This window comes from Ochotona curzoniae, unplaced genomic scaffold (assembly GCF_017591425.1).
Source record: "Ochotona curzoniae isolate NIBS_2020 unplaced genomic scaffold, NIBS_Ocur_1.0 scaffold_3208, whole genome shotgun sequence".
NCBI lineage: Eukaryota > Metazoa > Chordata > Mammalia > Lagomorpha > Ochotonidae > Ochotona > Ochotona curzoniae.
The window spans coordinates 38731417-38803505 of record NW_024467106.1 but is presented as its reverse complement, the minus strand read 5'-3'; the positions used below and the strand labels follow the sequence as shown (position 1 = coordinate 38803505).

Sequence of the window (72089 nt, the reverse complement as noted above, 5' to 3'; positions counted from 1 at the left end):
TCATTGAGTGATGGATGTAATTTTCATCTTTAAGTACACATATCGAATGCATAAAATGTGTTCTTTTTATATTAATAAAAGTTTTAAAAATTATGAAAACGTTTTTACCACTTTATGATTTCCTTATATTAGTTATGTTACCACAAGTTCTATCATTCAATGGAAACCTAAAGTTTTCATTAAAATCTATTCCATTTAAACCCACAGTTTCTCATGTTATATAATTCTATATGTTACTTGTGTACACACATATTCCTATATTTGTATTATATGTGTGCACCTGCAAAAATGCTATGTAATATTCTCCCCTAGTAATTTAAAACATTCATGTACCTTTAGTGGAGTTTAATAATGTTAAAACCCTTTGTGTATGGAGAGGTAATATGGTAGACATGGAAATGTGATATTTTGAGAATACTGTAATATGTGAGATAGCTGAATCTGAGAGGTCAAGTAATTTTCTTAGGTTAAAAAACTAGTAAATTACAGAGACAGGAATTTAAGTCCAAGTCTTAAGTTTGCCATGTACTTTACTTTATTGAGTATATATTTCAAGGTAAGTCTTTGAAATACATTTTAGTATTTACTACAAAATGAATATTATATATATGGAAGTGTATAAAATTTACATGCTTAGCATTTATTTAATGAACTGCCTTCCAGGTCTTTGAAATAGATATTGTTAATTAAAACTGGTTTTTCTTAGAGAAGGTAGGGCAGAAATGTTTTTGCTTGCTTTAATGGTGTCTCCTAAGGTATTGATCACTTGTATGTGTAATTCACAATTACGCCTTTTTTTGTGTGTGTGAGCCTGTCCTCAATAAGTAAATAGTTGACATGTAATTTTAAGGCATTGTTTTACTTTCCTTACTGTTGCTTGTAGCTACTAGAAAAATAGGATGTAGCTTTTTTCTGTATAGCATCTTTATGAAATGTATCTCTCCTGAATGTCAGCTGAACTTTTCACTTGAGTGAAAGAACTGAGATAAATCTATAACATTTTATTAACATTTATTAGGCAGATCATCAAGGACAATTATGAATCTTAAAGACTTCTAATAAAGCCCATTACTAAGCTCCATATACTGAAATACTTGCATGATTATGTAACATATTGTTTTGCAAGTACTAACAGAACATTTGTAGCTGCCAAAAGTTCTGCAGCACCTGTCTTGGTAGAGATTAGATGGGTTAAGATGCCACTGCTCTAAGTTTGTTATAATAAGACTTATCCAGTCATTCGCTTTCTGAGCATAAAAGAAAAAAAAAAAAGAATTCCAATCATACTGTTGCAAATGGTTTGGGCACACTCATCTTCAGTAATTCGGCATGTGCCTGCTGTTAGTGCCATTGACACAGAGGAATTGATGTGTGCCTTGCAACATCAACGCTGATAGAGCTCACAGGTTCACCACCACTGTGCAGGCAAAAGAGAAACTCCAGTATTGAGTGTGAGACTTCTGAGAAATTCAAGTGGAGATGGATATAAAATAATTGTTTGTTAATGTAAATATGCAAGTTATCACAAGATAGATGATATTTGCCTTCTGCCTGGTATCTAATGAAGAAAGGAAAAACAGAGACTACATTTTTTTCAATTAATTGATTATTACTTCAGTTGCCCTAATTATTACCTAGGAATTATGTAATTTTTTAGGAGAAAAAAAGATTCAGTACACTCTCTAGCTGTTTCCAAATGCCAGTGTATTTCAGATCCAACAAGAAAGCAAATAGAATGATTCGCAGTTTTTTAAGGTTGTTTTTCTGAAATTTTCATTTCACCTTATTCATGAAATATTTCAGTGAGGATGTTTATAGAAAGTCAATCATTTTAATTTTCAATTCTGATTATTGAAAATGTTTACCATTACCATTGAATGTACTTCATTCTTTTTAAAGATTTACTTTATTATTTTTATTGGAAAGGCAGATATACAGAGAGGAGAGACAGAGAGGAAGATCTTCCGTCCGATGATTCACTCCCCAAGTGAACACAATGGCCAATGCTATGCCGGTCCGAAGCCAGCAGCCTCTTCCGGGTCTCCCACGCGGGTGCAGGGTCCCAAAGCTTTGGGCTGTCCTCGATTGCTTTCCCGGGCCACAGGCAGGGAGCTGGAAGGGAAGCGGGGCTGCTGGGATTAGAACCGGCGCCCATATGGGATCCCGGGCATGCAAGGCGAGGACCTTAACCACTGTGCCACTGCGCCGGGCCCAAATGTACTTCATTTTGATTGTTCCCTTGGTAGATTTATATAGCTTTAGATATAAAATGGATTCAAAATAGGGAGTGTTATAGAGAGATCGGAGTTATTTTCTCTTATTTCATTGAAAAAAATTATATTAACACTTCTGATGAATTTCTAACAGATAAGTTTCTAGGGACTGAGAAGTAGACAAGGATGATCATAATAGACATGTTTTATGTTTCTTCAGAGAGAACCTTTTCGTCTGAAGGAAGGAAACTAAACAGAATCAAATTTTTATGCACTGCATCTAGTGATGGTAGGTGCTCTGAGTGAATATCAAGCAGCAAGATGGTGCTACGTGGTAGCAGGGCTGTCAATTTGCAAGTGTTGAGAGGTTACAGATCTCATTAGAGGTAGGGTTTAGTGCTCAATGTTCAGTGTTAGCTTGTGTGTTAATCGGACCTCTGAATATGTCGATGCATGTGTACTCAGGACAAGTTCTGGGGTCAGAAAATACAATGCTAAGTGCCTGATTTGATCCTGGAATGCCTGGGTTCCAGTCTTGGCTCAGCATGTGTTTGCATGCTGGGAGCAGCACATGATAACTCCATTGCTTGGACAGCTGTCACCGTTGCAAAAGACCTGGACTGAGATCCAAGCTCAGCCCTGACAATATCATGGTTGAGAAATTTTCACCTATACTTTTTTTTTACCCATTCTCCATGCTTGTTTTTGATTCTCCCCCTCCAAGTTCCCCTACGTGGACTGCAGTCACCATTCTGAAGAATTATTTCAGAACCATTTGTGCCTCTTCAGACCAAGGCATCTCCACCAAACCTACTTTTCAATAATCAGTATCTGGCTTTGCCCTCTGTAATGTTTTCATTCTTGGAAAGGAGGAAAAAGAAAAGGATTTAACTTACACGAAAGAATATAAAAATAAAGCCAATAAAAATCCACTTAACATTACACCAAGATACATATTTTAGTAAACTTAATGTTAGTTCCAAACACTTCCTTCCAATCCACAATCTTTATTTTGATCAGATAGTTGTCAGAAAAGAGAACAGCTAATGTATGCATTTAAATTGGGAATCTTCTCATCATTTACTTCATCCTGGAAAAAGATATGTAGTCTTTTGCACATTTGCAATTTCACAACAATATTTAATATTTAGTGAGAACACATAATTACCAATTGTTTGAGAAGAGCCACATGCAATATCTCATTTCATACCAGCAGTATTCATGAAAGGGAGGTACTATTATGATGCCTATTTTATTTTACTTAATATTTATTTGTTTATTTAAAAGATTGTTACATAGAGAGTTGGAGAGACAGAAAGAGATAGAGAGAGAGAGAGAGAGAGAGATAGATAACTATCTTCAACTGGTTTATTCTCCAAATGATTGTAGTAAGCAGGGCTGGGCAGGTTTGGAGCCAGGAGACAAGAGCTTTAACTGGCTCAACATATGGTGCAGGAGACCATTATTTAAGTTACTCAGTTTCAAACATTAACCACATAATTTTTCTTTCAGTGATTTTATTATGTCAAAATGTGTCCTGTACATGTATTTGTACAACTGTGCATTCTAATTATGAAGTGGATTGTACAGGCTATTTGGTTGAAACTATAACACTTCCTAAAATATTGTATCTGTAAAATTCTATTTTTCATGTTTTTCCTGAAATAACAGAATTTTGTTCTTCTAATAATGTGTTCTGGATTAATTGAAATGCTGAATCACTTATCAAGTGAAATAACAAACTTGTGAAAGACAACAAAATTCTATTTCATGAAGAAATAGAATCTTTGTTCGTTGGTAAATTCATTGCATGCTCAAGTTCCTCCATTTTAAAAATCAAATTTTATAATCAACATTGCTGTAAAAAATAGAGTATAATCACAGTTGGGCAGTTAATGAATGAATCTATCAATACATTCCTCTCATCTGCTAATTTGTACTAGACTTACAATTTAATTAGTGCTGCTCATATATTTCAAATATCCTAGCAAGACATCTAATTCTTACTGAACATGTATCATGATCCAGGCTTTACAAATAACTTTGTGTGTGTTGTCTCATTTCATCCTCATGATACTCCTGTAAGAAAGTTGTTACAATGCTTATTTCATAGACCCTAGAAGGATGGCTTAATCAGATTAGATGATTTTTTTTCAAAGTTACATTACTTAGAGGTACTGTTGAGGTGAAGTAATCTCTGAATCCAGGGCTTATAGTTAGCTACTGACTTTTCCAGATACCAGTGGGAAAACTATGCAATTCAGATTTGAAAGTTTCTCATTTAAATAGATTTATGGTTTTACCTATTATTACCTTTGTCTCATAAAACAATCCTGTTCTGTGCAAATATATATAATGTATTAAAGTGCTTTGCCAATTTTATTAGACTAAGAGTTTAATTTCTTATTTTCTGAAATAATTTACCAAACTTTTTGTATGTTTAAAGATGTACTTATGTATTTGATAGGCAGATTTTGCAGAGAGAGGAGAGATAAAAAGAGATGGTCTTCCATCTGCTGATTCACTTCTCAAAGAACCTCAACAGCCAGAGCTGAGATGATCTGAACAGAGGATCCAGGATCTTATTTGCAGTTTCCCACATGGGTTCAGGTGCAGAAGGCCTCATGTCATCCTCCACTACCTTCACAGGCCTTAAGCAGAGAGTTGGATCAGATTTGGAGCAGCCCAGAAAGGAACAGTGCCACAAAGCTGAGGATTAGCCTCACATGCCGCTTTGGCTGCCCTCTTAGCAAACTTCATAATTGATTCAGTAAATTGTAATCTAAAAACAAAATGGAAAGAGAAAAAAGATATTTCAAATCACATTTAAAAGTATCTTGCCTTAAAATGTTCACTGCAAAGCTCATTGCCTTTGTGCAAGTGAGATCTTCATAAATCTCCTTAATAAATAAGTAACAGTCTTCAATTTAAAACAATGTAGAAGGCATTGGTACGATGGCTCAGTGGCTAAATCTTGGCTTCATAAGCCCTGGGATCCAATATGGACACCAGTTCATGTACTGGCTGCTTACTTCCCATCCAACTCCCTGCTTGTACCAAGGGAAACCAGAAGAGGATAGCCCAAAGTCTTGGGATCCTGCACTTGTGGGGAGACTCAGAAGACCCTGACTACTGCCTTCAGATCGGTTCAGCTTGGCTGTTGTGGCCGTTTGGAGGAGTGAACCAGCAGACAGAAGATTTTTCTTTCTGTCTCTCCTTCTCTCTGTAACTCTGCCTTTCCAATAAAAATCAATAAAACTTAAAAACAGTATGATGGTGAAGATATTTTTTTCACAGGAGGAAAAAGTGTTTTCATTCTTAATTTTTTCTAAATATACATCTAAATGTTGCTATTAGACACAAAATAAAGTGGTTTTGACCAAACTTTGGTAGCATAGTGATAGCTGAAATTTCCTTTCTATATTTCAATTTAAGTACAGATTCCCAAGTATATTACCCTGAGATAAAATGAGAATCAACTGTAAATCCATCAGACTTTACATGAAATCATAGAAAAATTAAAAACTTCAATATAATTTTAAAGAACCTAGCACATAAGTTGAATAGAAAATGTCCTAAGGACATACTATTTTCAATTTTATCTAAATATGTTAAATTATTATAATTATGCTAAAAAGAGATAAGTAAACTATCAAAATGGTTTTGAATGATCATAAACCAATTGAAAGGCCCACAGTGAAGACCACATTATTATTTTGGTACTTCTTAAAGGGAGCCAACTTTTTTTATGTTGTTTTCTGAAACTGAAAAAAAACCTTTTTAACATCTTATGGCATTATTGACATATAATAATTTGGATACACTTAGAATGTACACATTTGTTTTCTAGTACACATACATCAATGAAAGCAATATCACAGTCTAAAAAGGCACATGTCTCGTTAATAGTTTTCCCACACTGGGGTACACAATCTTAGAAGTTGGCAATCCTGTGTTGTACTTTGGAGAGCTAGGTTTGTTACCTGGCTGTGATCCCGATTCCAGTTTCCTGCTAATGCAGACCCTGGGAGCCAGCTGTGATGACTCAGGTAACTGGAATCTGTCCTCGCATGCTGGAGATGTGATTGATGTCCTTATTCACAGGCACTGGGAAAGTAAACAGGCTAATGGTCTCTTTCTCTCTCTCTCCCTTAAATTAAAACACTCCTTTAAAACATTTTTTTTCTTCTCTTTTTTTAAAGTAAATTACCTATCTATTTTCTATCCTTAGAGATTAGTTTGAATTTTATAGACTCTTATAAAAATGAGCCTACTATGTACTGTAATTATTTTGAGATCCATGTATATTGTGTGAACATTTTATTCCACTTTGTCATTGAGAATAAATTCATGGTAGGAATATGCCATCATTTATCTCTCTGGTTTCCTGTCATTAGCCACTGGGATTATTCCTAGTTTTTTGGTTTTCATAAATAAATCATTTATGAATGCTAGTGTATATCAGCAGTTAAAGCTTGAGAAATAGGACATATCATTTGTTAGACACTAAGTATTTTATTTTGAACACTTGCACTGACTGAGCAAGGAACAAAGTGCTTGGGAGTGAATTTTGGCCCTTGTGTTATATTGGTTTGGACGATGGAAGGACCAGCCCAAGAACCACTGAGTAGCCAGGAGGCTACTCTGCCTTGCAACAGACCGTTGTATATTTGAAATACCCAAAAGGCACAGGTGTGGTCTAACATCTGCTTAGGACAAAACTAGCAAACACTTCTGTGTTCCAAGTGGTCCTTTATGTCTTCCTTGACCTTAGAGAGTTTTAAGACAAACATACAAATAAACATATAAACAAACAAACAAAAACCTAGCAAATTAATTTTGGGTGGAAGAAGTGAAAAGGATGAACAAAAAAAAAATGGAGAAGGAGTTAAACCCCATTCTATAGGTCTTATCTCCAGAGGAAAAGGATGAGTGAAAGCAGATTGAACTGTTGAATTAAAATTTGAATATTACCTGACCATGAAAGGGCTTAGTAACATAGAGTTATTGTGAATCTATCTGTTACTAAATGTGAGAGGAATTGACTTCCTCATTGGGTAAATTTAAATGGGCTCTGGCATATAAAATAAGTTGCAATTTGATTATATCCTGGTTGTCAGTCTTGCACAATCTTCTGGTTGCATGTGAATTATTATCCCAAATACTGCCTGTTGTGATTCTTGCTTTCTGAGCATAAACATCCTGAGAACAAACATATGAAAAGCAAGCAATTTAAGTATTATATAAAAAAATTGAAATTAAGGTAGATTTTTGCACCCCTCATCCCTGAGTCATTTAAGCTAGCTCAGCTTATCTGCCTTTGGAGACGAAATATCACTGTTATCTCAAACAGAAAATTTCAGACAGCTTTCTGCTGATAAAAATTTAAGATGCGAATCCTTTGGGAATTGTTGGTTTCATTTCTGAAAATGCCACTATTCTAGTGTAGGTTCATATCAGCTAACTGCATGTCTTTTTCTGGAGCTCACTGTTTGTTTTATGCAGGAGACATGAAAAATGAGGGCTCTGTATTGAGATGTAACTTGGTCACAGCAGAATGCTCTCCATCTAGTTATATCACAGAGCCAGCAGAGCCTTAAGAAACTAGAGACAGGGCTTTGAAATGACAATTGCAAGCATAATGAAATAGTTGCTTTCTTTACCCAAAGCTTATAAGTAAAGCCTTTTTTTCTTTGCAGCTTTATCTTTCTTTGTATCAACAACCAGTAGGACACACACACAGGCACACACCCATACATTCACTGTCACATACATACTTTCACTCTTTTGTGGTGTGTGTGTGTATGTGTGTGTGTGTGAGTGAGTGCAGTACATTTAACAGTTGGCGAAGGATGTAATTTCAAACAGAAGCCAATGCAGGCAGCTTTGCGTTTGACTTTGTGAAGTGCATTTTGGACCTTTTATAAAAATACAGAAAACAAAAGAGAAATTCCATTACTTCCAAAATCTGAATGACAATGCCAGTCAAATTTCAGCAAATTTATTTATTTATGAAATGCAGTCAACTTTTAAAATTCTGGATGTATTCTGAAAAGGAAAATCCTCAACATATTTTTTTCATTCTAACTCCCAATACACGATAATAAGATAAATTATTAAAACTCTTACATAAAGTGGTATAATTATTACCATGTAAAGATTTAAAGTTTCCTATCACCCTGGATAGAAAAATATTTCAACATATTTAAATTTTGTATTTTTCTGAAGAAATATTTTATTGAATAGATTTCACTTTTAAATGTTCTTTCAGCTTTGATTTCTTCCACAAAGTTTGACCAGCCAATATTGATTAAAACATTCTAACCTTTAGCTCATATAACTAGGCAAGAACTGTAAGCTTCACATTTTAATTAGAAAAGTAGTTGCAAATCAGAAAATAATCACTTTTATACATAAGACTATAAATTAGATATTTCAATCTCATCTTTCTCCAATTGTTACGTTGAGGTTCAGAGCAGTCAAATGGTGTAACTAAGACTTTTTTAAATGTCTTCCTACTGTTTGTTACTGTAACAGGTTGATTGTCTATAGTCTTGAGATTGAAGTAATGCTTTGAGGTCAACAGAGAGGGACTTGAGTGGTGAATTTTGATGTCTTTTCTCCACATGTGTAATTCTTTAGTATTAGTGATGTCAAAGAATAGAGTGAGTTTACAACTGTTCCAAAGAAAATTAACTTATTTTTTCTTAGGAAATGCTTTATTTTGTATTGTGTTATAAAAAATAGCTTCTCAATTTTGTGTCATATTAAATTGGATTCAAGAAATATTTTACGGATGACTTGGGATGAATGCAAATCAGTCTTACAAATGAAGTCAATGAACAAAACTTAAATGTTTCAAATATATTTCAACGTAGTTGAAACAGAGTTCAGTGTGATGGTTCCATTGGCCTATCCTTCCCTTGCAAGTACTGGAACCGCATATGGGACCAGTTCATATCCTGGATGCTCAAATTCCCATCAAGCTCCATGTTTGTGGCCTAGGGAAGAAGTGAAAGATGGCCCACAATCTTGGGAACCTGCATGCATGTGGGAAACCCAGAGGAGGCTCCTGCCTTCTGGCTTTGAATTCGTTCAGTTCTGGTCATCGTGGTCATTTGGGGAGTGAACCAGTGGATGGAAGATATTTTTCTGTTTGTTTCTCCATGTAAATCTGACTTTCCGATAAAAATAAATAAATCTTTTAAAAATATGTTAAATGATATTTATATTTGAAAGGATGGCAGTACCATAATTTTACCACTGAAGAAACTGAGTCTCCATAAGTTTAGGCAATTTTCATGGTTCTGCACAAGTATTGGAATGCAGAAATGTAGCTGTAGTCCACACTTTTCCAAAGCATGATGGTGATTTTCATTGACTGTTTAAGAAATCAAGCAGCGCAGAGAAGTTCTAGCACAATAATATGTTAACAATCATGTATTGGAAAACATTGATAGTTTTGATATGAAGCAGCACATGTTAGTCATTGGAAAATTATAGTCAGCTTTAGTTCATTGTGGAAACTGTACTGTAAACATTAAGCTCTGGCTTGTCTGCAGAACCAGATACACAGGAGAAAGGTATGATAACAAGGGAACTTACTCAAAGGCGTTACCGAAGCATGGTGGTGCATTTTCATAAGAGTTTTTAAAGTTGCTATTTGCACTGTTGAATCAGTACCTTCTGTCATACAGCTGTGAAGTGCATTGCTAACCCTGAATATTAGTTATAGTGAGCAAATGGTAAAGATACATTTCCTTTGGATATATACGTTTTCCTGCATACAGTTTCCAATACTCGTAGAATTAAAACAGATGAATAAAACCTCAATATAAATGTTTATTGCACACACTAATGGATGATTTTTTGTAATATTAAAAGTAGGCTTAAGCAAGAGTTCTGCATTTGTGGATCTGCTTAGCTTGAGGTTTTTATTCTGAGAAATAACAAGAATGTCCATAAGACATGCTGAGTTTCAAACGGTATCTGAAATCCTTTTGAGTGAATTAGTATTCTTATTGCATTACTCATGTGGATAATATTCTTTACCTCAGATGTGACCCTTATAAATTTAATTTAGCATGATTGCTGTCCAGCATGTAGATTATTCTTCTACAAATGTGAGCATTTTCTGTCTGAAAAAAAATTTGTATAAATTCATATTAATTTATCCCACTCACCCAAATTTTCTGCCTTAGAAGAGAGGAATAAATCATGCATTTTGCTTATAAGTGGTTCTTATCTGCTAATGGTAAATCAGAAAGTTGCAGTTATGTTGGTTCATAGCTATTAGGAAATTATATAAATAAAACCCACATTGAGATTCTAGCTAATTCCAGTGAGACTGGCCTATTTTTGAAAATATACTCACAAGGGCCTGGCGCAGTGGCGCAAGTGGTTAAGGTCCTCGCCTTGCATGCCCGGGATCCCATATGGGTGCCGGTTCTAATCCCAGCAGCCCTGCTTCCCTTCCAGCTCCCTGCCTGTGGCCCGGGAAAGCAGTTGAGGACGGCCCAAAGCTTTGGGAACCTGCACCCACGTGGGAGACCCGGAAGAGTCTCCTGGCTTCGGATCAGCATAGCATTGGCCGTTGTGCTCACTTGGGGAGTGAATCATTGGACGGAAGATCTTCCTCTCTGTATATCCGCCTTTCCAATAAAAAAAATAATAAAAATAAATCTTAAATTTTTTTAAAATAATAATAAATATTTAAAAAATAAAATGCTATGAACATGGTGTTTTGATGTAACAGTTACCCTCTTACATTCCGTGGTGACAGCCTCCCATTGGAGAACAGATGTTGGGGTGCCAGCTGCTCTGTTTCCCACTCATCTTCATGCTAATTTCTCTGGGAAGGTAGCAGAAGATGACCAAGTGCTTGCGTCCCTATTATTCATGTGTGAGACACAAATGGGCATCCAGGCCCCTGACTTTGGTGCTCCATTTTTATCATTGTGCCCATTTGGAGATTGAACCAGCGGATGAAAGAACTTTCTCTCTGTCTCTCTCCTTCTTTGCCAGTCTGCCTTTCAAATAATTAAAGCACACATTTTTAAATGATGAATAAAATTTAAAAATTAAGAAAATGAAATATACCACTATGAAACCATATGAAACAAGTATTAAGAATTTAAATACTCTTAAGTATAAGACTTTTATATTGATCAAGTTAGCAATTGGAGCAACAAATGATTTAATTAAATTTTCCTTTAAATTTTTAGATAGTAGTAATATATAGTTAAGATATTTTCTCCTTTTTGATAATACCTTCATTTTTGAACAAGGACAAAGTAAAACAAATATGATTTACAAAAAAATTATTTAAAATGCAATATAAGAATCATGTATATACATGTGCTTATATTTCAATATATTTCAAATTTTTTACTTATAAGTTTCTGCAGATAAAATTGAATTTTGTAGGTGAATGATAAATTGAAGCTATTTTTGAGCATTTGAAATTAATTTCTGCCCTTTATATCTAAAAACACATACTGACTTATTGGCTTCCTGTAATAACTTTAGGGTCTTTAACTTTTTTATTTTTTTTAAGATTTATTTATTTATTTTTATTACAAAGTCAGATATACAGAGAGGAGCAGAGACAGAGAGGAAGATTTTCCATCCGATGATTTACTCCCCAAGTGACCGCAACGGCCAGTGCTGCACCGATCCGAAGCTGGGAACCCGGATACTCCTCCAGGTCTCCCACGCAGGTGCAGGGTCCCAAACCTCTGGACCGTCCTCGACTGCCTTCCCAGGCAGCTTTAAAAAAAAAAACAAAAAAAAAACTTAAAAAAAAATTCTGCTGCACATCTGCCTACTGATTAAGACAATAGAAAGACAATATTTCTTATACCATGTTCTTTTCAGAGAATTTAAACACATAAATTTAACATACTAAAATTCTTTCGGCCATGAAGAGGTTATAGAAAGCTCTTGTGAAAAGAATTTTCCCGTGTAAGTGGGAGAAAAAAATGTGAGAACAGATTATCAATAAAAAACCATTTAAATGACAAGATATCTTAATTAGTCTCTCACACACAATGACTTATTGGTGAAGAGGAGAAAATATTAGGTTTGTTAGAGTGGGAAAAAAGGAATTTTCATCCTAATCGCCTCATACTTCACATCTCCTTATTAAAATTTGGAAGAACTAATTTTAACTGTGCCTAAAGCCATTCAGAGAAACTAAATAATTAATTTCTGTTGCTGTTTGCTTTTCTGTGCCAGGCCAAAGTACTTTACTTTTCACCTAAATGATTTTGGGCCAAGCAAGCAATCTGCCAAATGAAATGTTTGCTGTGTGGAAAGATTTTTCAAAATAAGGTATTTTTTTTTTTCATTCCTAATCTTAAACATTCTCAGAAATCTCACATATGCACACTAATAAAATTAATTGCACATTAGCTTTAAATTTCCATCTTGAAGTACAATAAAAACTTCGTAAGATATACACATAATTTATAGTGGTTAAATAGAGGATTGCGGTGAGATGCTTTTTAGCTTCTGCGTTTGTGATCTTAACGTCTTTCACCATGGAAATGCAATTTCAAATCCTCCAGGGGCCGTTTAAATGATATTGGCTGAGTAAAAGCAATGGGAAGAAATACTTTTTATTCTCCTGTGGAGTTACAAGAAAAAAGAAAAGGCCCTGGACACATTATATGAATGGGGGAAATGAATATCAAGGCAGCAAAAATGTTGGATTTTTCTTATCGAGTTGATCAGTAAATACAGAGAACATTTGGCATCAGTCTGTTATTTTACCTAATTATTCCCTTGACAAATATAGTTGGTTAAAATGTTTAGAAAAGTTTGAAAAAAAAAATACCTGCTTCTATAAATGATGACAGGAAGTCAGGATTTGTCATACAGCCTTCTACTTAAAGAATGTGATTTAAACTGTGTATGTAGAAAAGAGAAGTAAACCTCATCTCGAAGTAAGTGTGCTATACCTGTCTCCTTGTGAAGACAATATACTGAAAACTTGAAAAGAATAGATGCATATTCTGGTGAGAAGAGTTGAACGTGAGACAGTCCCTTGGCCTATGATCTGTGGCACTGACCAACATACCACCACTCTGATGGAAAAGGGAAATATGCCTTGTCTGCAACAATGCTTTGGAAAACAAAACCAAACAGAAATGAAAGTTGACTTTTTTTAGTCACGTATTACTTTTTCTTTTTTCCTTTTCTTTCTTTCTTTTTTTTTTTTTTTTCTCATGAGCAACAATACTTAGCAGTTTTTATCTGAAACCTTAGCCTGGCCCAGTAGGTGTCGGATTAGATATACATTGTCCATTATCTTGTGGATACTACTCCGCATCAAAGGATCTATGAGCTTGGAAAACGGAAGGGAAAGAGAATAAATAAAGGATATCTCTTTTCAGTTTTAGAGTAGCTTTTAACATTAAGAAAAATCAATAACTGGATTGACTGCATTCAGTAGGGAACGTTATTGTTTCCCATAATGTATCTAATGCATATCATTACCAGAGTAATCACATTATTATCTGCCCCCGCCTGGCTGCTTGCCTGGCTAGATGGGAAGGCAGAGCTATTTGTAAAGTAAGGGGTTTTTTTTTCCTGTTTTGTAAAATTGCTGCAAATTATATTCTTCCCATTTTCTTTATTATTTGTTTGAACTAGCCAGCCCTCCAAATTCAGATTAAGTGGCTTGGTTTATTGTGGTAGTTATTATTTTCTCCCTTTACAATTCCTTTTTTTTCTCTCCAAATAAAAATCATGCCTTTAGGAAATGAAACAAATCAGTTATAGTTCATTGTCTTGTCTGCCATGGAAGATGGGGTAGCATAAAATGGAACTGCGAGGGTTTTGTATGTTTGATATCTCCTTTAAATTTACTTAAATTTTGTTTATTTGAAAGAAAGACAGAGGAGAGAAAGAGATACAGAGAGAGAAAGAGACAGAAAGAGATCTTCTACTGCTGGTTTGCTCCTTTAAGAGCCACAGCTGGCTTGAGCTGGACCTGCCCAAGGAGTCATGGCTTCATGTGGATACAGGTGCACAAGATTTGGACCTTAATTTGCCGCTTTCCCAGGCCATTAGCAGGGAGCTGGACTGAAGTGGAGCAGCCAGGATTCAAACTTACATCCCTAGGAGATGTAGCACCATAAAAACAGCTTTAGCAGCCATCCCACAGTGATAGCCCTTGGTGCACACTTTAAAGTCTGCAATTGTGCAGTGATTCTAAGGTTCTGAACAGAGTTACAGTACAAAACTCTTAGGGAGGAAACTACGTCTAAAATGCTGAAGAGACTCAATAACCTCATTCTTACTGTCTTTTATTATAAAAGGTGGTTTGAAAAAATCCTAACATCTACTAGCATATTGAGTGTTACTCCTTCCCTTGTGAGTTGAATGATATGATGATATCATGTTTCAGATTTTTGGTGGAATTGTGAGACAACGGATGCAGAATATCTAGGTAAGGACTCTATTGTGGGGCTCTTCAACCACCAGTGAAATAAAATGAGTGGCTGCTGCAAGGGGTAGTCCAATAAAAGAGTTAAGACAGAGCAAAAAATAAAAAAAAAACTTTCATAAAATATGGAATACATATGGAACGTGTATCTCCAAATAATTCTTTGTAGCTCAGCATGCTGAGAAGTTGCTGATGTCTGATTCAAGGATGCATAGTGGGAAGAAAAAAGGATGTACAGGAAACAATTAGGCTCCTCAAGTGCTGAACTGTGTAAACTGAAATCATTTTACATTAGCTAGGAGGTGGGAGGACTGTGCAGTGGATTAATGCATGGGCCTGTATGACAGGCTTCTGAGAATGAGATAAAGAGATGTGGGTGAGATAATTGCTCCTGGGAATACTGATGTCTTGGAGACTTGCAGCCCCCATTTCTCATTTCAGTTGCACAATGAAAATGTCACCGTTTGAGCACAGACATTTAAAATCAGATTTGAGGGCCCAGTGCAGTGGCCTAGCGGCTAAAGTCCTCGCATTGAACGCACCAGGATCCCATATGGGTGCCAGTTCTAATTCCAGTGGCCCCACTTCCCATGCAGCTCCCTGTTTGTGGCCTTGGAAAGCAGCCGAGGATGGCCCAAAGCCTTGGAACCCTGCACCCGTGTGGGAGACCTGGAGGAGATTCCTGGCTCCTGGCTTCGGATTGGTGCAGCATCGGCTGTTGCGGTCACTTGGGGAGTGAATCATTGGATGGAAGATCTTCCTCTCTGTCTCTGCTCCTCTCTGTATATCTGACTTTGCAATAAATAAATCTTAAAAAAAAAATCAGAGATTTGAAATGAAAATGAAATTGTTTCTCTCTTCCCTTCTTTCTTTCCCCTCCCTCCTTTCTAGTTTCTCCCTTTGTGCCACCCCCCTGTGTGTGTACCTGTGTGTGTGTGTTTCTTGCTTTTTTTTTTCAAATCCTGTACAAGACTGTATAATCATTGACGTAAAACTCTTACTTCATAGAAACTTGCACTTTGGCAAACTAGCCATTCCTTGATCACTTGGAAACACTTATTCAGTCACAATCACTTATCCCTTCTGTTGGTGGAGGCAGATTACACCAGAGAGCAGCCCATCTGTTTGCTCATCCAATTCTCACTCTGCGTTAAGGAAAGGAAACCAAAGTACTTTGGAATTGAAAAACATCTTTGAATACAGCATTTAAGTACATTGTTCAATTTGGAACTGGCAAGGGACATACAGGAATAAAGTAGAAAATGGCTGTGGACAATGGATGTCTAATTTTCCTTATTGCCCAGATGGAAGCATTTGAAAGAAACTTGATTTTCAGTTTCTAAGAGCAAATCAGAAGAGGCTGGAATATGAAGATCACATACTTATTGTATGATATGTAAAGTCAAGTATCTATTGTGATACTTGACTTTTGATCTAAATTTTCATTTTTTTAAAAGATTTGTTTGCTTTTATTGGAAAGTCAGATATACAGAGGAGAGACAGAGAGGAAGATCTTCCGTCCAATGCTTCATCCTTACAATGGTTCACTCCCCAAGCGGCTGCAATGGCTGGAGGTGAGCCAATCCGAAGCCAGGATCCAGGAGCTTCTTCCAGGTCTCCCACAGGATTACAGGGTCCCTAGGCTTTGAGCTGTCCTAGACTGCTTTCCCAGGCCACAAGCAGGGAGCTGGATGGGAAGTGGGCCTGTCGGGATTAGAACCGGCAGCCACATGGGATCTTGGCTCATGCAAGGCGAGGGCTTTAACCACTACACTGTCGCGCTGGGCCCTGATCTATATTCTGAGAGAATTGTTGTATGAATGGCTCAGTTGTCAAATACTCTAAATTTGCACACGTGCACACACTCACACACACAAACACACACACACCTACATAAAATGGAGATCGTTTTACAATTTCTCAGGAAACAATTTTGAGGAATATGAGAAAAGGGAAGTATAGGGGAATTACTTTGTGTTTTTTGTCCCTGTGTGTTTACTGGTTTCATTTAGTTCGTTTTCCTCAGGAATGTGTTTCAACAGATGTGGTACCAGGTTGAGAGTAAATCATCTTTCAATCCCAAACAAAAATGAACACAGGTAACTCTAATCAAATAAACTCTTAACAGCCTCTGGTCAGTGAGAAAATGCAATTGTTTTCATAAAGTTTAGCAATCAATAATGTCAACTACAACTTTGACCATAGTTGAAAGCAACAAACACTTTGTTTTCAAAGATCAGATATTCTTACGGTCCAAAGCAAATATGTCTGAATTGGTAAAAAAAAAAAAAAAAAAAAAAAGAGCAAAATACAAATGAATGAATCAAATCCTCAGGGCTAGGTTATTGCTTAGTAGGTAGATAAAGCCTACTAAGAAAAAAAGTTGTTGCCATATACCAGTAGTGGAGCTACTGTTGGAAAGAACAATACTATGATTTCCTAACAAAATTTATACTTATAAATGACTTGCTTTACTATATATTTATCTGTTTAATCAAATGCAGACCGTTCAAGGAACGCGCCTCCCTAAAGAGGGACCATATTGTTCAGAGGTATTTTCCTATAAGATTCCCAGAAGCAGAGGCTCAGGAAGGCAGCTACTCCATAGTCAAGTCAGGTCATCAGTCACATTTGTGTTGAAATCCTGACTTGTCTGTTTTCCATGAAAGAAGTACTTCTGGAATCTTGGTTTCCCCTTTTCTATAGCAGGGATATTAAAATGCCTACTTTATCTTATTTAGTTCTATTTAAAAGAACATTTTAACTGGTATCAGATAAAATATTACAAAAATAGACATTGGATATTCTCATTAAAATAAATATGCATCAGACCATATATGTATTATAATGCCATGTTTTATTGGATTGATTCATATTTTGACTACCATATTAAAAGTTTTGATATGTTCCCTACATTGTTTTAGGAAATATCTACTATGTGTAAGTTACTCTGCTAGCTTTTATAAAACATGAAAATGAGGGTAACATCAGAACTTTCTTTAAGAAACTTGTATTATTTTTGACAGGAGATACTATGACTCTGCACACATGAAAGAGACATAAGATATGTATAAATGATGCAGGAAAGAATTGGTGGTAAAATGTGGTATATAAATTGCAGTTGTTGTATTTATGGTTATTACTAATCTAAATATAAAACTTCTCACATACCCAAAACAATAGGTCTTTTAAAATTTAGGGATATTAGGGAATGATTTATTAAATTTATTTACAACATCACATAGTCTTTTCATGAAAAACAAAGTAGAAAAGAATAACTATTATAAAAAATTAAGATTGTATGACTTATTATGTTTAAGGCTATGATTGATTAAAATATGAGCCCTTCCATTAATCACACAATACGGTAGATAATAAATTGTAGTTGTTAACTCAATATGCACCATTGAACATGGAAAAAATATCACATAGGCAGACAAGTGCACCACTGTGTGACAATGTAATTGCTTGTGGATGTATTATTTTTGTAAATATGACTAGAGCATATTCAGGGTCTTAGTGAACTGTGCTATAAAATAGGCTATTCTTTAAGTCACAGAGATTAATACTGCAGATTTTTCAACACTGTGAAAAATTGTACAACAGAAATTAATATTTTTTCAGTCTGAGTGTATATTTTAATTTTCTAAAGGAGCTCTGAAGGTGATAGAATTTAAAACATGTTTTTTTTTAAAAGAGAAACTAGTGGCATATTCCACTGACAGGTAATTATGTGAACTAATTTTCAAAAGAGCCAGTTTATAATATGATCAAGGATATTTAACTCTCTTTGTTGTATGGATCTATTGAGTCTGCCTCAAATATTTGCTGATAACACAAACTGCATAGGATGGAAAAGTATTAAGTTGAGCAATGTATATTCTTCATAAAACTTTTGTGAATTTATTTGGTTTTAATAAATATGCAAATACAATATTTAAGAAACTACTAGCAGTATTTTACCTCAGTTTTCCATTTTTTATTGTTTTTTCAAGTCTTTTTATTATTTTGCTTCACAAACTGTCTTATATTCAGAAAACTATATCAAGGTTTCCCTGTGACTGCTTTTTCTATCTTTGCTATTGACATAGCAGTGACTCACCTCACATGGATATTAACTACTTACTATAGGTTGAATCAGAGATACTGTACTGTAAGTATAGAATATATGCCGGATTTTGATATTGTAACAAAAATGTAAAATATCTCTCTTTAACATGGCAAGTTAAGAAAATGTATCAATTTCTCCATGTTCTTTTTTTCTCTTTAAATTTTTTGTTATTTTAAATATGTATGTTTATATTATAAATGTGTAAATATTAGTGATGGAGCTGGAACAAGCAGGAGTAAAAGAGCTGCTATTTTCTTGTTCCTGTCCCAAATGGCTGCAGAGCAGGCCTGGCTGGGCTGTGCCATGCTCAGCCTGGGAGCCAGAAGCGCAAGCCTATGACCTGCGTGCCAACAGGAGCACAGTGACCTGAGCCATCACCTACGATCCCCTGGGACCTACCTCTCAGGAAGCTGGTGTCAGGAGCCACAGGTATCAACCCAGGCACCTGTGCACATCTTAACTGACATCTGAACAGGTACATCAAATATCTATCTGACCTTATGTACTTTTAATATGGAGAGGGAAAAAAATCTCAAATTTGTGATTTTTTTTAACTTGTGGCTTGTTTTTTTTTTCCTTGAGACAGTATGCTTCCATGTGATTCATGTAAACAACATGGTGCAGAAAGTAAAACAATGAAGGGAGAAATAGAGGGTCCTTGAACCGAAAGACCGAGGAGAAAACACATTGTGGTTTATAAGCTTATACATAGTCCAGCACATTCCCTCCCAGTTAGATATGGCTAATGAGGGTTGTAATGGAGTGATTAGAACACATAAAACTGAAAGTTTTAATATCGTAAGGCAAATTTCAATTTAAAACCAAAACTGGACACTGAAACTAGGAAATATCTATGTATTATTGGAAAAACTGCATTTACTTTTACATTTTATGACATCTAGATACAGAGCAAATATTTGGATTTTCTCTGAAAACATTCAATTTAAGTTATACTACAAAACAGATTTTCCTTAGCAAAAGTAGTAAAAAAAAAACTTTAAACTTATGTGACTTTTATCGCATTTCTATTGGATAGTGCTTTTTGAAGCAAAGAGGAGGCATAGAATATATTTGGGATACCAAGATCACAAATGGGATGAGTTTGAAATTAGTAACATGAATTGGGAATTACTTACAAGATGAGTGTGAATAAAAAATGGACCAAACCAGAAACAGTTCCTTACCTTAATGTGTTGTTCCAGAGGTTCTGATGTGTGAACTGATAAAATCTCCTCATTAGAAATTGGCTTTTTAGGGGTGTGTGTGTGTGTGTGTGTGTGTGTGTGTTCTATAATCAGGAACAAACATGTTGTGTTGTAATAAAAGTAATCTTGGTCATCACTAGCTTGATTTTATAAAGTATTATTGTATGTCGGTTTCCCTTTAGCCTCCTGTATGATATGGAATGTATTAGATGACATAGAAAAGATTTTTTGCCACACTGCCTTTAAAGCAAAAGGCACTAGTATTTGCCACAATCATGGTACACAACCAAGGAACATTAAACCAAATTTAATTTCCTAATGTGGAAATCAATGAAGCACTGACTTGGGGCATTTTGTTATAGAAAATCTACTCTGTAGTTAAATGCTAGATTAAATTAATCCATTGGACAGTTTGAAGTAAACTAAATTACGTTCTGTTTTCTGTGGAGGTATTAATATCTTCATGCTGAATTAAAGTAGTTTTGCTCCTCACACAAATAGCATTTATAAGATTACTTTAGGAATATTTGAAATATCAACTACAAAAAGAAAATGATAATCATTTGACTCCTCCACCACCCACATATAATCACTGTGTTTCTTGTATTTTCCCCATGGAAGCAGAGTTATTTTCTAAGCAGTTTGGCATGTATTAATCAACACAGCATCAGTTTGTGCTTAAACTGTGTTTAATACTTTTCACCCATTTCTTGAATTCTCGAGTCTGGACTTAGCACTTAAAGAACTAACAATTTATTAAATGATGTCTTGTTGTCTCAAAAGTGTTATTCACATAGCTTTCTAAAATACCAAACAGACAACCAGCAAGTGTTATTCACTGGAAAATCTCGTTGAACAGTTTTCTGATACCATTAGCAAGCTAGAGAATGTGATGAAAAGGAAACTTGCATTCTGAATCCTGAAGAGCTTGCTTATTAGTATTTTTTGGCAGAAATAGAGATGGGCCATCAGCTGAGTGATGAAGACTCATTAAATAAGGCTTCAAGTACTTCAAGAGTAGTCGCTTACAGAAAAGCACTGCCATGGTCCTAAGTGGACGCTACAAAAACATACTTACCTGTGAGTGCTGCCTTTGCCTAAAGTTTCTATTTATTTTCCCGTGAAGAGGAAGAGCTACACTCAAGTCTAAAATTGCCCTGTGAATGGAAACCTGATGACCTGGAGTTAGCTATCCTCCTTGACATGCAATGGTGTGCAAAGTGGTCCTTATTAATTCTTTCGGCATTTAACCCTTTCTCCTTGGTTTTTTTTTTTCCTAGCTCTTGTCCTTTCACTAGGATCTGCTCTTCACTTTATTTTTAGAATAGTGGAGAAATCAAAATGTGTATCTTCATGTTAGGAAATCAGAGTCAGGCTAATCATCCTGAATATCTTGTTTTTATTGATTGCGACGTCATCCCGTACCAAATACCTTCCTACCTCATACCTTATGCTCATTATCAGGGTAACCTGTCAACATGATGTGTGTTATGATCTCTTGTGAAGTCACTTTAACATGCTGCAAGTGCATAAAACTCTTAAGAGAGTTTGAAGATTTTTGGGGGAGGGAGTAGGATGGTAGGAGGAGAATTCTAATGTGTGGTAGCAAGGCACGTTGCTGGGGTAGTCTTCTAAGATTCCCTGTAATGTAATTCAAAGGGCTCAGGTTTCAGTTAAGTCAGTAACTCAACACTAGTCAGTAACTTTTGTGCTTCACCTGGAAACTTGATACTTGTTTTAAATATAAACTAAACTTCATGGAATCTATTCATTTCAGTCGGTGTTAAGGCAGCCTTTATTGGAGCAATGGCACCTGCTACATCACAAAGGGTTTGAAAGCTCTTGGATACTTTACAGTGAATAGGCTGACAAGTATATGTTGTGGTATTAGGAATATCTGGGAAATACTCAACTCATAATAACATCCATCAGTGCTATCATTTCTATACGCCAAATTCAACTAATATCCGTAATTTTTGCACTATCCATTGCAGTGAACTCTGAGGATACATACATATGTAAATAAACCACTAACATGATTATTGACTTCTTGGAATCAAACATTAGTTACTAATTATATGCTACCCATTGATTTCTTACAGAGCAAAAAAAAAAATGAGTGATACTCTGATGTAATTAGACATGCTAACACAAAAGAGGACTCAGGAATATCTTCCTTAAGTGAGTTCCATGTAGCTGGATGCAACGTTCTGTGATACATAGCTGGTTGTTTGGAATATGTAGACAAACATGGCCTAAATTCTCTCCCTGAGTAGTCCATGTCTAGGAAGCAGACATACAAACCGGTAGGGCAGTCATTTAATGCGTGGGTCTCCGCGAAAGGTTAGTGCAGTCCTAGTTCCCCCTCCTGTCGGTAGGAAGTCCCTGGGAGCAGTGAGCTGACTGCCAGCCAACCCAGATACAGCAGGGATTCCGGCAACGCAGCTTTATTGAAAAACAGCAAAGCCTTTTATAGGCAGTAGTAAGTAGTAAGGACATCCTAGCTTTCCAAGAGGGAAGCACAAAGGGCCAATCATAGTGAAGGTCACGAACACGGGAATGGCCTCAGCCAACCAGTCTTTTAAAACAACTTTTCTTCTGCCCGGCGGTTTTCTTCCGCTGGGCGCTGTCTTTGATACGTGGATCGTGCCTGCCTTAGAGTCCCACAATGAGTCCTTTATGTAAAGGACAGGCTAGAATCATATTAATTAAAGTGGATCCTGTAGGCTGTGGGTGATTAGTTTAGTTTAACTATATCCAAAATGGCTTCATGAGAAGAGATGTCTTTGGATGTCTTTATGAAACATAATAGTAAAAAAAAGAAAAGGAAAGAATCATAATAGTTGGGCCCAGTGCAGTAGCTTAGTGGCTGAATTCTTGCACGTGCTAGGATCCAATGTGGGCATAGGTTCATATCCTGGATGTCCCACTTCCCTTGTAACTCTCTGCTTCTGGTCTGGGCAAGCAGTAGAGGATGGCTCAAAAGCCTTGGGACCCTGCATTCACTTGGGAAACTCTGAAGAAACCCCTGGCTCCTGACTTTAGAACAGCTCAGCTCCAGCCTGTCTGACCACTTGGTGAGTGAGTTAGCGGATGCAAGAACTTCCTGTCTATCGTTCTCTGTAAATCTAATTTTCCAATAAAAATAAGTAAGTCTTAAAAAAAAAAAAGAAACATAATATTTTTGAAGGTTGGATGCATGGGCTACCGCCCCAGGCCCCGCCCTGCTGCCTGGAGGGCGTGGCTTAAGCCTCACCTTCCCATGGACTGAGGCTCCGTTTTCAGGCCTCCAACAGGCTAGAAGGTCAAGGGAAGTATACCTGACCTCTGACGTCACCGGAAGATGTAGGGAGATTGACGCGTCATACAGCCAATTACAGCGTCTTTGGTGGGCGTGGCGTCTGGCGGAAGCCTCCCTCCCTCCCTCCTGCCCGCCCCTTCCTTACCCTTTAAAACCTGTAACCAGATCATAATAAAGCGGACATTCCTCACCGGCTTGTCTCTGCCTCACCTGGGGCCTGCTGGCAGGTTTAAACCCGGAGAACCAGCGCCTGAGCAGGAACCCCAGAACTTCAAGACAGGAGACCTCGGGACTTCAGAACGGGGACTTCATGGCTGCAGAACTTCAAGACTTCAAAACCTCAGGACTTCAGTTCATTAGAACTTCAGGACTTCCAGACTTCAGGACCTCAGGTAAAATTGCGTGAGGCCCCAGCCTCGGCTTGTGCGCTGAGATCTCGCCCTAACCAGTGTGCTCTGAGATTTTTCGCCCCAGTTTGTGGATTCAGTCTTCGCCCAGAGGCGGGCAGCCCCAGTCTGGGCTCTTGAGATTTTTACCTTTGGTTTGGTTTCTGTGTTCGAGGGTGTTTGCCTGTTTGTGGAGCTCCTAGCGCGGGTACTGGTTGCCTGTATGTGGCCGTGGGCGTAGGAATTGCACAGTGTGAGTCAGAAGTGCAGAGTCAAGCTGCCCGTGTTGAATTTGAAGGGGAGGGAGGTGAGACCCCTCCCGTTGGAAGCCTGGCTGAGTGCTTTGCTCTGGTAGCCATTCTCGGGATGCTGATTCTGTTAGTCCCGCCTTCTATTGCTGACAGCTGGCTGCTCTTGATTCATCCAGACTTCCATTACCTGACTCTCAGTTTTTTGTTGCCTGGTGGCTCGCTTTTTGAATATCTTTATAAAATGATAAAGAAGCAAAACTCAAGGAAAAAAAGAACGATTTTACAGAACTTGTTCCCAGGGCTTGAGAATTCTACCTTGGAAGGTCTTTTGTTGTGATAAACTTTTAGCAAACTGACTTCATCTGCATCTGTTTTGGCAACTTTTGGGAACTTTAGAATTTGAAGAAGATATTAGTCTCTTGTTAACTCTTAATGTTTCATTTGTGACATTTTCAAAAATGTGAAATTTATATCTTAAATAGGTTGGTATGCAATTAAACTCTAATGCACTATTGAATTATTTCAAGTTGTAATTTGAAATAGTGTGCTATTCATCTCTACAAAGCATTTTTATGTGTTAAAGCAATTCTTGTGTTTTCGGCTGGTTATCAAATTTCTCACTGCTTTAATTGGTACAGGTTTTGTGTTTGTTTTAAAGGTATTTGAGTGATGGTTTCATGTCAATGACTGAGTCTAATCTATAATGTGTTATGCCAACTTCAACAACAAAAAATCTTGTTTCAGATATTTTTAACCATCCTTGAAAAACCATCCAAGAATTCAAATGTTTTGAATCCTAAGGCTTCCCTTGGTATTCTTACCAGGCCTTAAGAATGCCAATGGATTTATCTCCCATTTTGTGGGGATAGTATATCAGGCTGATTGGATTATATTACGATTTTTGCCAAATAAAGTTCTGTCTTGTCAAAATGTTGTATGCATCCATGGAGTTGTGCAGGTTTAATTTTAGTTTGCCTGCTTTTAATGATTTAGCTGTACAGTTGTGCCTGGTTGTTCCCGATGTATTCTTAGGATAGCTATATTACTGGGAAGACTGAAATTTGTGTTTTTGCATTGATGGAGGGGTTTCATAGTGGTGAGTTTTTTCTCTCAGAAATTTGGTTCAAGACTGTTGAATTGATGGCTTTTTATGTATTGGTTTCTGGTAAACACTACTATTACTAAGCTTGGTTGAGAATAATGTTTTTAAGTCTCCAAAAGTGTGTATGGGTGTGTGTGCGCGCGTGCACATGTATCTTAAAATGTGTCTGAATATGTGTCTTTTATACAAGATGTTTAGCATTGCTATCATTTGTTACTCTCTATTTGTCAGAAAATGTTCTAGCTTTTGTGAATTAAGTCTTTTTTTTTTTAAATTACATTTCATTTCATGACACAGTTTCATAGGCTCTGGGATTCCCCCAACCCCTTCCCATACCCCGCACCCATGGTGGGTTTCTCCACCTAATTGCAGTATTACAGTTCAAATCCAATCATAATTATTTCATTGCACGCATGTACTTTACATAGTGTCCCTCATCTTATTCATCCAGATAAATTCAACAATTTCTTGGGAAGACCATTTCTGGTCTGAAGGTAGAGCTGGCAGAATATCATCCCAACCAATTAAAAGCCACCATATAACATCAACAACTGTTTACAACCTTATGGAGTGAAATGACTGGTATTGTGTGACCAATATGTTAGAAAATGCAAGTTCTTAACCACATCCTGTGATTACTTCATTGACATTTAAGTTTTAGTTTATATACAACTGGCTGCTATACACCTTAAAATGTTATAGGGTACTATTCAGCTGTCTTGTGTCATACTGATTTCCATAGAGGCTATACAAGTCTGCAGTGCCACCAGCAGTGGAGTAGGGTTCCCTTTTCCCCACATCCTCGCCTGCAAGTGTTGTGGTGTTTTTTTGTATCTGGGCCATTCTTACTGGCATCAGGTGGTGACTCATTGATGTCTTGTGAATTAAGTTTAAAGTTGTTGAGTTTGTTCATCTGTTTGTCTCATCAGCTGTCTGGATCCTCAGCTGCAAATGCAGGGCACATAATTTTCTTATCAACAGCAAGAGTAGGTTGCCTTAGGACTGTGACAGAACCTGGATTCTGCAGTCACTTCCAAAGCTTTTTTTTCCCCCGGATTGTAGAAGTACCTAAATGATTTTAAACCATTGCTAAAAACTCATTTACTTTGTCCACCAATAAGATTACTAGTTAACACAGATTTCTTTGATTTATGTAATTCAAATTACTAATAGGCTGTTTTCAAAATATGTTACATCATTGATACATTTATATTTAAACTTATTGTTAACCTCTACTCTTGTCTCATTTATAACAGGCAATAGGTCTTTGGGTTAGATGTTTTGTAAAGCCATTATTTGACAGTTTTCACTTTATACTGTTCCTTATATGAGTAAGCAACCTAGTAACTCAGATCTAAGGCCCCACTTAATATCCTCAAGGCGAGGGCATAGTTAGAAGACACCAAGATTTCTAGCACACACTTGAAAAGCACAGGGGGCAATATACTACCCCTTGTGAACATCTTAACTTGGCCTTATTCACCCTAAATTTTCTTCAGATGTCACCTGGTGAGCCACCAGCTGTACGTCACTGTAGGCCCCTTGCGGGCACAGTGCAGATGCTTTGGTTCCATGGAGGGACCCAGCCACCCGAAAGTGGAGAGGTCCTGATACCTTGCTGACTGTGGGAAGAGGGTTTGTTTGTGTTTTCCCAGAGTCTGAGCCAAAGCCAGTGTGGGTGCATGTTGTAATGTCAAGCCCTGGACCCCATCCACTGGAGGATGCCCCTCTAGCAAGACAACCTTGCGACCTCATCCTGAAAGAGCCATCACCATGGAGGACAATGCAGGAGGAGGACAGACCCCTCCTAACACCGGGTGACATAGGGGATTTTAAGAGATTGGCAGATCTAGTATAACAGCTGTCCCTGACCTCATGTTGTATTCAAATCCCTAACAGATTAGGGCCACAGAGAAATCTTCCACCTCAAAATGTTTAAGAAAGATCTTAAAAGTCTTCAGCTAGATTGTAACTCTTATGAGAAACAGGTGGTTTATAAGTGAAAGATTCTTAATTGATTTGGACATTAGAAGCTGTAGAGACTTACAGTGGGACCTTTGAGCATCCTTATTACTGCTTAAAGGTGATCACACAGTCTTTTATAGACCAGGAATGGATCTGTTAGCAGAGTAGCAGGACAAGAGGAGGTTTGTAATCCCAGTCCCAGTGAGACCCTTGGAGGCCTCCCAAGAGCTTTCGCTGCAGAAGTGGCAGACTTCTTCACCAAGGGCTGTCAAGAAGGACACCCAGGACCATGTCCCAACTGCCAAAGAGATCAATTGAGGTTTGACTGCCCTTGAAGGCCAGGAACTTTGGGGTCAGCCACCCCCCCCCCCCGTTGAGTCTCCCCCCTCAAGACTGAAGCAGCCCAGAATTCTCTGCAGACTCTGGTGCCACACCAGGCTAGCATCCAGGTGCCCTGGGTGGTCCTCATGGTAAAGGGCAACTTAAAGTTTTCCCTCTGGACATGGGAGAGCAGCTTTCTCTTTCCTTAGCTCTATATTTGGTATCATTTCCTCTTAGAGTGACCATAAGGGTCTCTCGGGGACCCAACTTAGCTCAGATAAAGACCTCTTCTCATTTAGAACATAGATTGAAAATAATATAGATTAGAACATCAAGAAATTTGGCTGGCCTATTACTACCCAGCCTGTTCCACTGGCCAGGCCTCTACAGGACTATTTGCCATCCTCCCTTTAAGATTTTTGCTAGACCCATGGAGGTGTAGGATACCTTTATTGCTCTGATGCAGGGTCCATGTCTTCTTCATCTGCTAACTTAAGAATTTCTGTATGCTTCTCATCTAGCTTGTTCTCTTAGGACCATTTAATCGCTTGTCTCTGCCATAAGTATAGAAAATTCTGCAAAATCTTACTAGAGTGCCAATAATTGCTGGATTGTTGTGTAGATCCTTTGCAAGCTACTATATGATTTATGTAAGTCTTTATAGCAAGTGCTTTGTTATTGTACTATGTTCCAGGATGCTGTAATTGCTTTAGAGGATCTAATATGCCTGCTTCCTGCCTAGATGCAAAATGGGCTTAGCATCTTAATGCTCAAAAGTCAGCCAGAGGAGCCTCCAAGCTCAAATCAATATGTCAGACACCAGATAACTTCTGCCTTCTATCAGAGATCTCTAGAAATGAACCCCTGGAGAGTGCCCTGCTGCTGCTCTTGGCCTTTCAATGCCCCCTTTTCAGCAAGAAGAAGCCAGAGTGGTTGCTGTCCTATGTCCCTGGCAGTAGCTAGGGTCCATTCTCCTGGGGGGATATGAGGAGCTAGATGGGTAATAGGCAGTTAGGGTCTCTGGTCCCTGGTGAAGTTACCTTTTCATTTCCATGGTAGATTGGACTTAATATCAAGGACATTCTACATTGCTGTGATAGGCATTCTGCCTGCAATGTGATGCTATAGCATATGATGTTCTTATGTTAAATTTTGCCCTCAGATGTCCATACCAACATCCTAGAAATACAGGACTTAAAACTACCCTTATGGAAGAGATCTTTGTGGTATAATTTGTTCCAAAAGCCGAGCAGGGAGATGTGGGCAATCACCCCAGATCCCTGTCCTGCTGCCTGGCGGGATTGGCTTAAGCCTCACCTTCCCCATGGCCTAAGCCACCACTTTCAGGCCTACACGTGGAGTATGACCTCCAACATGGCTAGAAGGTCAAGGGAAGTATACCTGGACATGACCTCTGACATCACCGGAAGATCTAGGGAGATAGACATGTCATACAGCCAATTACAGTGACTTTGGTGGGCGTGGGATCTGGTGGAAGGCTCCCTCCAGCCCTCTCCTTCCTTACCCTTTAAAACCTGTAAGTTGGGGACATTCCTCCCCAACTTGTCTCCCGTGGTTCTTGTGGACAAAGGCCACTGTCTGCCTCACCCTTTGTGACCTCGGGGCCTGCTGGCAGGTCAAAACCCTGAGATGGACGAGCAAATAAACAAACTGAAGAATACATAAATAATGTTTGGGAGACAGAGAAACCTAAATAGAGGGGACCATCTGGGAATATGACCAAAGATGGGATTACATAGACTCCAAAATAAAAGACATGTAAAATGTGTTGATATGTTTACACTTCTCTTTTCCAAATGTAAATGGAGTATGTTAGTTACATATTTTATATGGATTTGTGTTTTTAAATTAGTGATTCTTCATGACAAAAAAAAATCGCAAAGAAGTGAAAGTGGAAAATTTGTTTCTGGAGAGGCTGGGTTCAAGGAGATTAAAGATGAGGCCAGTGAAGTAAGCCCTTTGGCATGTGGAAAGGACCTTAACTTCCACAGTGGCAGGGGAGATTTAAGAGATGTTTGAAAGTGGAAATCAATGCTAATTGAAAAGTAACTGGCTAGGGCAGATGGGTTTCTATTCTGGATAATTTATGATAGTCACGGAGACTATGCTAGCCAGGAGAAGGGTTTATGATTTGGAATTGGAATGATTCTAGCACTTGAGACAGAGAAGTTGGAAAACATTATATACACTGGCCATGTACCATAAAAATAGATACTAGCTAGTAAGCGAAAACAATAGCTGTGTTAAACCTGGGAGCTTCATATTTGCAATTATGGTTTATTAGGCTTTCTTCCTTTCCTTCTCATTCAAAGGGAAATTATGCATTCTTGCATCTTAGAAATAACCTCTTGCATATTCTATAAATTAACCTGGAGCCTGTTCTAGATCATTCTTTCATTATTTATCTTCCATAATGGAGCTCCCTCATTTTCCTCAGTCCCAGGACATTACTGTCATAATCAGCCGGTATAAATGTAAACTTCTGCAATTGCCCACTACTTTGAAATGCGACAGCAATATTCCACGTTATTCTTCTTCACCGAGAATTCTGTCTTCATGACCATCTAATTCCTTTTATCCTCTCAGTTCATCACAGCCTGCATTCTTGCCCTTCTGCCTGTAGGTTGGTCAATGACTGCCTACGTTCTATAGCCTAAGAATTTTCATTGCTTTCAAATTCTGGGTTCTGAAAATTTTCCCAAACTGATTTTTACTTCCTTTTTAAATGATCAGCCTTGACTTACACAAGGCAGGTTTTATTCTCACTTTTGAGATTTTAAAACCGTATTTTTTGAATTGTTCCCCTGGTTTGTCTACTTCTTAGATACTGGGAAACAGAAGAGAACTCACTTCAAATGTTTTTGCACTTCACACTTGAAGGAATTTAATTGACGTAGGTGTTTTCAACTTCCACTTAGTAATATGTCTGCAAATTCTTAGGTGTACATTTTCAATCACCTCACAAGTCCTTAACTTCCATTTCTGAACACATGTTAGGTACCTGAATCTAGACAGACAGCACTAACTTTGAACTTCAAGGCTTTGGGCTGTCCTCTACTGCCTTCCCAGGCCACATGCAGGGAGCTGGAAAGCAAGTAGAGCAGCCAGGATAGAAATCCACACCCATATGGGATCCCAGCACATGCGAGGTGAGAACTTTAGCTGCTAGACTACCATGCTGGGGTGTCTAACTAAGTTTCATGAAAGGCTCATACTGGGATATTGCAGTGTTAGCACGTATAACATAACTGCTGCAGTAGTAAGATGATTTGTATTATTTCTTTATTGCTAAGAATGATTTTAAGTTGAATATCTACTTAAAGCAAGGATATTTTAACATATGCTAAATCTGTTATGTGAGCTGTCATCTCAAGCTTAAACCAAAATTGTAAGCAAGTAATTCTGCATCATGTTTGTATTTGAAAAACAAAGTGCCAGAAGACCTTTCCTGGTAGAGGAACACGCAGTCTGATCAGATCACAATACTTGTTTTGCATTATAAACTCATAGACACAGCAAAATACTGGTTTTTCCTCATATGAGTGTTTCTAGAGATGATAAAGATCAAACTTTGGATTTATCTTATAAGGCAACTGCAGTAAATTTTCAGATGGAAAGATAATCTATTTAAAGAAACAGTCGAAAGGTGATGAGAATTCAATCCAAGTTACCATATTGCATAAAGGCTTTCAAAGGAGTTCACATATAAGAGTTTGGATTTTGGTGTCTGAAATACTATGTATTAATAATAACACATGATAACAGTTCAGAAATTCACAGTCTAAGAAATTAAGAGATAAACTTGTTACTATAATGCATTTGTAGGTTCATAAATAGTTTATTAGTGTTACGTGTTTTTCATGAAACTTGAGTATTTTTATGTTGCTGTCTGCTCCTCTCAGTCCATTATAGTTGCATTTTGTTATCATAATAATGTGTGAATCTTTATTGAAACTCTGCCTCTCCTACCTAGATGATATGAGCCATCTTTTCAAAATTTAAAGTGTACATCATTTTCCTTTTATTTTTTTTGATTGTTGTTGCAATGTTCATACTTGTAAATGTGAACATTGAAATTGAACCTTTTTGGTCACATCACCCAAATCCATACTTATCTTTTAAAAACTAAACATGGCTCCTTTCAATTGGACTTGCTTGCTTTCCTGTATTTCCTCTTTAAGAACAAAATCTAGCATAAGTGGCTTAAATTGGGAGAAAAACAAAATTCCTCCGTCCTGGTGAAGCCAACATGCTATACTCTTCTCTATAGCTTTTAAGCTTAGAATTTATAGTCAATCGTTTTACTTATATCCTTTCCAGGGTAATATAAAGAACATTGAAACTATTTCTTTTTTCTCACTATATTCATATTTTCAAGTGTTTACTAAAATATCACTTTCATTCCTTTCATTCAGATTTTAAATAGTGTGATTAAATTAGTTGTAAACAACTAATGTGTGATTACATTAGTTGTAAGCAACTGAGAGACCCTCATGTACCTGTTGGCCACTTGTTTATTTTACTCTGAACGACAGTTGCTTAAATCCACTGCACATTTTAATTGGATTATTTATCTTGCTCTGAAGGATTTCCACTTGTGTGTGTGCTGGGGTTACTAATTCCTTGTCAGATGAACAGCTTGTGGATCACTTCCCGTTCTTAGCTTGCTTCTTCACCCTGTTGATTGTTTCTTTGCTGGGCAGAAACTATTTAGTTAGATGTAATCCTATTTGCTTTCTGTCAACTTCTTTTGCCTTTGGGATATAATCTAAAAAACTTTGCCTGTTTCAATACCCTGAAGCATTTGCATAGTATGTGCGTGTGTGCGTGTTTTCTAGTTGTGCTGTTGCTTTTGTATCTGATGAAAGATAGATTCTGGTTTCATACTTCTTCATGTCTAATACACACAAATCTACAGTGCATAAAAATATTCATCATGCAAATATCAGGGATATTCAAATAAACAGTAATGAGCTGTCACCTCACCATTTTTTCTATCAGAAAAGCAAGAGAATAATAATTCATGATGAGGAAGAGAATGAAAGGAATGTTTATGTACTGCTGATAGGACTGTAAACTAGTATAGCCAATGTGGGAAGCAGTTTGTAGATTCCTCAAAAAACTGTAAATGGAATCACCATGTAACACAGCAATTTCACTAAATATCTATATCCAAAGGAAATCAAAACTATTTGTTGACAAGACAGCTACAGTTTTTACTGAAGTGCTGTTTACTATTTGTAAATTTACAGCACTATGTACACACAAAAACGATCTGTTCGTAGACTTATGAATGGGCTACATGCTGTCAAAATACATAATGAAATTCTATTAATTGTGGATGAAAGTTTGTATTTTGCAACAAATAGAGATGAAAAATGAAGGCTACTATGGTAAGTGAAATAAACAAAGCGCAGAAAGAAAAGTGCTACTAAATCTAATTAATGCATATAAAAATACTGATATTATAAAAACAGAGTAGAGTTGTTATACCACTGTCTATAACCAGTAGGAAGGAAGGTGTAGTGGAAGAATTTAATTAGCAAATATTTATATGGAGTAAAGGATTCTGATGTTCTATTCTACAGTAGAGTGATGATAGTTAACAATAATATTCTGTGCTTTCTTTAAAAACAAAAATTTTAGGGGAAACAATTTTGAATATTTCCATCAAAAAATATAAATGCTTGAGAGGATGGATATATTTACTCTGATTTAGACATCACATAATGTATACATGGATAAAAATCAGATGGTACTCCATAGTGCCCAATTTTAATAAACTATATACACTTGTGGCAGTTATAAATAATAAGCCTTTGTATATATCAAAATATCTGTGGTTTGTTCCTTTTTAATTCATGTTTTTTGCGATAATTAAAAACTGTTCAATTAGTGGGAATGAACTTTTTTTAGCATCTAGTGTTAGCTATCTCTATTCACTGCTTTGTGTTGTAGCTGCAGTGTCATCTAGATTTCCTTCTTTGTATGTTTGAGTTTATTTATTTATTTTTAAACATTTTTTAAAAGATTTTTTTATCATTTTTTTATTGGAAAGGCAGATATACAGAGAGGAAGATCTTCCGTGTGATGATTCACTCCCCAAGTGAGCACAACGGTCAATGCTATGCCGATCTGAAGCCAGGAGACTCTTCTGGGTCTCCCACGCAGGTGCAGGGTCCCAAAGCTTTGGGCTGTCCTTGACTGCTTTCCTGGGCCACAGGCAGGGAGCTGGAAGGGAAGCGGGGCTGCCGGGATAGAACTGGCGCCCATATGGGATCTTGGGCGTGCAAGGCGAGTACCTTAACCACTGCGCCACCGCACTGGGCCCTGTTTGAGTTTATTATATTCTTTTTACATGCCTAGTTTGAGTGGTGTGTTTTATCTCTAAATAGATGGATAATCCTTAAATTAAATATAATCATTGTTCGCACTTCAAAAATATTTGATATGTGGTTTCATTGTCTATTTTATAACCTACTTTTTAGTTTAATCTTTAACTCATAAGTTATTCATAAATAACACTTTTCCAAATATACTTCTTAAAATTTTTGGTTAATTTTTAATTTTAGGTTTGATTATCTGAATTTTTAATCCCTACATTTCTTCATAAAATACTCTTTTGATATTGTTGAAATCTTCTTTTTGGCTTATCTAATAGATAAGTTAATTATAGCTGTAAAAAGGAATGGGGAATGGGGATATTTCTAGAACATCATTCATGGACTCTATAAAATTATCAACTTAAAAATTGCCCTGCTATAGATTAACTGAATTTTGACTCTTGCCTGTGGTTTTCTTGGTAGGAGCAGGCCATATCATTTCTCAGGATTTGTCTGATCCATGGGATAGATATTTCCCATCCATGCACTAACAAACTAAGAAGCTCAATAAAATAAAATCTTGTGGTATTCATATACAATCAGAAACAAATGCTTTAGTTAAGGATCTTTACTATTCTAAGATCTAAGAGAAGTGTCTGGAAATGGTTTTATCAGTTACACCGATACGAGATTGATCAGATTTAGGTATTCACTCCATCTGATGGGATGGGAGACTGAGATGTTTCTAACCATGTGCACATGAGGAATAGGATTTTGTTCAGAAAAAAAGCCAACTATAGTCTGCTGAGCTACAGAGATTGCAAAATTTTTAAATGCTTTATTTTTATTAGGAGATGAATTTATTGAGTTTTTGGGCTCCATGTTGTCAAAGGTTGTCCTTTTTATCCTACAAAATTGTAACCTTGTAGATTTTCTTTTTACATTTAATCAACTACTAAGAACTTGTGTTTAGTTTCTTGATTGTGGAAATCTTGTCAGTCCTCCTCCACCCTTTCCAATTCCTTGTTTCCTTCAACATGCAGTTTTAATTTCCGGACTCTCTTGTTAAACTCATGAAATTTGATTATTAGGCATATTGGGCAAACTGTAACTTTTATCATCATATTATTCATTGGTCTCATTAATGAGCTATGGGCTACACAATGTTATAGTTTGCCCCTTTGTCTCCTAACTTGATCTGGTGGTGCAATGTCATTTTGTTTACCATATCATTCTTTCTGAAATGATTTAGATATTGTATGTTCAATTTTAATCTTTTTTTAAAAGGTTGATTTAATTTTTTTAAATTGGAAAGGCAGATATACAGAGATAAGGAGGTACAGATTGAAAGAACTTCTCTCTCTGCTGGTTCACTTCCCAAGTGGCTGCGGTGGTCGAAATTGAGTTCATCTGAAGCCAGGAACAGGGAGCAAAGAGCCAGGAGCTTCTTCCAGGTTTCCCATGTGGGTGCAGGATCCCAAGGTTTTGAGTTATCCTTTGCTGCTTTCCCAGGCTACAAGCAGGAAGTGAAGCAGCCGGAATATGAACTGGTGCCCATTTAGGATCTAGGTTCATACAAGGTGAGGATTCAACCAATAGGCTATCATGCTGGGCTCCCAATTTATATCTCTAAGAGCCACATTTGATTATTTCATAAAAAATAAAAACAAAGTAAATAAAACTTTTCTTTGTGTGTGCATGTATGACAAGGCCCTTAACAACTATTACTATATATAACTTTCTTATTTTCCTTAATTCACTTTTAGTTTATTCTTTTTTAAATAAAGTTATTCCTCATTCTTTTTTTTACACAAAGTTTGTTTTTCTTTATGATAAATACTCAATTGGTTTCTTAATATTTGTTTATTTTCTTGTTGCAATTTTCCTTTTGGTGTCCTTTTTACTATTTTTAGCATTTCCTGAATTAAGCGTCTAGTGTAAAAGCAATAAAAAAAGAGTAAAAAAATTCATGTATTTTATTGCCAACCAGGTTTGTATTTTATTCTGAGCTTTGCCATGTGCTAGTTATTTAAAGAATATGTGAAGAAGATAAGCCCACAATTTTCTTCTCTTTGTTAATTTTTCATAACCATAACCTACAGCTTTCAATACCAATCAGATCAATTTGGGAAGCATTTTGATAAACTACTAGGTTTGATAAAGCCTAGATTAAAGCTGTGTGAGTTGGAATTAAAGGTATTTTCTGTTTCTTCATTCCTAAAATGGAGGTAATCATAAACTACAAGTCATCTATGAAAATTCACTTAGGTAATAAAGTAGTATTTATATCAAATGAAAGTATATAATGGAAGCAACTGAAAAGTAATATCTTTCACTCACTGGTGTACTCCTCAAATGGGCACTGCAGCCAAGGCTGAGTTACATTGAGGACAGGAGTCAGGAAGTACATTTGAATCTCTACATGGGTGGTCGCAGCCCAGTTTGGCCATGATCTGCTGCCTTCCCAAGCACAATAGCAGAAAGAGATAGGAAGTGGAAGAGTCAGTGTTCGAAATGATACATAAATATGTAATGTCAGTATTGCAAATATTATATGTAACCTCTGGCACCACATTGCCACTGCTTTTAATTTTTTTTCATGAACATGCATGTGCTTGGTATGAGGAAGATTTTAATGTTTCATCAAGGAAAATGTATGATAGCTTATGAATATGGAAACAGTAACAACACCATGATACAAATAAAAGACAGCCTAAGACATGTAGAAGTTTTCCTAGTTATAGTCATTAATGAGCTTTATTGGCACACCATTCCTTTTTGCCATTGAACATATTCTCACGTGCATTACAAAATGGCAGTATTCCTTTCTGTAGAACTCAGGGCAAAGCCTTTGCCTTCACACTGCTCCACATTCTAGTTTCACATTCTAGGATCACATTCTAGTTTCACTAGACGAACTAAGTTCTTTTTCAGTTTTAAAACAATATTAGTTTATGACCACAGAAGAGCTTAGTTCCCAGTTTCGGGCTCTGAGTCAATGCTAAGACATACAATCTGTGTTTGTGTATTTATTTTCTTGGCCTAAAGTCTGTTCTCTCCTGCTCCTTATCTGACATTCCTATTAATTGTTCAAGTTTCTTCTCCAAATATTTCTTTAGTGTATTTCGTATTTCTTTCATCCTTCTCCGATGAATGACACAAAAATGGAATCTAGAGAAAGGAGATAACCCCATTTCAATATTGGCAGTAACAATCTTCAACATAATGGATCAAGGTGTTCCTCTTGTCTCTTGTATATTTCATCTGCATTTCTTTGTATTACAACACCTGTCCCATCAACATGAATCCATTTAACTTCCAACTATCTAATATCACACATTTTGAAATGGCTTTCCCTTACTTTTCATTGGGCATGGATGAAAGTTGGGTGGTCTCCTTTCTAAAGCAATGCTTGACCCAGTGTTTATTTGGAGGGAGAAAAACTCACAGTAACACAGCACTTGCCAATATTCCAATTTCTGCCAGCAGTACTAGAAACAGTCCTATCTCTCGACTTTCAGCCTTTTTTGGGTCATCCTCTGGAAAAAGAATAATGAAAAAATGAGTTTACAGAAGAGAAATAGCAACTTCAGATCTAAATCTAGACCAGGGACTCCTTTAACCCCAGTTCCCCCACTCACTCACCCACCCTATTTATTACTTCTTTAGTGTTGCTTGGTTATTTTGATCTTACGGCTATTAGCCCAATTCTCTGCGCCTGGTCCAGCTTTTTCAATCTAGTCATCATTTTGGCCTAGCTCAGTTTTTCATCCTGGTACAAATTTAACTTGCCATTTTGGTTTTTATTTTGTAACATTATGACTTTGTACAAAGTTTCTCACAAATACTTGTTGGATAAATTAATGAAGAGCCCAGGTCTTTGATTCCTAGCCCTCAAACTGCTACACTGCAATTTTATTACCTCCACAATATTCTCCTTTGAAGCACTGGGTGGTGATGCGAAGGCATGTCCAGCAATCAAGGATGGGACCTTCAATCAGAACTAAAACAGTGAAAACCGATAGTCACAAGGGGCCATGGCAAGCGACTTGCTGCTTAACTGAGACATAAAATATGTTTTAGATTTCCGGGATTTCTAGAATTCTTGAGCTTGCAGTACTGTGAATTCCTTCTTCCTTTAGCAGTCAAATTTCATAATAGACCAGAATCTATGATTTAACAGAATTCTAGGGAAGAAGTATGAAAAAAAATCCTACTTCAGCATGTAATGGAGCAATGGGCTGTCAACTACACTTCTGGAGGCCTCCAAGCATGTGCAAAATCTGTAAGATGTTGCTAGGTTCTGTTATCAGATATGAGTATTATTGACATTTGCATTGCAATCACAGGTTAAGGAAATGTGATAGATGGTAGAGAAGGCTATATAGAAAAAAGGAGGTGGGAAAATGCGGGCTAAATACTCAAGGCATCCGTGTGCTGTACTCACTGCAATCTTCAGAACAAGCTAAAAAGAGAACAGAACATTCCATTGAGTTTAGAGTGAGTTAGCCACCCTCATCCTCAAATAGTCTTTTTTGAACTTACTAAATTCAAATTACCCCATCAACCATTCTAAACAATTGTAAAAGGAGCCCTCATTTCTCCTTCTCACCCCACAGTTTCTATCCTTACAAGTAATTTAAGTGTAGTTAGATGGACATGTTAATTACCGACTTCAGAGAAGCTCTTTAATAACTTCTGTAGTTTGGATTCCAAGGTTTGGCGGATCTCAAGAAGCTTTCCTTGCAAAATAAACACACCTAAGAGGGGTGGAAAAGGATATCAGAAAATTTTAATTCAAAGGATATTTTAGATTTATTTGGGCAATACTAACTTTTAAAATCATTGTTAATTTTAAAGTTCATTACAAAAATGTGGGGTACACAGAACCATACAGGCCACACATGGGGATAGAGTGGCTCGAGAGATGGGGTAGCTGGTTGAGAGAACAGTTTCTGCCTTCCCTAATGTGTCCAAAGGGATGAAGCCGTAAAGGGAGAGAAAACAATACTTTTTTCTGTAAGACTACACATGTGCCAGAAAACAGGAGTGGTCCCATGATTCCACCTCCAGGATGCTGGGTGACGGAAATTGTCCCAAGTGTTTTACACGAGTCAAACGTGGTTGAGATTTACATATAGCAGAGAACATGTGACTTTCAAATTATGACCTTTGACTAACTACCCTGTTGTTATAATTTTCTTTCATTTAATGCATCTTTATGGATAGGTGGAGACTTTTCACTTAGTGGCTATGACGGTGTCTACCACATCAGCCTGATTGCTCTGAGAAGTTGTTGGCTTCACTGGACAGATATGAAATTACTCATTCTTTTTTTACCCAGGCTTTTCATTGTTCTCTATGTTCTAAAGTCCATTGACTATGGCTACTTTATAGTGTCCATAGACTTGGTGCTTGCCATAGAACTTGGCCTGAGGAGTAGTATAACTTTTGTATCCTTCCACTCTTTGAAGAGTTACTTCAGGATTTTCATTGCTTTTGAAGAGTGCGCTTTCCAGACTGTCAGGTACAATGCAAGTGGCTTAGTCATGCAATATGTGTTTTGACACTGGATCACACGTTCATGGACTCTGATCCTTGAAATCAGGGATGCCATTGGTCTGATGCCTTCATGAGATTCAAGGAGCCCACTCCTGGCTAGGCCTCCTTTATGCTGCCTAGCCAGAATTTGTTGCACCAATGAGCATAGCAGTGTAGCCTGGGAAAACATTCCAGGGTCCTTTGTTTGGTCTACAGACCTGGCTCTCATGTGCACCAATTTATTAGCCTGACCTGGCCCAGCTCATCACAGCCTGGCTTTTAAATGTTTTAGCAGATGCAATGGCCTGCAATGTTTTGGAACCCCTACCTGGCCACCTCCCTCACCCCCAGATCTGAATTTCTGGTTGCTGGATAGTACAGTTGGCCTGGCCTGATCCACCCCTAGTCTTCACACATACCAGCAGATATAGCAGCCTGGCCCAGGGAGAGCATTGTAATCCCTTACTCAACCTGTTCAGTTTTGGTCTCTCTCTACCTCTCTCTTTCTCATCAGGTACAGTGTCCTGTCTCAAAGAGACCTCTCATGATTGCTTTATACACTTCAAAAAGGCCCTCAGTAGTCCCCACACCATCCTGTCCCTATCCTGGTGTGAGTTCACACAAAGCAAAGACAGGTGTGCTAGAGGCCCCCAGGGCTCCCACAGTACTGCAGTACAAGCTTTCAACATTGAAATGATACATCACCTTTCCATGTTTCTTTGCTCAGCTTAGAAAATTCATTCTTCAGCCATGTTCTCAACTTGACAACTGTTTCAATAGCTGGAAAGGAAAGGCAAAGTTATTTATAGGGGGATAATTACAGCTGGAAGACAATTATAAGGAACCAGGTGTTTTCTTCCCTACCTCCCTTCTCTCTTTAACCTCCACACTCTCAGGGACGCCCAAGCTTCCCTCACCCAACACCCGTAGCATCTTGTTCTCGTGAGAGACCTTGAAGCTTAAACGTGTCATCTCCTTGAACTGGTGTTCAATCAGTTCAGTTCGACTAGGGACTTCTGAAGGAATTAGCTTTTCCAACATGGCCTTAATATCCTCTCTGAATTTAGGATCACACTCTAAACAGCCTCTGACCCCCTGGAAGGCTCCCAGAGACAAAGGCAGGAGCAAAAGTACCCAAAGATCACCCATTTCCTTGTCCCCCACCCCCACCCCAACAACAGGTTGCCTTGGAAACTATGCTACTTAGTTCCTTTTCCTTCAGAAATTCAGGAATGAGACCCTGGTTCTGGATATTCTAACTCCTCCTTTCCCTCTGCTTCCATCCCACTCTTAGACAATCTCTCTTCCTCAAGGCTTCAGTTGTTTCTCATTTTGTTCTTTATTCCAGAGGGGAGCATTGCCTGTCGGAGATCTGGTACCTGAGTTCTGAATGTAGAACACTAACAGAATTCTGCATGGGAGATGCCTCTTATGGCATTTATCTTAGTTTTCTCTCAGTTATGTCCTTAGTATATTCCCACACCCCTCCTGATGGTTGGAATGGAGAACTCTTGGGATTTAAAACATGATTTGACCCAAATTTAACTTCTGTAGAGGTGGTAAGAAAAGCTGTAATATTGAGTTACATGGATCCCTTGTTGTCATTCTTAGCAGTGATGTTTATAGATTTATAATGTAAGAATTTTATATATAAGTATTGTAATATCTGATGTAATTTCTCTTTTTTTGTTAAGATTTTTAGGCTTGTTTTTGAAAGAGTTACAAAGAAAGAGCGAGAGTGATCTATTTGTTGACTCATCAGGTTGCTGGAAATGCCAGCACAGGGCCAGGCCAAGACCACGAACTGGGGACTCCTGGGTCTCCCTTGTGGGTGCAGGGGCCCAAACACCTGGGGCACCTTCTGCTGCTTTTCTCATGTCAAACAGGGAACTGAATCAGGAGTAGAGCTGCTCAGAGGTGAACCAATGCCCATTCTGGGTGCCACTGTCACTGGTGGCTTGCCACATTGGCATTCCCATGTGATGATTTCTCATAAACTTCAGATTACTTTTATCTGTTCGTGATTCCATCAGCCACATTTTGTAACTATCTCTTCTGAAATAATCCAGAGCCAGAGATTGGAAACTACAGTTGAAGGATGTTTAGTGATAATTGGGAATTCAGTAATGTTTAGGAGCCTTTAGCAGGCGCATCCTGATTGTAAAATGTGTAACAGAGTAAAACTGTAGCTATCATAGGCACCAGGCCATCTACGTGGGTGATGGGAAACTAAATATTGTCTGCCTTTGGTTTATAGTCCTTTGAATAAGAATGTGCTCTTATATGTTGTGGATATTTGAGAGATTGATCTCTTGAAAGAGAGAGAGAGAACGCTTCAATCTGATGCTTCTCTCAACTAAGCACCTGCAGTGATAACGGGTCAATATCCAGGATTCAGGAAGGCAATCTGGGTCTTTCACATAGGGAGCAGGGACTCATCGGTATCTCTATTGTCTCTCATATAGTGCATTAACAGGAAACTGTTGGCAGGAATAGAACCGGGTGTTAACCACAGCCATTCCAATATGGGACAAAGCTGTCTCAGCTGACAGACGAAAATTTTCTAATGGCAGAGGTCTTCAAAAAGTCCATGCAAAATATGTATTAATGAAAAAAAGTGCTTTTAAAACTTTTTCAGCAAATTATTTTTTATTTTACATTTCTATAAACTTTACACAATACTCTCACATGCTACTTGTACTATTTGTATGGTTGTGACTTCTGGGACACATGCTATAGAAAGATTTACCGGCAGAATTCAGATTTTCATGGAGTCAGCAACAGTGAGGGAAGTTCAAGGATGTAGTGTTTATTATATCCCTACCAGGTGACAGACATTTGGATCAGAAAAAAGATCTTGGCACAAGAACAAGAGATTGTTGTCTCTTCTCTACAGATAATGAACTGCAGCCCAGAAATGTGAAAGAATCTCCGTCACAAAATAAATGAGTAGTTATGTACCCAGATTTGACTAGATTCTACATATTTCATTATTACGTCTCAACAACCACGCTGAGATGGCACAGAAAATTACCTCAGGATTCAGGAAACCAGAAAATGAGGGATCAGTTCCAATTATTGTGGTAATCCTCAGATTGACTTGAAATAGACTTACCTATACTTTGACTTTCCTTTTATTTTGACGAGATCAATCTTATCCTTAGAGGATTCCCTGGAGGCATTCACACATGCTGAGATCTGAAGGACAGTGAGCTAATGGGATTAAATTATCTTTAGGAACCAAACTCAGAGACTAAGGGGGAAAAAATGGCAGGCCTGTGGTCCAGTATAAGAACAAATTGCTATTTGTTTTAAGTGTTCTTGGTTTGTGATAGGCATTTTGCCTTTGACAGCTTAAAAACAATCCTCTGTTTTACTACTGAATAGTTCAAACTCATTTCATGGCACCTTATTCTGACCTGAACCCAGTGGCCCATCTACCATTTTAATTAATTAATTTATTTTAACCTCATCCTTCCAGCTTAATTTTCAAGTCTCATTTTTACCAAAAAAATAATAATAATAATTGGTCATTTGGATACTTTCAAAGTGCTAGCAAAAGCCAAGGCACTTCTTCCACCGCCAAATGCACCCCCAAATGAATAGGGCTTGTACTTGAAAGGGGACATGTTAAAGGGGAACCAACGTGAAGAATCTGTCTGATAGCACTGGCACAGTACCATCATGCTAACGGCTGAGGTACACCCAGAGTCCCTGGGAAAACAGGACAATGCTAACCAAGTTTGGAATAGTTTCTTGTATGTAGGCTTCATTTACGGGACTAGAAATATTGATGACTCAATATATGGTGATGAAATACATGTTTAAAAATTTGGATAGGTATTCTGAAAGTACTTTAATATTAAAAAGAACATACACACACTTGTGAGCTATTTCGTAGAAATTGATAAGCATTGGACCTGGTGCGGTGGTGCAGTGGTTAAGGTCCTCGCCTTGCACGCCCAGGATCCCATATGGGCGCTGGTTCTAATCCCAGCAGCCCCGCTTCCCATCCAGCTCCCTGCCTGTGGCCCGGGAAAGCAGTCGAGGACGGCCCAAAGCTTTGGGACCCTGCACCCGTGTGGGAGACCCGGAAGAGGATCCTGGCTTTGGATCGCCATAGCATCGACTGTTGTGCTCACTTGGGGAGTGAATCATGGAACGGAAGATCTTCCTCTCTGTCTCTCCTCTCTGTATATCTGCCTTTCCAATAAAAGTAAAATAAATCTTTTATTTTTTTAAATAAATCTTTTAAAAAAACCAAGAAATTGCTAAGCATGGAAGAATTGTGAGTTTTGGGAAAGATGTCTGAAAGTAAACTGAGTACTAATTTAATAAAGAACTGATGCTTCTGTAATGGGAAAAACTGAAATCGAGATTAGTTCTCAATTTGAATAGACTTAGATGCAGCTTTGATTCATACCTTATGCAAATTTTAGGGCAGCCAGCTGAACTCTTAGTCTAAAGCAGTATCATACATCCGAAATAGCATCTGTATGTATATATAATATAATTCAAAATACATGTTTTTGTTTTTGCATTGTTATACGGACATTTACAATAGGTTGGTTTTGTACTATAAAGGTAATCACTAGAGGGTCTCCATGTTAAGCAAGCAGTCGTACCATTTGGTCTTTGTTAAACTCATACAAACATAGTAAATAAAAGTTTCTGATTTGGAAAACGAATTTCATGAAAAAGAGCCAGCAATTTCTTAAGAACTATTTGTTTTATCTCCTGCTATGTCTAACTTGTTATTCATGAATATAAGTGATGAATCTTTTTTTATTGTTAGAAAGGTAGATTTAGACAGAAATCTTTCATCTGCTATTTTGTTACCCAAATGGCCACATTGGCCAGGCTAGGTAGACCAGGCTCAGGCTAGGAGCTAGAAGCTTCCTCTGGATCTCCCACATGGGTGCTGGGACCCAAGGACTTGAGTCACCTTTTTTTTTTTCTTTTTTTTCCCCAGAAACATTAACAGATCTGGATAAAAAGAGAAGGTAGGACCAGAATCAGGGTCTATATAGGAGGTAGGCACTATAAGGGGTAGCTTAACCTGCCAAGCCACAGCTCTGGCCCAAAAGTAATCAATCTTTTTCATTTGAGGATTTTTAAAAATTTTTTAAGATTTATTTTTTTTTATTGGAAAAGCAGATTTACAGAGAGGAGAGACAGAGACAAAGATCTATTGTCTGCTGGTTAACTCCCTATGTGGCTGAAACAGCTGGAGCTGAGCCAATCCGAAGCCAGGAGCCAGGATCCTCCTCCTGAAGCATGTTAGGTGAGGATTTGGCCACTATGCTAATGTGCTTGGCCCTCAGTTGACCTTTTTATTACCTATTTTCTGATGGATTTGTTTCCTCTATAGAAACCCCCTTTTTTTTCAATATTCCTTAAAACTTTTGGGAAAAAAATCTGATAGTTGGTGAGGCCAGCCACATTACTGACTATATTCTGAGATTATTAAAGCCTTTCCTCAGAAGCTCTTCATATATTATATCTCAATAGATAACATGGTCATAGTTAATATATGTTGAAAAATTATTAAGTACCTTATCCTTCTTATGTAAATAAGTTTAGTATTTTCTATATACCTCCCCATTTATATTCTATTGTCATGAAGTCAATTTATATTCTCATAGTTTGGTCATACTTTAGGAAAGACATATATTAAAGTATTGGATAGCCTGGGAGATTCATAAGAATCTCTTCTCTGGCAATGAATGAGCTAAAATAAATGCTGATTCCTTCAGGAATGCTTGTAACAAAAATGAAAAGAGGAACAAAAATGGATGCAGAAGATTGGTGCCACATTCTCTACTGAAAGGAGCATTTATTAGATGTGTTAGAAACACTGAGAGAACTTGAGCTTTTCCTTAGCTTCTTCTAGCCTGTTGAAGGCTACAGCCTGTGCCCAAGTGTGGAAGTGTTCATATGATGGGGTTGGTAATGTAAGGTGCTTCTCAGATAATATTAGTTCCCATGTAGCATGGGAGAAACAAGATTCTGCCAGTAGCTGCATGGGAAAGATGGGGAAATGAATGTAATATCGACCTGGAAAACTTGCCAGGCAAAGGGAACGTGTGCAAAATCAAAAGAGTAAACCACCTGGATGGAAAGTGAAACTGAGAGATAACCAGATGCTTACGAAACTGAAAAGCAAAAGACCAAAAGTGTCCCATGTGCACAGGATATGTCACAGGATAATCCAGAGATAGAATGGTAGCAACCTCATTGTGGAAGTAATTTTTTTGTTTTGGTTTGCTTTGCTTTTACAGTGATTCTTTTTAAAAAAAAAAAAAAAAAAGAATAGCGATCGTGGAAGTAAAAAAAAAATACCAAGAATAGACAAGAAATTCAATGGACCATTTACTCTGGAGAAAATATGCATTTTAAATTTCTTTTTAAAGAGTTCCTGATTGTTGATATACTTGATATTACCATAGTATATGAGATAGAATGGTTTGAGGCCACAATTATACTTTAAAAAAACAAAACTGAATTTCAGTAATTAAGAAGTTATCTTACTGAACTTCTAAAGAGGTCTAACATCTGGGCCCGGCGCGGTGGCACAAGTGATTAAAGGTCCTCGCCTTGCACGCCCGGGATCCCATATGGGCGCTGGTTCTAATCCCGGCAGCCCCGCTTCCCATCCAGCTCCCTGCCTGTGGCCTGGGAAAGCAGTCGAGGACGGCCCAAAGCTTTGGGACCCTGCACCCGTGTGGGAGACGCGGAAGAGGCTCCTGGCTTCGGATTGGCATAGCATTGGCCGTTGCGCTCACTTGGGGAGTGAATCATTGGACGGAAGATCTTCCTCTCTGTCTCTCCTCTCTGTATATCTGCCTTTCCAATAAAAAAATAATAAAAATAAATCTTTAAAGAGGTCTAACATCCCAGAGTTCCTCCAAGTTTAATGTTTCTTGAAAGATCTGTTTATCTATGTATTTATTTGAACGTCAGAGATGCAGAGGGAGAAGGTAAGGAAGAGGAACAAGGAGAGGAAGGGAAGAAGGGAGAAGGAAAGAAAGGGTTAGGGAGAGAGAGAGAGGGAGAGAAAGAGAGCGCTTTCTTCCTTTGGTTCATTCTTCAAGCGGTCACAATTGTAGGGACAGAGCTAAGCAGAAGCCAGGAACTTCTTAATCTTCCAGGTGGAAACTTGGCCCAACCTGTGCTTCTTTCCCAGATTCATTGTCATGAGGCTGGGTTGTAATCAGTGCCTCTGCAACTCAATGCAGCAACTTTACATGATGCTAGTGTAGCAGGTGGCAGTTTACGCAGTACACCACAATACCTGCATACAAAAGATATTTTTTTTGAAGTACATGAGATGGGCCAATGCCATGACATAGCAAGTTAAGCCAACATCTGCAGCATCAGCATCCCGTATGGGTACTGGTTCAAGTTTCAACTGCTCCACTTCCTCCCACAACAGTAAACAATATTGTTGATACACTGTTAGTGTCGAGTAGTGTTTCATATTCCTTACATGCCTAATCTTATAAAACCTCCATTGTAAGAGGTTGCTGTCATTTTTCTCTATCAGTGATGAGAGAACTAAGACCAGATGATCAAGCAGTTTGTAGAAAACTACAGAGCACTTGGATAGTTGAGCTTAAATCCATATCCTGAAATAACTTACTCCTTACCTAAGTTCTGTTAATCACAAATTTCTTACTGCTTGTAGTTCTCTAAGGAAAAAAAAGCATATTGCCTCTCTGCCTAATGGACTGGGCATATTTACAGAAACTCAAGGCTTTTCTGATGAGGCATCACAGTCTAATTCATGGCAACAGATGTAATTCTAATAATAGTGTTTGCAGAAATAGATTTCTCTTAGAAGTAGAGAGTTAAAGGGGTACGTTTATAGTTCAATTTGAACCTCATGGTTACTGTCATTAAAATCAAACTTCATTGCTGGTGAGTCTTTTGCTTTACATTTGGACTTTTATCAATTGATTTCTATTATGTTGTGAAATGCTAATTGTGATGCTTAATTTTTGATTTTTAAAAATAAGCAAAAAAGGTTGTGTTCTGCATCAACACAACCTTTCTATGACAGCTGAAGTGTTGGGGTATCAAATTACTGGAAATTTGATGAAATTTTGCTAGTTCTTGTAGAGGTTGCAGGAAAAGTTACCTATCTATGAGCAAAGATGATATGAAGGAAATTGATGGGCCACTGAATGAAGCAGAATGGTTTCAATATGAAGGAAAACCTATAGTCTTGATGGAATAGACCTTAACTTTAACTGTTGCAATTAGCTAAAGATGAGATGTGGAATCTCCATTCCTCACTTAGTGTTGGGCTGTGTTACTCTAGCCTTGTGTTGACTGAATTGAGAACCCTCCTTGCTTATGAAGCTACCAGAAGATTCAGAGAATATTAACTGGAGCACTGTCTGTTGATTGCTATTGTTCTTTAAGTTTTCTACCAAATTGCTAACAAATATTAAATATTTCTTGAGTAATAGAAATCATGATATTTTAGATACTAATTAGAAAAAGATTGTAACATTCCATATTTTCTGAATTATTAGGTTATGTTTAGCATGAACATATTCACCACTTTAGAGTCTAAAAACCACTACAAAATTTGTTTTCAAATTGTAAAAATAATATTTTCAATAGTGCCCATTTGAGAGTTTCTCCATTAATAGTCTATAAAGTTCTCTTTCTTATGCCTTAAAAAAAGACCTTGACAAAGTATTTGTTGGCCGCTTCTCATTTATGCCAAGTTTTAGTGCTATGTCTGAAGGGCATATACGATAAATTGGTCATGTATTATCTCATTTGCAGTCAGAGTTTTATGAGCTCCCGTAAAACAATTACCATATATACTTTTTGCAATAAATGGGTGAACAAAGTGCCTGCAAACGATATGGAAAAGTCAATAATTAATTTCAGATTTCCAAATGTAACAGACGCTGAAGCTTTCTCTTCTTTTCTAAAGAGAAGATTTCTTTGTTAGGAATATGCAAGGATGTTAATTCATTGCTGTGTGGTTTCACTTCTTCCAACGCTTGTCGAAGGCCTAATTTATGTGCAAGTCTGAAAGCTGTTTAAACGGATAATATGCCTCCTTTATGAGAAATACCACCCCTTTATGCCCCATTAAATACAGACGTTGACTCCATAAGCTGTGGACCAATTATTTCTTTCCAGAAGCAGCAGCATAGTTTCTTCCACAAAGGACAACAGATTATTGCAGGCCGCTATTAATCTCCACAGAGTCCACAAAACACATAGGACACCAGGGAAAAAACAATTGGGTCTCCATTTTAATATCTGCAAAATGCTATATGGACAAAATGCAAAAGAAGATACTTGCCTGATTTCATATTTCAATGTTATTTGGACTGTCTCAAAGATAGAAAATATCCCTTACGTTAGTCAATAATAACCTGCCAACGTTGAAGCAATACCTGTGATAAACATAGAGATAGCTCTGTTTTCGCCAACATCATGTTAGGTAAACCATTCAACTATACAATTGCATGAAACGTTAGTTCAGTTGTACACAGCGAAAGTGTCCATTCAAATGCTCAGAAAAAATTTGACAACAGCATCAATGTGTCTCAAATAAGTCTTACTCTCATATTAATAACTGTAACTTGTAGAAAGAAACAATTGGTTGCTGAAGCTCATGTGTCCTGTGAAAGCACGAGTTGGTTCAGTTCTAATGTTGGTACTTAGTCAAATTAGATCCCTTATTGTAAGTATCTTGATGTATGTTTAACCTTAAAGCAATGAAAAAGATAAATGGATTTAGGACTAAAGGGAAACATTTTGGTTTGTTTTACTTAGATGACAGAGAATTTGAAACAGAGGGCAAGCCACTGGAAGAGTTGAACTAATTCTCATTCATGTTACTGAAAGTAATTAACGTAAATCTGGATAATTTTGTTTTTCTGAGCTGGATTGGTGGTATGATAATGGCAAAATCCAAACATGTCCTGACTCAGGTGATCCTTAACATGGGAAATAAATGCAAGCTTTGTGTTCAAGTGGAATGACTAATACCATTGTCTCAGCTTAAGCAGAACACTAAGAGAAATGAAGGAATTTTGAAAAACAGTATTGACTGTGCCATGAAAATCCAAGCACATTATCACATGTACTGAATACTTTGGGGAAGTCAGTTATTCCTTAGAGGTCTAAAGCTTTGCATTCATGACAGTGGATAATCAGAAGGTTTATGCCATAAGGTCTCTATGAATTTTAAATGAGATAAAAATACATTAAGACCACCATGTGATATTTATTAAATGAAACTTCATTAGATGTTATTTATTAGATGTGGAATTGCACAGTTCGTTGGGTCTGTTTATGGCCTATCTTCATTCATATATATATATATATCCTACCTTCTTGATCTTACAATGCTATTTTGAAGATTGAGCTGAAATAGGTCCATAAAGACGCTTTATACATTATGAATTAGGATGAATTGTGTGTTTATGATATCCTCACCACCAAATCCAATATACTGTCTCAGTTCACATCTTAATAACTTTGGTAACAGTTGGAAAAGTGGGTCACTCTGGGTTGGGAAAAATATGTAATTTATTTTCCCTCATTTTTCTATTTTCTCCTGTTTTCTATCTAACCTGTTCTTTTTTTTTTTTCTTTGCATAATGAGGATTGTTTCTGGTCCTTGTTTCTCTTACTCCACATTCTATTATTGCCCTACTTATTCTCAGCTACTTCTTATTGTAATATATAATGCTTTATCTGCAGCATGGTTTTGGACAGCAACTACTGTTAATTTAAAATAAAAATTTCCAAATGAAGCTTCTTGGTAAGGAAACGATTAGTGATCCTACTATTTTATTAAATGTATTTTGAAAAGCTATATTTACACATTCTCTTTTTTACTAAGTTAATGGCAGAAGGAATCATGACAGATGATCTCACTATTAAAATTGCCTTTCTTTTTCTTTCTTTTATTTCAGTTCTTGTCTGCGGTTTTTTTGGAATAAAACCACAAACCTGAGCAGATCCTTGCTAATTCACTCATGGTCGAGATCATTCTGTTCTTTTTTTTATATCATTCTCTTTCTCATTCAGTTGTCTATTCATGTAATACTTGTTAGCATCGATTGCATACAGAATGCTACTTTAGGAAGGGATAGGAATAGTGATAGTGAAGAAGATGTTAAGCTTCAACTTAACTTTTGCAGGGACAATAACTACTCTTATTCTAGGTTTACATTTCTGTTTAGTGTGACTAACTCTGGAGATGCAGGAGTCCCTTGGTAAATATCCCACTTAACAACTTGGATTTTTGTTTTCTAAGCTTTCTTTATTTTATTGGGAAGGCAAATACACAGAGGAGGAGAGACAGGGAGAAAGCTCTTCCATCCGATGATTCACTCCTCCAAAGTCAGCAGCCAAAAGCTTTCTCTTGTTCTCTCATGAGGGTGCAGGGTCCCAAGGCTTTGGGGCCATTCTCAACTGCTTTCCCAGGCCACAGACAGGGAGTTGTATGGCAAGTGGAGCAATCAGGTTACAACCTGGCACCTGTATGAGGTCCCAGTGCATGCAAGGCTAGGGCTTTAGCCACGAGGTTACTACGACAGGCTCTGATTCTAACTTTAAAGACTTCTGAAATAATAAGAAAATATTAACTCCATCAAATGAAAAATTATATACATGTTTGAGTTGCAAAAAGAAAGATGCTTTTAAATTGGAAGCTATCTGCAATTATATGAGACAATGTAGAAAACACAGAAGGATGAATTGCTATAAATGACGAACTATTCTGGTTTGTTTTTTCAGATACACTAGTTAACTATTTTACTTTATATATCTAAGGAATTAACATGTGATTTACAAATATTTTCCTCTCCCCTGATAGTAAAGACAGCAGAAATGAAGCCCTTTGCTTTATTCTAATTTTGAATCCTTCATGAATGAGACTGCTTGCTAATGTTTCAGCAAATATAAACCTGTATAATTTATAAACTCCTTTGGTATGAATATTTTATAGAGATTCCTTGTAATTTGTGTTATCAATGGGTAGCACATGTAAATCCCATGTTTGTTAATAAAATGTTATCTTTCTGAATGTTGCGATGTTTTCCATGACTTAAAGTTAGGTCATATCAGAAACAAAATCACCAAGATCTAAGCCTCAGGTATGGACTTTTCCATTCTCTTGTCCTACCATCTGATTGTCTTTCTGTGGTGTGGATCTGCATTATTATCATCTTCTATACAATCTTCTATACTGATGTGATCAGTAATTTTTTCAGTGATGAAAATTGTTTGCTAAACCACTTAAAGTGACTCCATAGTTCAGGTTATATATTTGTGAAACAGATTGTATGACTTGAGGTCATGGGGAGTGATGTTGATTGGTCCATGTGGGGATTACTAAGATGTTACTCAAAAGATTCAATTCAATGTTAATGAAATTTTAAGTGTGGATACATGGCATGATTATTAATATGTTTCTCTTACATAAGGAATTATGCTGTCCTTTTAATCTTTATTCTGGGATACTGAATACTAGAATCATTTAATAACTTCTTTACAAATCAAATATTATACTATATATAGGCTTTATACCACACATTCACATACAAAGCAAATTAATGTAGTTTAGCACTCTGCATGGATAGTCATTTAGTTTCCATAATGTGGTTGGCTTACATATAGGTGGTAGAAATATATCAGTGAAAAAGAATTCCCTTTTCTTGTATTTTACACAGTCTAATTATAGTAGAAAATGGATCACTGAAATAGGGAAATGTAAGAATGAAAACATGAGTTGATAAGAGTGTACCTGGACTATACTAGGGGACACAAATTTTTCTCATGGGTGCTGGGACCTGGTATGGGCACAGGTTCATGTTCTAGCTGATCCACCTCCCATCCAGCTCCCTGCTTAGGTCTGGGAATGCAGTACAGGGTGGCTCAACATTTCGGTACTCTGCATTTGCGTGGGAAACCTGGAAGAAGCTGCTGGCTGCTAGCTAGGGATGGACACTCTACTCCAGCCGTGGTGACCATTCGGAGAGTGAACCAACAGACAGAAGATGTTTCTCCCTTGTCTCTGCTGCTCCATAAATCTGATCTGATTTTCCAATAAAAATAAATAAAACTTAAAAAAGAGAAAACTTCACATAAATAAGTTCAGCTGACGTCTGAAAGAATAGTAGCAGCTGGCCAGGGTAAAAAATGTTAACAGAAAATTTCACACAAGTAGAAAAGATGTGCAAATGTATTTCAACAATCTGAAAGAAGTTTCAAGCAAGGCAAAGAATTACATGTTGAACTTATACAAAGAAGATTTATTCTACATGGGACATATTAGAACATTTTGATCTTTTGGTTCATAGAAACAGTTTCAGCAACAGATGATACATAGACTGATGTATAGTTGGATTTACCTTCAAAAAATTAAGAAACTCTGAAGAATGTCTGAGTATATTTTTAAAAAGCAGTTATCTCTGTGTAACTCTTAACAGAAAAGAATGTATATCGGAGCTGAAGGGTAGCAGTGAAAACTATCAGAATGAATGGATAAATTTTACAGTTTTAACTATTACATGGGCCTTGGTAATTTTGCTAGTAGAATTGGATTGTTTTGATGTCTTATATGAATAGAGAAGCTGTGTACTACTCTTAAGATCTTTTGAAAGCAGAAATGGCAGTTATCTATGTAGTTTATTTGAGTTGGGAGTCAGAAGGGGTGAAAAGAAAATAAGGAGTGAAAAAATTTGTACTTAATAATTGCTTGCCAGTGAAGGGCCACTCTCTGAGTTGAATTACATGGAAATTCACATTTAACCAGGACGATTCAAAAGCATGCAATACAGGAACCATGGAACTGATCTCAGGACCCCGGAAGCTTATCTTCACCTCTTGGGTTCGAAACTTACTAGTTGTATGATATGGGTGGTACATGTATATACTTTATGTCCTATTCTCATTTGCAAAATGGGGAAAATTATAGTGGTAAATAACAGTATCTCACTTATCTAGTGTACTGTATGCCAAATGATACAAATTTTATTAGCTGGCGTTATTGTTATAAAGAATTCGATTTTGTTGAATTTTAGATCATTTTAAATTTAATTATGCATGCCTTTGTGTATTTCTTTGAGATACTGAGAGAGAGAGAGAGATTGGGAAAGATCCCATCCGCTTTTATCCTGTCCAGATGCCCAGAGTGATTGTTGATAGGCCAGGCCAGGATGGCGGCTGGGAGCTCAATACAGGTGCCTATTTTATGCCTTCTCAGGGTTGGAATTAGCAAGAACCCAGAAGAAGGAACAGAGCTGGCATTAAAATGAAGCACTTAAAGATGGAAATTCAGAGAGCTTAACTGCAGAGTCAGACGAATACGCACTCCTAGTTCCTTTTGAACATCCAGAGATTTTGAGTTAGCTTTTAGATACGTGGTGGGGTTTTGATCTATGCTTACAAGGACGCTTTCCTTCTTGGTGTTTATTTCTCTCCACTGACACAAGGTGAAGTCGTTTCTACATGGAATTACTTCAGCTAATGCCAGGAACTATCCTGGAGTATTAGAAATCATATATTTGCTAATGCCTTTTCTACTGCATACTTGTTTTCCTGTCTGAAACAGTAATGGTAACTATTTGTGGGTCAAAGTCTAAGTATTCCATAGCTCTGCTATCTTTCTCATTATAAAATATAAAACTTTACGATATCTTTTGGACATTAACTCTAATTGACTACTTCTCACATACTGGGCTAGGAGAAATTGTCCTTTGCAAAGCGGTGTTATGAGGTTTCCTTGAATCTGACTGGCAGATGTGCATTTATTCAGATTCACCTTCTGAGTGGGATACAGGGAGAGAATATACTGAGTCTTATCACTCCCTCCCTCTTTTAATGTTTGTGAATGCAGATGGGAAAAAAAATCAACTCTCAGATTGATCCAGTGATCCTTTGTTGGATTTGCTCACCGATAAAAAATAAAGCTTGTACAAGTCCCAGAAAAGCTCTGGCATTTTCACCATGAGATAACAAAGTACTTATTAAATATGGAAAGGTTCCATGCTATGCTTTTAGTTTTTGGAAATAGCTTTTATTCATTGAGACACTAGCTTTTCTGAAATAATAGCAAAGCATACATAAAGCTTAGTCTTTATTTTTGATAGAAGATTTGGAACTTGACGAAATATTGTTGAATTAACACATGAAGAGAGACAGGAAAGATTGCACTGTCCCTTTCGTCACTTTGTTGGGGGAATTAGAGATCTTCACTTTTACCCAGGTTTGAATTTTCTACTCGACAGGAAGAGGAATTGTGCCTGAAGTAATAATTATGTTAACTTGAAGCTAAAAGGGATGCCAAACTACTTCCAAACAGGAATTTACTGCTTTTGGAATAAGGGCAAATTGGCAGCACTAGACAACCCTTTTCTCCAGAACTCACTGGAACAAGTGATTCTGTAAATCAGTCTGCTGCCCTTTTTTTTGTTTTCAAAATTTCCTTCAGTGAATTGCTTGATCACTATTTTTGTACATCAGCATATAAACTAGGCCCGTGTGGATATGACCATCCCAGAGTTCTCTTTATGTTTAACAGGATAAATAACAATTAACATGGAAGTTGAGCAAAATGCCTTTTAGTCAACAGCTATCGTTTACACTGCCAATCTGTTCTTTCTGTCTCTAGGTATTCCCTAGAAATTATTACCATAGTCGATTCCTACCTCTGTGTATACAGCACGACAACCTATTTGCATCTCTAAGTCAGTAGAAAAGCAAACAAACAAAAATCCTCATTTAGTAGCTAACCTTTTAGATAACAAAAAAAAATTACTCCAACGCTGGGGTAAAAATATGTTTTTCTGCTTTCTTTATGTGTTTCAGTAATATTTATTGTGTCACTAAAATATGTTAGATACAGCCTAACTGCTGTATTTTAAGAAATAAATCTGACAGAACTACTGCCCTTATTGCAAGTTAAGGATAGTAATAAAATAACACATATAAACATGATGTTTTTCTGTAATGATAGATACTATGAAGAAAATAACCAAAGTAGAATGAGCTCCATTGGTCTTACAGCTAGCAGTATCCTATAACTTTTTTTTTATTATTCTACCAGCATAATATTTTCAATCATGTGAAATTAACACTGTATTGGTTTTGCTGATGTATTTTAATGAATTGAGAGCCATGAGCAAGCCAAAACTATTGAACTGGAGTCCCTGCTTGTACTTGCTGTCAGTTACACGACCCTTTTCCAGAGGTTGTTGTATATCTTGGTCTGTCTCATCTCTAGCTGTCTTTTGGCATTACATTCCTCATTTCTTGCATGCTCCAGATGGGATTTTTCTTCTGCTCCATCACTATGATAGATACAGTCCCGTAGCCTCACACCTGTAAGAGATGGATCTTGGCAGTACTTCATTGATGAAAAAACATCCCCAATTGTGGCATTTTAAATTTTTCATGTGTAAATACTTTAACCATGGCCAATTCCTAGCTATGAAGATAATATCACTAAAGACAGAGGGAGAAAAATCTGCAGCCTGTACCCTTCTGCAAGTGTCAGCCTTTTTTTTTGTTTGTTTGGGGAGATTTACTTATTTTTATTGGAAAATAAAAATTCCATTGAAAAAAATCAGCCTACGGGGCAAAAATAGACAATTCAGGTGATGAATACAGAATCATCTGAGCTGAGAAGTTAGTGTTCTTGTTCTGAATGTCTTCAAAGATTCGCGTCTCCAGGTCAACCACCACTCACTGGGACTCAGAGCAGTACATTTTAGTAATAGCTATAAAAATTCTCTTAATTTCCAGCAGTGTTACTTAATTTTTATTTTTTATTCTTTTGCAAGTTTTTTTAACATTTAAAAAGTACTTATATATACAGAGAGGAGAGGAGACAGAGAGAAGATCTTGCATCCGCTGACTCACTTCCCAGTTAGCCACAACAGCTGTAGTTGAGCTGATTCAAAGCCAAGACCATGAGCATCCTCCAGGTCTCCCATGCAGATGCAGGGTCCCAAGGCCTTGGGCCGTCCTTGACTGCTTTCCCAGAACACAGCCAGGGAGGTGAATGCTAAGTGAGGTACTGGTTTTAGGATCCCGGCACATACAAGAGGAGGACTTTAGCCACTAGGCTATGACACCTGGCCCAACAGTGCTATTTTTAGGAAATCAGTGGATATGGAGAAAAGTTATAAAAGGAGATAGAAAAGATAAAAAACTTAGACTACTACACCTGTAAATCTTGAGGCAGTATTCTATAACATTAGTTGTTTCTGTTTTTTATGAAAAATATGATTTGTGATGTCATATCATTGATTTAGTTGGTTTGCATATTTCTCTTTAGTTCTAAAAGTTCCACAAATTTATATGCACATTTCCTCTACATTGGAGATATAAAACAAATCAAATGGAATTTGATTTTCTGTTCATTTAGTTGTATTTTTTCTAAAACCACTTTCTATTGATTTATATTCATGAACATTTCCGTATTCAATTCTTAAAATGTACAATGTGGGATCTAAGAAAAATTCATCATCTAATCTACAAAATTATTACTTAACTTTCCCCTAACTGTAAGTGAGATGCATAATTCTTTAATTAGACATCTTGAAGATGTATTTCTGCAACAGCCTAAAGCAGCCCTTTGTCCTTTTTGAAATGTCTAGATACCTGGTAGCTGGGTGTGCATCTGCATTTTTTGCTCTCAACCCCTTAAGATATATTTTTTAAAAGAGGCTGAGATTTGAACATCTGTCCATGTTATAATGGAACAAATTATTTCAAATAACTTTTCTAGTCTGAAGTTCAGTGCGCAGTTTATAGTGAAGAATTTTTTTGTTTTTACAACAAAGTCATTCTTATACTGTACTCTTACTGACTGCTTGTGTTGCATTAATCAGATCTTAATTAACAAGGAAGAAAGGTGATAATTTACATTTATTTCAAACTGACACTTTGTACTTTATTTAGTAAATGAGGCCTGTCACACGCTGCCAGTGACACTCAGATTGAAGACAGAATTTCGAAAATATGTGTTCCACCTGCCTGTGTATGCTTATACTGAGATCATTAGATGTACTGCAAGCTAAGCTTTCCAAATCTTTGAACAAGAAATGTTCAAAGGTCATCAGGTATGAATTATTTTACAATGACACACTGCCACAAGGCATGGGAAACTGATTTATACTCCAAAATACTCTTTTTCCCCCCTCTCTCTCGCTCTCTGTGTTTGTGTGTGTGTGAGTCTGTCTCTTCTCCATCAGTTTGCCTTTTGAATGAATGGATAAATATATAAATACATACATATACAAATATTTTTGAAGTTACTCAGTCCAAACAGTTTGCAGATTCTCTTTTCAAATGATTGACTGATATCTTTCTAGATTTTCTTATGGCAATATTATGGACATGATGCTTGCAAAATTTTGTCAATGACCATTTTTTTTTATTTGTTGCATATTTTTATTTCCATTCTTCTTCCATTCAGAACTATGAAATTTATTTTTTTCCCACCTAATACATTTGCAAATTTTGCAGTGTTTCCTTCGGGAAAGCAACAGCACCTCTTTCATACCGTACTCACATACTTCCACATGGTTGTTGACTATCACAATGTACAGTTACGGATCTAGTTGTTTATGAAGCAATTTATGGTAAATATCTAATTCATAAAGAAACCCTCTTTTCTTCCAAACTGTAGGAGTTCTTGTGGACTCTTCATCTCCTTATGCTGGTACACACAACCATTGGAAATGATTTAATATTTTTTGTCTGAGAATTTGGAAGATATTCCCAAAGGATAGATGGGAATTCTTGAATATATAAACTGTATTTATGTTGAGACCTTAAAGAGATACAATGTGTTAAAGAACTCCTGTTCTGAGTTTTAGAGAAGACAGAAAGCCAGGGAGATGAGCCTGGAATTTTTTCCTGGAATATGTTCAGACTGGCAAGGAAGTATGGTGTTTGAAATTCTGCATATGACTTTTAACAAATTCACGAATATATAGGAAATAGCTCTAAGTCAGACTCTGATGGGATCTTACTAAGATCTCTATCCTTTGAAGTAGAATTCTAGAGCTTAACCACTAAAGTAAATGTCAGTGACATGTATATGAGTCTTCACAAAGTCAAAGACTTGCTGATTGAAATTCAAATAAATAAGTCTCAGGTTAGTATTGTCTCTAGGAGCATAGTACTGTTCTCTCAAGTCTTCTGTGGAGTTTGATAATACCCTCTAGTGTGAGGGTATCACCTCAGCAGCTCTAAACACAATTTATGAGGTAATACAAAAATGGACTGATAAGTGTCCATAACAACATGAGTAGTTATTAGAAATGATAGCAATTCTTCAGATATTGAGTTCACTGAATGCTGTACTCAAATTGAAAAAGCCAGGTTTGGGCATGGTTGTTTGATGCCATGATTAAATACCACTTGGGACACCAACATCCCATATTGTAGTGCCTAGAAGAAAGTTCTGGCTTTGTTCCTGATTCTGTTCAGCTTCTTGCTCTGTGGCTCTGGGCTCTGAGTCTGCTGTTGCCCTTAGACACCAGCTGAATTTAAGGGACTCAGTCTGTGTCGGTAGAATGCAGAAATGTCTTTCCTAGGTTGTGTGTAAAGCCAGTGAGAACTGGACTTTCCCACAGCCACAGCTGCACTGGTCTCTATTGTGATAGGGGGAACTGAGTCGCTTTATGTTCTTCTCTGCCCCCACTCCTCTGCCCTAGATGGAGCTTCTGCTGGGAGCAGTGAGGTAGGATCTAGAACTGCTAGCAGTGATGGTATCCTGGCAGTTCATCTGTCCTTTCTTTCTACTGGTTTGTATAGTTTTATGATGCTCATCATTAGTTAACCAGCTTGCCTAGTGAGTAAAGGTGGGTTGGTGTGCAAATAGCTATTCAGATTGGTGTGTCTGGAGAGACTGACATTGGAGCCTCAGATTCAGGCACTGACTTCCATATTCTTTGTGTGTAAATAATTTTTAAATAATTATAAGCTATAAATAAAAGCTGAATGAGATGAATGAATAGGTAGAAGTTATTAGAATCATGAAACAAATAAGATCAGTAAAAAAAATTGTTAAAATAGTGATATGATTTTTTAAATTCCTGGAACAATAAATTCAGAAAAAGATGAGAAAATACAAATAACAAAAATATTCAAAAGGGAACATACAATAAGAGGTTCTAACATTTCACCATATTAATGAAATAGAAACTTCACCTGATATGCTAAATAGATGTGTAAATAATAGCTTCAATAGAATTCAACATTGATTAAATAATCCAAATATAAAACAAATCCTCAAAGTAATATTTATTTTTTTAATCTGACAAAGGATAGCTACAAAGACCTTCAGGAAATGACAATAATAACTAGATATTAAACTTTTTTAGATATGATCAAAAGTTTACCATCTCTTCTCATCAAAATTGGGAGTCTGTGTGATCCAGCATGATATGAAAAGAAAATAAAATTGAGAAATTTAAGGGAAGATAAAATTTTTGACCATTTGCATAAAATCATTGTATCTGTAGGAAATCCCAAAGAATTAGAATAAGCAAATGAGTTTAGCATTGTATTTCTATAAAACAAGAATAGGAATTTGGAATCTTAGGTTAAAAGTGAATATTTTAATGGGATAAATGTGAAAAAGATTAATTGTATATATATGACTTCTTTTTAAAAACTTTTTCCATTTTTTTAATTATATTTTTGTCAATCTTTACACAGCTAATTAGGGCAAAAAGTTTCAAGGGCCACAGGGAAGTGGGCAAGACCACCATTTCCACACTGTTTTTCCTCATGCATCTGAGGCAAAGGGGGATTTCAAGGGAGAAGCCCCACCCAGTCTCCCACCCACCCAGGTGCCCAATATGGGGCATGCTCCGAGGGTCCTGCTCAAGTGGCCTTGATAGTTCAACAGTCATGAATGGCTGCCAACCTCACCACTCCAAGCACGATGAGGTCATTGAAGAATCCACCAATTGACACAGTCCATCCTACAGTCTCTGTTTGCTTAGCCCTTCACTGCCAACATAGGGCTCAGGCGGCAACCAACCTGCTCTGTGCTCTGTCCCATCATGGCCAGGGTTTCTACTCTGAGAGTTCAGCCAGGGAGATCTCCAAAGAAACTCCTTCCGAGGCGTTCCCAGACCAGATTCCTGTATGCATTAGCAAGTACAGGGCCTGGCACAGTCCATCACCCCAACTAGCTGGTGGCTGCAATTGTTGGGTCAGCCCCGCCTCTAGCCTTATCTTCCACCGCAACCGTCAGGTGCTGCAGTCCAGCCTGGCCCTGCCTAGCACTCACTCGGCCCCCCACAAACCAGCGGGAACTGCAGCCTAGTCCATTGAAGCCCAGTTTCATCCAACCAACTCCACTATCCAGCCCACACAGACGATGCTTTGTGCCCTTCTGTCTAGCCACCCCAGTCCCCGCCCTGGTCCCAATGTCTTCCAGTGGGAGCAGCAACCCAAGAGGGTGGAGCCCACCACCTCCCCTCCAGGCCATTCCCACTCCTGGACCCACGCACTCTCCAGCTGGTTTTGTGATTTTACGCTGCAGGATTAGCCCCCAGTGGCAGCTTCTGCCAGCTGATACTGTGGCTAAGCCCAACCAACCCTCACCCACTCTGATTTATGCTTGCACCAGTAGGAACAATCAGCTCAGCCTGGCTTTTCCCTGATCTAGTCCACATGAGGGGAACAGGTGTTGTAGCCCTGCCTAGTCTGGTCTGCATCCATCCCAGGTCAAACTCTCCAGTGGGAGTATTGGTCCAGCAGGGAAGCACCCCCACAACCTCTCCGCCAGCTCTGCCCCCTCCACTCCCAGCCCCCAGGTGCGCTGGCCACACAGGTAACCTCACCCTGGTATTCCGCAATGCACACTGGTCTCTTGTTGCGACCCAACCTGGCTTAACCCATACTCCGCCCTGGTGCTCGGATTCACCAGTGGATGATGTGAACTGATTCAGCCTGGTCCACCCTTGACCCATGCCAAACCAAACGTATGCCACTGGGAAATTTTCCGTGGCCTGTTCTGGGCTGTTTTCCCTCATGCTTCTTGTGCTTACCCACAGGGATGTGTCCTGCCAGAGGAGCTGCTCAGGATCCTCCACCAGAATCTCTTCCAGTGCCAGACTTCAAGCATGCCAGTGGGTCCATGAGCCAGCCCTACTCCATTCACGTCCTGTCCTAACAGGAACAGTGGCCTTTCCTGACTGGCCTTCAACCCAACCTGGTTCCCACTGTTGGATGTTTCAGCCCAGCCATGGTTCGTCCATACCCACATATGCCACACATGGCTCAGTAGGGGTTGAGACCTTGCCTAGTCCATCCCACATCTACCCTGGTCCTCCAGGACACCAGAGGGTGTTGGAATCTGGCCCAGCTCGGTGCATCCAATCCCAGTCCATATTTGTGCCAAGGGAGACTACAACCGTTTCCCATTCAGAACGCAGCCTCCATTCCAGCCCACATGCCCCTTGGTGGGAACCTCAACCCAGCTAGTGTTGTCCCCTTAGCTCCCCAACTGGGCCTGTTCCCAGCCTTAGATCACATGCATGCCAGTGGTTGCTCTGACGTAGCTTGGCACAGTCCCTCACCTGTCCTGACCTCTGCCTTAGACACTGTGGCTTAGTGTTCCTGGCTCATGCAAAGCAGAAGGTACAAGAGTCTAGCTTGGCATGACCTGTGCTCCCTCCTGGTCTCTAGTTTCGCTTGTGGGCTAAGGTTTGCTCAGTCTTGCCCGGCCCACCCTGTTCCATTACCAATCCACATGTTAGCCAGCCATTGGAGCTACTCTGGCTAGCTTGTTCAATCTCCAGGTCAGGACCACGTGTTCACCAGCAGGAGCTATGACTCGCCAGGGGAGCTTCCCAAGTTCCTCCACTTGATCCACTCCCAGACCCTGTTCTCATACATGCCAGTGGGTTTTAGGCCAGTGTCCAGCATAGTCTGGCCTTCCATTGGCCTTGTATGAGCTGGTGAATGTTGCAGCCCGGCGCATCCCACACCCTATTCAGGATGCACATTCTGGTGCTGCTGCCTTGACAGGTCCAGACTGTTGTTGGTTCCTTTGCCTGTGAATGATGGCAGGCTTCTTGGTCACACCTAGTTTAGTCTATTACCCCTTCAACTCTTGAGCTAACCAGTGGGGCTAGGATTTACTCAGGGTTTGGCCCACACATCCCCCACAGAATCTACCCCCGGATATGGTTCTCTCGTGTGCTACTTAATGTCATAGGCCTACCTAATATGATCCATTTCCTGACCTATCATGTCAGGTAATAGGATATGATCCAGTTAGACAAGCCCCAAGCCTTAGCTTTTGCATGGATTGGTGTTTGGTGGTCATCATGGTTCAGTGATTACAACTACTATACAGGATTTAAAGGATAGATATTTTTGGTATATCAGTCTTATCCATAAAAGTCATCTAGTCCTTCTCCTCCAACCAACTAGGTCTTATTACCCTCCCCTACCTTCAAAGGAAAAGTTACTATGTTGTTGGGAGTCTTTAGGATTGATTGACAACCCAGAAATACAGTGGGCTTCACATGGAGCTACCTAAGCAGCAATTCAAAGCCCCCAAACCCCAGAGCTGACCCGCCCAGCCCTCCAAACTTCCCCCTTTTGTGTACTTACCATGAAGGGAGCAGTCTCTGGAGTTTGGGCAGGCCCAGAGACAGGTCACTGCGTGATGTGGTAGCCTCAATCAGGGCTCCAAGCATGGAGATGATCCTGGCCTGGCACCCATCTATACATATGACTTGTAATAGGAAATTGTATAAACAGTTTTGAGAAAAATGCCTATATAATTGTACTAAAATGTATATTCATGGATTGAAAGATTCACGTTTAGTTGAAGTTTTAATTTTTAGTTAATTGTAGTTGGTGGAAATTGTTTTATGAAATGTATTTAGACCTATATTTTCATACATGAACTCTATACTGAAGACTAATATACCAGGAAACAAAGATATATTGTAGTATATTGTAGTATGCGTCTCTGCTGCCAAATAAAAGGAGAGTTCTCAAATTGTTAAACATACTTTGACAATATGATACTAGATTTTATATCATTGACTTTACCTATACTACCATGGAGTACTTAAATAGCATTTTGGACTTATGACTATTGTAATAATTTGGGGGAAATTGTATTGTAATATTATGAGGGTGCAGAAATAGGAGAAAGGAAAGGGAGCTATAGGAGGAAATACCTGTATCTACAAAACTACACCATGGAAAACAAAAATAACAACAGCAACAAAATAAATATTTAAAAATAGAAGTCTCAAATTTGGCAAAAATTTGAGTAACAGATACCAAGTACTTGCTTTGTCAGTGTTAAGAGTCTTTTAATAATGCCACAGGTAAAATACTAAAACTGTCTTGTGCATTATAAAATAGGTATAAATAAATAAGCATTAACATTCACTAACAAATCTTTATTTTTTTCAAACATGATAAATTACAAAATTGACACAGCATGGTCACAGAAAAGTTAGACTTTTTCCAATAAATTATGTTAGGACAGTACATTTTCATATGAAAACCAGTTAGACATGAAACAGTAATACAGGTAGATTTTGGATCTGTATCTTTTAGAAATTACTATGAGATAGCATATGTATGACCTTGAATTAAGGAAGTAAAATGATCTGCATATATAACTGATTTTCTGGTTGCCCTTAGATCCCCAGTGTCTTAATTCCTCTTAACCTATTTTGGTCAGACCTTGTTGAAGAGGTTAACTTTTATGCAAGCAGTATGTACTATGTAAGGCACAGGTTAGCCCTACATTTTTTTTTTAGGATTTGCTTATTATCAGGTGAGAATGTTTCTCTTAGCAAGTTGTTTGCTGTTAATTACACTCTACCAACTAACTTCTAGGAAAAAAATGTAATCAAGTTTAATTTAAAAAGTTGCTTTCCTACTCGTATTTCATATGTGAGTTTCCTAGTATAAATTGGCATAATTTATTTCTTTTCATAAGGTTTATATCAACTCAATGTTAATTACATTTGAATACCAAAATCTGTATTTTATCTCTAATTGTAGCAAAAAAAATTTAGATTGGCTTCAATGTAAAACATATCTGACTTTAAAAAATATACATGGAATTCAGATGGTAATTTAAAATTTAATTGCTTTTTTCTTTAAAATATATGTATTTTGAGCCTATATATCCAAAAGTAATTAAACTAAAAATCTAACCATAAGTGAATATAGGACAAAGGGAATAATAAAATCTTTGATCTCACAATAAGTTAGAGATGTTCATTATAAATGCTTTAGGAAATGTACTATTAGAAATTTTAAAATGAAAAATAACATGATCCAAATTTGAGATCATTAAAGCATTGAAATGAAGTAATTTGTCACAAATGGCTTACATTTTCATTATTTTTTCTTGCTGAAATTGTAGAAAGTTTATAGTAATTTGGTAAACTAGTATTTAATCATATATTTTAGAAATCAACTCACACAGACCTTTCAACCTCTAACCAGTCACTGGGTTCTTAAATTAAAACAAGAAATTACCAAGTTTCTGTGTTAAAACCCATTATGTATTCTGTCACATTTTTAAAAATTTTTGTTCCAAAATATTAACACTTGAATAAGCTTTAAATATTTCATCCTAATTGATTCAAAAACTATTCTAGCTTTCCTCCATTCAAAATTTGAATATATCTTTACCTGAAAAAAGCATATGTTTTGTCACATTTCGATGACATGCGATTACATGTCTAATGCTACTCAGCAACATTCGCAGTGTTTATTCGACCAACCCAGTATTTAGTTAATTTTTCCTTTATCTCACCAAACCACCCATTCATCCGTATTCATTTGGCTTGGGAAGAACAACTAATCCTCTTTTACCTTTCTGTAGAAGTTACTGATTTCTAAGGTGACAAATCTGCTGAAAGTCAGTTCACTACTGGGAATTAATATGAGCAACAAATACACATTTTATGTCATCTGGAAGAATTGATACTAGGTATAAAGTTAAATGTGTATGTTCTCCAAATCAAACGTTTTCGTTGAAAAACAAGCAGGAGGAAAACAAAACAAAGGTAAAAAAATTGCTTTTTCTCCCACGGTGCCAAAGCTCTTAATGTGTGTTATAGAATGTTCCTTCTATGTGTAAATTGCTTAAGGTTTTTAGCGTGAAGTGGTGCTGTATTCTTTCAAATGCCTTCTCTGTACTCTTTAGGGTGATCATATGATTTTTATTTTTCAATTTGTTAATGTCGTGTATCATATTTATTGATTTGCAAGTGTTAAAACATCCCCACATGCAAGGGGTAAATCCCACCTGGTCAGGGTAAATGATCTGCCCAATTTGCTGTTGAATCCTTTTGGCCAGTGTTTTGTTGAGGATCTTTGTGTATATGTTCATCAGGGATATTGGTCTGTAGTACTCTTTTTCTGTTGTATCTCAATCTGGCTTTGTATGGGCTTCATGGAAAGTGTTCGGAGGGATTGTCCCACTTTCTGTTGTTTGGAATAAGCTTGTGGAGAATTGGGATAAATTCTTGAAACATTTGGTGGAATTACACAGTGAAGCTATCTCGTCTTGGTTGGGAGGGATTTAATTATTGATTCAATTTCAGCCCTTGTTGTAGATCTATTTATATTACTAATTGCCTCATAATTTAATTCTGGTAAATTGTATGTGTCCAAAAAGTCTATGCATTTCCTTTAGGTCTTCTGATTTGTTGACACATAGTTGCTTGTAATAGTCCCTGATTATTTTATGAGGTGGCTATTGCTATATTTTCTTTTTGTCTCTGATCCTATTGATTTGTACCTTCTTCATTTTCTTGATTAGTTGGGCTACTGGGGAATCTATGCAGTTAACTTTTTCAAAGTGCCAGCTGTTTCACACATTGATTTTATGTGTTTTTCTTTTGGTCTCCATTTTGTTTATTTCCTCCAATATATCAGATCTACTTTTTTTTTCCTGCTAATCTTGGGATTACTTTTTTGGTATTTTTCTGGTTCCTTCAAATGTACAGCTAGTTCATTTACTTGGTGCTATTCTAATTTCTTGACATAAGCATTGATTGAGATGAACTTTCCTTTTAGCAGTTCTGTGCCCTGCCTATATTTTGCTTCCCAATACTTTTTCCATATTGCAGAAGTTCTCAATTATCATTTCATTGAATACATCTTTGAATCCAGCCTTCTGGAACTCTCATAGTGTCCCTAAATTCTTTGTAGCTTTGTGATTTGTTTCCCCATTATTGCAGCAGGTGTCTTCTAATTTTGGGATTCTTATGTCTTACTCATTCTGTTTTTGAGACATCTCACTGAATTTTTGTTTTGCTGCCTTGTATTTTTTATTTCTAGTATGTCAGCTTTAATTTGATTCATTGTTGCTGTTTCCTTTGTAACATACTGCTTAAATTCCTTGAACCCCTGTATGTGTTCCTTGTTGTTAAGAAGTTTTTAAAGTTCTTTATCTCTAGTTTCTTGATGTCTGCCTCACTTAACTCTGAGGTTGACAGTCTTTTGCTCCTTTGCACAGCAGGTGTCACTAATATTCATTGTGTTTTTTCTTTTGCTTTTGGACGTTACAACTCAAATTAATGGATTCTTCTCCGTAGGGTCAGTTTTAAGCTGTGTTTCCCATAGGGATACAGGTTGATTTTACCAATTCAATGCAGTACCTGCTTCTTCATTTTCGGTCACTTGTGCCATTCCTTCCAGCTAGTTTCAATCCTAGGCTTTTGTGTTAGACAACCATTAAGGTCTTCATATCACCAGATCCTGGCTCACTGCTTTTACCCACTGTGATCCCGTGCTGTTGCCTGCACAGCCTTTCTTCCACTCCCAGTTCAAGCAATACCCGAGGTTAAAAAGACAGCATCAGTCCTAAATCAGAAGCCGTTAACAGTGTTATCTCGCTGGAAACCATTACCTGTTAGGTCTGGGGTCCACTCAGACCTATTTTTGATGATCTGTAGGATGCCAAGTCAGTACCTTGTTCCCTGTAAGCTGAAATGAATTCTCTCCTGGCTTAGCACATACATAACTTGCTGTTGTCCCTCCAACGCTCAGCCTTTTCCTCAGTACATAAATGATGCCTGATATGGCACTGGTGGGGGTCTAGGCCATGAGGTCTGCCCTGTTCCTGCTCCCCATTGTTTGAGCTCTGCCACTCTGCTTCTGCTGACGGTCAGATTAAACAAATCATCAGGACTGGCAGTTCCAAGTCTGTGTTCACCTGTTGAATTTCTGGTGAGCACTTCTTTCCAACTGACTGCCAGGGAACTCCAATCACTGCTGGCTGCTGGGGTATCTGGTCACTGCAGCACAGCTCTGCTGTGTCTGTGGCTTCCCCATGTCCATGGTCTCCAGATATCCTTCTGCCGTCAGTCTGTCTTCTCCCATTTTCTGAAATCAAACCCTCTCTCTTTCACTCTGGCTAATACTTCTCTGCTTCAATCTGTTCTTACATTATTCTCTTTGCAGTCATTCTAAAAACAGAAATTAAGGCAAGAGTCGTTCTTGTTCACTTTTACTAATTAGCGTCATGTTTCTCTTTATACTTTCTTCTATATGTTCACTTTTCTCAAACACTGGTAAAATAACTACTGTAAATAATACATTAGGCCTCTTCATGTTAGTCTGACAGACATATTCATGTCAGCACATAGAATAAGATGCCAGTAGTGGACTGTATGAACCTATATTGGTTCACAGTTAAGCAATCATACTTATTTTAAGAATTAGAAAATATGAGATGAGGGTTTCTATAAACACTAATTCACCTGATCTTCCTGGATAAGTTGAGGCAGACATTCAGCACAGAAGCTAAGATGGCAACGTCTCATACTAGTGAGCCTGGGCTTGAATTCTTTCTCTGCTTCACCATCATAATGCCAGTGTTGAAGCCCCAGATCCTCCATAATTCCAGCTTTCTCCTGGAAAACACACTTTGGTAGACAGCAAGTTGCCACTGAACTTGCTACTCCCAGCCAACCTTAAGCTTGTTATGGATTAAGTTTCCAGCTCTCAACTTTGGCTCAACTTTAGTCCTACCTGTCCCAGGCTTTTGGGAGAAAATTAACAAATGGAAAAACCTCCATCTATCTTTTTCGGTCTTTCCTCATTCTACTTTTCAAAATGAGTGATCAAAGCAACTGTTGATGGTCTCCCTTCTCTATCAATATTCTTTTCCAATAAAATAAATAAATCTTTAAAAGAAAACCCAGATATTGAGATTAAAGGGCACAATATTTAAAATGTCTGATTTTTTAAATGGTTAGCACAGTTGCTAATTGTCCCCATTATTACCATGTGCTTATTTTCATAGCTACTCTAATTTCTGAATACACATGTAAAATTGAGTGTATTATTTACTTATTTGTACATATATGCATATACACTACTCTGAAATTATGAAATTGGACCTTTTAACTTTATTTCCGCAATCACAATATTTTAATGAAATACACAATCTTTATTTGAACTTTCTGTTGCTTCTGCCTTCAGTAATCCACTTTCTATCATAATACTCCAGATTGTTTTGTCATGTGTCAACTAAACGTTAATTAAGCGATATATATTTTTCTACTGCATAAAATACAATCAATATTCCAAATAGTAAATTATTCTTTAAAATAAGGTAGAATCTAAATTGTATGATAATCATCTGATAAAATATTTCTTTATGTTATAAACACTATTTTGATTAATAGATTAAATTGACCTTTTCTTTTAATTCATTTATTCTATATTAAATTTATTAAAAATACTTCAAAATTTAATTAGTGCTTAACATGGAAAATTGTGCTTGGTAATTGACTTAATTTTTTTACTAATTGGTTACATATTAAATCCTCATTTTCATAGAACACTGCTCATTATCAAGAATAATAATTCCACTAAAGAAAATATTCATCACTTTTGTGGAGGTTTTCTTTCTCACTAAATAATAGAGAAGTTAATTTTTGCTGAATTATTGCTACTGATGGATATTTGCTTTAATCAGGAAGACATTCTATTTAGTGAAATAAGCCTGTCCCAAAATAGACAAATACCATATGTTTTCTCTCACCTGTTGTAACACACAGACTACAGAAAAATGGCATCTATATAAGTGACACTGACATTTTGCTGTTTGATTATTGTTTATAGCCTTTGTACATACTCTTGCGGAACAGTGGGTTTTGTTTTTCTACTTGCTATTTTTTGAATTTCTTACCTAATGGAGTGATAAGCCTATGACTTTGAGATGAGTTGAATGCAGGGCATTGCATTTTCTTTTCTTAAATAACAGGAATTTGGGTGGGGAACACCGGCAGGATGGGGTGAAAAACATCAAAATGTTCTTAAAACTGTCTTGTGAGATACATGAAATTGCTTTGACTTCTAGAAATAAAATGATTTAAAAGTTTAAAAAATGCAGAAATTGTCTATGTTCAACATATATAATTATTCAACTCCCCATAAAGATTCTTAATGTCAAACTAGAATAATATGATGTAAATAAGACTTTTTTTAAATTTTATTTATTTTTATTGGAAAGGCAGAAATACAGAGGGGAGACAGAGAAGAAGATCTTCCATCCGATGATTCACTCCCCAGCTGAGGTGCTGTGCCAATCCAAAGCCAGGAGCCAGGAATGTCCTACAGGTCTCTCACACTGGTGCAGGGTCCCAAGGCTTTGCGCTGTCCTCGACTGCTTTCTCAGACCACAAGCAGGGAGCTGGATGGGAAGTGGAGCTGCCATAAGGCATCCTGGCACGTTTTAGGCAAGGACTTTAGTGGATAGCTACCACACTGGGCCCGTAAATAAGACTTTTAAACAAATTTGGCAGATTTAAAATTAGAAATAAAGATACTCAAATATATTAAAATGTACTTTCATCCAACTCTTCAAATATGCTTTTACTGTTCTAATTGCTTTGTTGTTTTTCAAAAAGTGTAAGTAAAAATGTAAACATTAAATTAAAAAAGTCTAAATATTGCATGGTTATTTCTTTCTGAATCATTCCTTTAAATATTCATTCAGTGAATGAACTTTGAATGCTAAAAATGTGCCTGGTGCTGTGCTACATTGCAGGCATGGTACCGCAAATGAGAAACCATACATTCTCTTGTAATTGAGGGGTTAATATGGTAAGAAAAAAATATGCTTCTAGACATACATAGATTCTGGCTTACACCAGTTTATCTCAACTCCTTTTCCAGGCTGTCAAAATTATGACAAATTATTAAAAGCCCAACATTGGAAAATAAGAGTAAATGGATGACAATATTTTATAAGTTGAGAAGCAGAAAATATATTGAAAGTAGTAAGAATTTTTTTTTTTTAAAAAAAAAAGCCAGAATTGCCGTATAAATGCCTGTATGGACCAGTGCATCTAAGGGAACCCTCTTCTACCCTGGCATGGAAATGTCCTGATTCATGGTCATTGGTACAGGAGGGGGAAAAACTTCTAAGCAAGTTTTGAAAGCAGAGACGACCTACAGAATTGACAGTACTGACTGAAGGTCTGCATCCAGAAAGCTGGCAGCCAGGTAAACTCTCTTTCTCAAAAATATTAGATGCAACTGCAGAGCCCATCCAGACACATCCATGAGGTAAATAGCATTGGAGATTTCCTTAATTAAATTGGCAACAGGAAACAAATAAAATAGAATCATATGGACAATTTGGTCCCCCTCCCCCAATAAAATCAGTAGTTTAATAAATCTTCATCCTTCAGAAAGACACCTAGCTGTTTTAGCTGTTCTAGCTGTTCTATTTCTGATCCATCTCTATTCTTATGGCCTGAGAAAGCAGCAGAGGATGGTCCAAGTTCTTGGGACCCTGTACCACATGGGGATGCAGACAGTACCCTGGATCCCCGATTACCATCGCCTCAGCTTGAACCACAGCAGCCACTGGTGGAGTGAACTAATGGATGAAAGACTGTCACTCTCTCCTCTCTGTAAAATCTTCCCTTCTAATGAAAGTAAATACATCTTTATGGATTAGTATCTTCAGAAGAAGAAATGGCAAGACCATCATAAATGTAAGGAAAAGAAGCAAAGATAGTGCACTATCATTATGTTTTTGGAATTATATTGATAATCTATGTTAACTCTGTTCTATTTATATTGATATATTAAGGATGATATTAAAAATCAAAATATGACTATATGTGGGATACTCAGAAAAAGAAGAAATAATTCATGTCTTTTTAATCTGACAATGATTTTAAAACATAAAATTAAAGGGATTTTCCAGAAATAAATGTGATAAATGTGAAAAAAATTCATCAATCCAGAAAATCTAGCTTCTTAATTACAGGAATCATAAAATTAGTAAATAGATCAGAATAAGTATAAAATGAAAAGATCACAATATAATAATATTCTTGGAAACCAAAGTTTCATAGCTCCAGAATGAAAGGATGAATAAATTGGCCTTAAAAATTAGTAAAATGGGCTGGAGTTTGGGTTCTGTAGGTTAACCTGCCACATGTAAAACCATCCCATACAGATTCCAGTTCAAGGTTTCGCAGTTCTATTTATAATCTAACTACCTGCTAATGCCCTTGGAAAAGCATTGGTAGTGTGCCTAGTACTGTGCCCTTGTCGTCCATGTGGGAGGTGTGAAGAGAACTCCTGGTCCTTTGCCTCAGCCAGCACCAGCTTTTCCAGCTTTTTGGAGAATGAACCAATGGATGCAAGATTCTGTCTCTCTGTTTCTCTCTCTGTTAGTTTCTCTCTCAGCTTGCTTTTAAAGTGAATTTTTTTTGTTCCATTAACACAAATTCTTAGCAGTATTCAGAATTCCAAAATTTCAAAATCTCAGGGTTTAAGAAATGTGTAAAATATTCTAAACTGGGAGAAACATGAAACTCTTAATGTGTTATTTTGAGAAAAAAATTACTTTAACCA

General features: G+C 37.3%; 1 protein-coding gene across 2 annotated transcripts; it reads right to left on the bottom strand.

The window, feature by feature from the left end:
• Nucleotides 1-36394: 36394 nt before the first annotated feature.
• On the bottom strand, nt 36395-40340 carry IZUMO3 (IZUMO family member 3). 2 transcript variants are annotated; one of them, XM_040963786.1, is made up of 7 exons: nt 40109-40340; nt 39897-39971; nt 38321-38410; nt 38098-38115; nt 37573-37653; nt 37099-37189; nt 36395-36821 (listed from the first exon to the last, which is right to left on the bottom strand). In XM_040963786.1, the coding sequence occupies exons 1-7, from the start codon at nt 40338-40340 to the stop codon at nt 36680-36682; spliced, it is 729 nt and encodes a 242-aa protein (XP_040819720.1). In that variant the 3' UTR covers nt 36395-36679. The 2 variants fall into 2 exon arrangements, with proteins under 2 accessions (XP_040819720.1, XP_040819719.1); XM_040963785.1 differs by lacking the exon at nt 38098-38115.
• Between the last annotated feature and the right edge of the window lie 31749 nt (nt 40341-72089).

Coding starts and splice junctions, on each gene's coding strand:
- IZUMO3 (XM_040963786.1), bottom strand. CDS start 40,340: ATGGGTGATCTTTGGGTACTTTTGCTCCTGCCTTTGTCTCTGGGAGCC. Junction 38,411..39,896: donor GAGCAAAGAAACATGGAAAG/GTGATGTATCAT, acceptor CACCCCTCTTAG/GTGTGTTTATTTTGCAAGGA. Junction 37,190..37,572: donor CAAAGGAGAATATTGTGGAG/GTAATAAAATTG, acceptor TTCTTTTTCCAG/AGGATGACCCAAAAAAGGCT.